The sequence below is a fragment of the Hemitrygon akajei genome, chromosome 9, assembly GCF_048418815.1.
Source record: "Hemitrygon akajei chromosome 9, sHemAka1.3, whole genome shotgun sequence".
NCBI classification, from domain to species: domain Eukaryota; kingdom Metazoa; phylum Chordata; class Chondrichthyes; order Myliobatiformes; family Dasyatidae; genus Hemitrygon; species Hemitrygon akajei.
This window is the reverse complement of record NC_133132.1, coordinates 154,665,229-154,737,317: the sequence shown is the minus strand read 5'-3', so window position 1 is coordinate 154,737,317 and position 72,089 is coordinate 154,665,229. Positions and strand designations below refer to the sequence as shown.

At 40.7% G+C, this 72,089-nt stretch overlaps 1 protein-coding gene across 1 annotated transcript; it reads left to right on the top strand.

Annotated features, from left to right (window-relative positions):
* The first annotated feature begins 16,699 nt into the window (after positions 1-16,699).
* LOC140732839 (axonemal dynein light intermediate polypeptide 1-like) lies at positions 16,700-31,983 on the top strand. Its single transcript, XM_073055473.1, has 6 exons — positions 16,700-16,802; positions 20,289-20,398; positions 21,877-22,046; positions 24,545-24,723; positions 28,031-28,195; positions 31,796-31,983. The coding sequence occupies exons 1-6, from the start codon at positions 16,722-16,724 to the stop codon at positions 31,829-31,831; spliced, it is 741 nt and encodes a 246-aa protein (XP_072911574.1). The 5' UTR covers positions 16,700-16,721; the 3' UTR covers positions 31,832-31,983.
* Positions 31,984-72,089: the final 40,106 nt, after the last annotated feature.

Here is a 72,089-nt window from a genome sequence, read left to right as displayed (position 1 = left end):
AAAACAAACCACTAAAACATTTCAAGTTGTTAGCTGGAACCACAAGTAATTACAAACTGAGCCTTTCAACACTTGTCAGTTTTGTAGGAGGCTTCAAACCTGCTGGTTCATCAAGTCTTTACAGAAATTGAACAAGGGTTATAAATTAACTTAATTACATAAATTGGCTGCATGAAGATCAACCAAAGTTATAGGGCAATCCTGTAAATACATGCCCAGTCTGGAAATTGCTTCTCTGGTTTCTGGAATGCATGGATGAGGATGATCAAATCTGGACTTGACGTTGTCTTAAATTGGAATCAAGTTGGTTAAAGTAATCACCAAGATGTATCAAATGATGTTGCAAGCTTTGAAATTCTACCCATGCAAATCTTAAGTGTCACTGATAGGTAGAATGCTCGACTGCTCTAGTGTTCACTTTATGCCAAATATTAGAGAGAGAGAATCGGATTTAATACCACTAGCATGTGTTGTGAAACTCGATGTTTCACGGGAGCGGTATATTGCAATACGTAAGTAAAACTATAATTTACAATAGGTATATAGAGTTATAGATTTTTAGAAAGTACAGTGCAGTAAAGGGGCCTTCCCCCCATTTAGTCAATACTGAAACCACTTAAGCTGCCTACACCCATCAACATACACCAGCACCATAGCCCTCCATAATCTTTCTATCCACATACCTATCCAAATTTCTCTTAAATGTTGAAATCGAGCTCAAATGTACCACTTGTGGTGGCAGCTCATTCTGCACTCTCATGACCCTCTGAGTCAATAAGTTTTCCCTCGTGTTCCCCTTAAATTCTCACCTTACACCCTTAAGCCATGACCTCTCAGGTAGTCCCACCCAACCTGAGTGGAAAAAGTCTACTTGCATTTACCCTATCTATACCCCTCATAATTTTGTATACTTCTAGTCACAGGCCTCCAGTCAGACAGGCAACCCTCTATTACCACTCCCTGGCTTCTCCCTCTGAGCAAATGTCTAATCCAATTTATGACCTCATCCTGAATGCTGAGCGACTGAAACGTCTCGACCAGCCTCCCATGTGGAAGCTTGTCAGATGTCTTACTCCTTTATCCACTTTTGTGGTAACTTCCATGAAAAACTCTATTGGATTGGTTAGATGTGACCTACCATGCACAAAGCCATGCCAACTATCCTTAATTATTCCATGTCTATCCAAATACTCATATTTCCGGTCCCTTAGAATACTTTCCAATAACTTTCCCACAACTGTTGTCAGGCTCACAAGCCTATAATTTCCTGGTTTCTGTTCAGAGCCGTTTTTAAACAGCGAACAACTTTGGCTATTCTCCAATCCTTTTGTACGTCCCTTGTCACAAAGGATGTTTTGAATATCTCTGCTAGGGCCCCAGAAGTTTCTGTACTCGTCTCTCATAGGGTCCGAGGGAACATCTTTTCTGGTCCTGGGGATTAATCCATCCTGATTTGCCTCAAGTTATAAACACCTCTTCCTCTGTCATCTGTACAGGGTCCATGAAGTTGATTCTGTTTTGCCTCACTTCTATAGACTCCGTGTTTGTCTCCCAGGTAAATATAGATGCAAAGAATGCACTTAAGATTTTCCCCATCTGTTATGGCTCCACAGATGGATTTTTTACATGTCTTGCTTTTAACATCTCTGTAGAATCCATCAGGATCCTCTTCACCTTGTTTGCTAGAGCAACCTCATGTCTTCTTACAGCCCTCTTAATTTCTTTAAGTGTTCTTTTGCATTGCTTATACGCTATAAGAACCTCATTTGTTTCTACCTGCCAATACCTGCTATGCACCTCCTTTTTCTCTTAACCACATCCTCAATATCTCTTCAAAAGCAAGGTTCCCTGTACTTGTCATCTTTACTAGAGATCTAGGAGTCCTTGTTCATCAGTCACTGAAGGTGAATGAGCAAGTGCAGCAGGCAGTGAAGAAGGCTAATGGAATGTTGGCCTTTATTACAAAGGAAATTGAGTACAAGAGCAAGGAAATCCTCTTGCATTTGTACAGAGCCCTGGTGAGACCACACCTGGAGTATTGTGTACAGTTTTGGTCTCCAGGGTTAAGGAAGGACATCCTGGCTGTAGAGGAAGTGCAGCGTAGATTCACGAGGTTAATTCCTGGGATGTCCGGACTGTCTTACGCAGAGAGGTTAGAGAGACTGGGCTTGTACATGCTGGAATTAAGGAGATTGAGAGGGGATCTGATTGAAACATATAAGATTATTAAGGGATTGGACAAGATAGAGGCAGGAAATATGTTCCAGATGCTGGGAGAGTCCAGTACCAGAGGGCATGGTTTGAGAATAAGGGGTAGGTCATTTAGGACAGAGTTAAGGAAAAACTTCTTCTCCCAGAGAGTTGTGGGGGTCTGGAATGCACTGCCTCGGAAGGCAGTGGAGGCCAACTCTCTGGATGCTTTCAAGAAGGAGCTAGATAGGTATCTTATGGATAGGGGAATCAAGGGATATGGGGACAAGGCAGGAACCGGGTATTGATAGTAGATGATCAGCCATGATCTCAAAATGGCGGTGCAGGCTCGAAGGGCCGAATGGTCTACTTCTGCACCTATTGTCTATTATCTATTGTTTACTTTTTATTCTGACAGGCACATGCAAGCTTTGTACTCTCAAAATTTTGTTTTTGAAGGCCACCCACTTTCCAAGTACACATTTGTCAGAAAACAGCCTGTCCCACTCCACACTTGCCAGATCATATATACCATCAAAATTGGCCTTCCTCCAATTTAGAATCTCAATGCGTGGACCAGACCTATCTCTTAGCATATTTACTTTGAAACTAATGGCATTGTGGTTACTGGATGCAAAGTGTTCCCCTACACAAACATCTATCACCTGCCCTGTCTCATTCCCTAATAGCAGATCCATGCTCTCTCACACACTCTTTCATTGGTGTTTCTACATACTGATGAAGGAAACTTTCCTGAACACATTTGATAAACTCTATCCCATCTACTGCTTTTACAGCACGCACAAAATGCTGGTGGAACACAGCAGGCCTGGCTTTTACAGTATGGGATTCCAAGTCAATATGTGGAAAGTTACAATCACCTACTATAACAACTTTATGTTTCTTCCAACAGACTGTGTTCCCTTTACAAATTTGTCCCTCTAAATCCCTAGGACTGTTGGGTGGTCAGTGATATAGCCCCATTAACGTGGTCATCCCTATCTTATTTCTCAGTTCTGCCCATAATGCCTCACTAATCAAGTTCTCATGATGGAGCATTCCTGTGACATTTCCCTGACTAGTAACACCACCCCTCCCCCTTTATATCTCTCCCTCTCTGTCACATCTAAAACAATGGAATTCCGGAATATCGAGATACCAGTCCTGCCTCACCTGCAATCAGGTCTCACTATGTCATAATTCTAGGTGTCGAGCTCCACCTTTTGTACAATACTTTTTGCATTGAAGTATATAAAAAAGAAAAATAAAGTAAATAAGTAGTACAAGAAGAGAGGGGAAAACACTACAAAAGTGTTCTTTGTTTAATTATCCATTCAAAAATCTGATGGTGGAGGGGAAGAAGCTGTTCCTGAAACACTGATTATGTAATTTCAAGCTCTTGTACCATCTTTTTGATGAAGAGGGCATATTCTCTGTGATGGGGGTCCTCAGTGATGGATGCCACATTTTTGAGGCAATGCCTTTTGAAGTTGTCCTCAATGTTGAGGAGGCTAGTGTTTAAGATGGGGCAGTTGAGTTTACAACTTTCTACAGCTTTTTCTGATCCCGTGCAGTGGCCTTCCGTGCCAGTTAGAATGTCCTCATGGTAGATCTGTAGAAATTGGGAGTGTATTTGGTGACATACCAATTCTCCTCAAACTCGAGCATCGAGCTAGCAACTTGGCTTCATAAAACAGAGAAATACTAAAGAAATGGCAAGATTGTCTGTGACCCCCCCCCCCCGCGCCTCGATACGCGTGAGAGAATGTAGAAAACCAACCAAACTGAATCCTTTTCAATACATATAAAAAACACACCTACAAACCTCTTATTCCAGAATGCAACCAAATTATATAACTACCTATTTGCACCACCATCATGTATTTTGTCCTTTTGTTTTGTTCTAATTTTTGTAACTTTCCTTTGATTGTTTCTAAGTATTTCAAAAAATGAAGAATTAAAGGACAATATGTTTTGGGTTTGGGTAAATCTTTTCAAGCTATTATTGATACTTAACTTTTAAAATGACGCTGCAATAGTTAGTTTACCCTTTTTCATTAGCCCCAAAGTACTTCAGTTTTGTGAATGTGAATGGAAATGGACACGCTTTTAGATCAAATGAGTCAATTTTTAGAGAAATTTTGGTTGACATTTGGTCAGAAAACTCTGCATTCCACGGCCAGACATGCCTATTTATTGAGGTCAGGAAACATTTTTTTTTGATATTTCTGATACTTTGAAGCCCAATAACCAAAGCATTACAGTTACATGCTGGATTTTTTACAGACATGATTTTAGATATGATGAACCAGTTTATCATCAACCATATCAATTTATAAAGTACTGTGGACTCTTGTTCTTTATTGCATCATATTAAGCCAAGAAGATGGGGACCTATTTCACATTCTGCCAGAGGCAGTAAGGTATTATCCTTTTAATCCCTTCACCTACTCCTACCCCAATTCTCTGCAAGTCTGTTTTTACAGTTATAGCCAATTTTCTGCAGAAACTGCTTGATCTATCCTTTCAGGTAGTGTATTCCAGTAACAACTAACCTATCTACAGTCAATAAAGACCATAACACCATAAAACAGGGGTGTAGAGTTGGGCCATTTGGCCCATTGCGTCTGCTCTGCCATTCAATCGTGGTGATTTGTTATCTGTCTCGACCCCATTCTCCTACCTTCTCCCCATAACCTTTGATGCCATTAGTAAGCGAGGACGTTCTAAATTCTGCCGTAAATACACCCAATGACCTGGCTTCACAGCTGTCTGTGAATAATGAATTCATCAGAGTCATCATCCTCTGGCTAAAGAAATTCCTCCTCATCTCTGTTCTAAAGAGATGTCCTTTTATTCTGAGGATTTGTCCTCCGGTCCAAGACTCCCACACATTGGGAAACAATCTTCTCCATGTCCACTCTATCTAGGCCTTTCTATATTCAATAGGTTTCAATGAAAACCCCCTCATTATTCTTATCTCCTGTGGGTACAGGCCAAGAGCCATCAAACGCGCCTCATATGTTAACCTTCCATTCCTGGGATTACTTCCATGAACTTTCTCTGGATCTTCTCCAATGCCAACACATTCTTTCTTAGATAAGGGGCCCAAAATTCATCACAATACTCCAAATGTGGTCCAACAAAAGTCTCAGCTCTGATGATATGGTGTCATTTGCAATTCGTTCTATTCACAGGCAGATTACAAAGCATCGATGTGTAGTTTTTCAGAATTTTTCATTTGGATGAGTTTATAGGAAACTGTGTTTGCAAGTTATCTTAAATCTATATTCATTGATAATAATTGATCCTTCTACCAGTGAAATGTTTTTTCTATATGCTTTATTAACAAACTTGACTTATTTTTTTTATTTGGAAAAGGAGGATTTGCTTGAAGTGCTTTCCAGGCGAAATTTCTCCAGTGTTTGCTTACAGTGTGATTTCACTCTAAGAGGAAATTACCATTACTATTAAAGCATACTTTAATGACATACTAGTAAAGTAAAGACTTATTTTAAATCTGAGCAACCCATAGAAAACAAATTGAACTAAGGATAAATTAAAATGATGTTGGAAGTTTGAAATTTAAAAAAATTGGACCAATTAGGCAGTGACAGTGGAAAGCAAAATGGACTTAACCAGTCAGGTCAATGATGCTTCATCAGAAATGGAAAAGAAGGATAAATTTGAAGAGTAATATAACACAGCTCTCCACATCCCAGATCTCTCTCTGTTGTAACAATCTCTATGACAGGCAACTTCCATTACACGTAGGCTTTGTTCAGTCTGTATATAGGAAATATTGCCAAATATTGGAGCTTGGTTTGGCTATTTGGAAGTTCAGTTTGCTGCCAAGCTTGGCAAGATATTTGCAGACATTTCAGCTCCAATTGGGAAGCCAATCATCAGTGTGCAGTTGAGTGCGTTGTCCCCTCAGAATGCCAGCTTATATACTCCCCTGGGGTTCGAATGGACATTGATTAGATGCCATGATCTGGTTGGCTGGTTAAAAGCACTGAACAGTTTAGCAGTAGCAGATACTGCTGCATCTACTGCTACTGATCTTCTCTTGCTAAACCGTTCACAGTGTTTGGCACAAACCAACCAGACCATTTATTTTCCTGCTGTATATCAATGATTTAGGTGATGGAATAGATGGCTTTGTTGCTAAGTATGCAGATGATATGACGATTGGTGAAGGGGCAGGTGGTGTTGACAAAACTGCTGCCATTAATTGGAAATAATCTTTGCTACCTCAGTGCTTATTATTGAACTAATATTAAAATTTCTGCTTAAAACAGAGGGAACTTTGTGTTCATATGTGAAGACAGAGTGAATTTAATGGGTGAATGGGCCTGAGGTAAAATACCAGCAGAGAATGCGGACTTACGGAAAGGTGTGGAAGACTTGTCTTATATCTGTTATCTTATGATCAGCTCTGGCATATCAGATATGTCAACAGTAATATTGGCAAGGGGAAGGGACAGGGAGAAATGGTTGGCTAGCAATTGAAAGATCAAATTTGTTGGAGCTGGAATAAACTGCTTGTCAAATAGATTTCAATCTAAATATTAGTACAGCCTTGAGACGCTCATCATCATATCATCACATAAAGTTGTCTTGTAATCACCAAATTGAAAGAATTGAACTTTCAATTCCCTACAGCATAGGAGAATGAATGGAAATTTGATGGAGACAGAGATAGATAGGGTCGTAAAGAATGTTTTTGGCATATTGGACTTCATATATCAATGTACAATGTTCAGGAGATGGGATCTTTTGTTGTCTAAGACATTGGTGAGGCCTAATTTGGCATATTGTGTGCAGTTTTGGTCACTGACCTACAGAAAAGATGTAAATAAGATTAAAAGAAAGTTTACAAGGACATTACTGGGTCTGAAGCATGTGAGTTATTAGGAACGATAGAATAGGTTAGAACTTTATTCACTAGAACATGAAAGATCAAGGTGAGATTTGAAAGAGGTATACAAAATTATATAGGGTATAAATGGGGTAAATTCAAGCAGACTTTTTCCACTGAGGTTGACTGAGACTCGAACAAGAAGAGGTCATGGGTTAAGGGTGAAAGGTGAAATGTTTAAGGGGAATATGAGGGGGAACTTCTTCACTTAGGAGGTGGTGAGAGTGTGAAATGAGCTGCCAGTGGAAGTGGGGAAGTGCCAGCGGGTTAAATTTCAACACTTAAGAGAAATTTAAGTAGGTACAGGGATGGGAGGTGTATGGTGGGCTATGGTCCTGGTGTAGTCAATGGCACTAGGCAGATCGGTAAGAACTAGATATGCTAAAGGGACTGTTTCTGTGCTGTAGTGTTCTGTGACTCTCTGACTCTATCACCAATAGCCTACAGCCTTTGCAATAATAAATCTAACTCCTGTCAGCAGATTTTATATTTTTAATTTTGCTTTTGCTCAACTTATCCACATGTGAGAAAGCAAGTCCTTGCAATGATCCTTGAGAGGTGGACAACCAGGTGCTGGACAAGGTTTTGCTTTTCTGGAATGCATATGAGAAAGCTATTGATACAGTGTACTGCATTCCCTATCCACAAAATTCACCAAGTGCATTTATTTCTCAGCCTGAATTTATTTTGCTCTTATCACTATTAATATCTATGCGGTGTTTCTGGCAGAGGCCTACAAAAAATTATTTACATTCCTCATTTATAACACGTCTTTATTTATTTAAGCCTGATGTAAACATGATGTACTGATAACTGAGATGTTCCTGACAGATTTAATTAAGTGAAATGAATTTTACTTCTGCCCTGACTCTCTGGAACTCAATAAGTTAATCTATACCATCTTCTAGGATGAGTGACTAAGACAAGTCCGCGGGATTAGGAATGCAGCTGTTGAACGTTCAAATTTATAGTGATCATGGAGGCGGAGTGAGCTCAAAGTCAGCCAGGGTAAGACCATATTCCATCCATATCCCAGAAGGAAGTAACAAGATCGTTTTAAAACAATGGTTATGGTTATACACTCATGGCCACTTTATTAGGTACACCTGTACACCTGCTCGTTAATGCAAACATCTGATCAGCCAATCATGTGATAGCAACTCAACGCATGAAAGCATGCAGACATGGTCAAGAGGTTATTGTTATTCAGACCAAACATCAGAATGGGGAGGAAATGTGATCTAGGTGACTTTGACTGTCTGGACCATTGGTTTGTTGGGGCCAGACAGGGTGGTTTGAGTATCCCAGAAATTGCTGATCTCCTGTTTTTTTTATATAAACACCATTCCCACAGTTTACGGAGAATGGTAGGAAAAATTGAAAAAAAAAGCACCCAGTGAGCAGTAGTCCGGTGGGAGAACCTTGTTAATTACCTGGTTAATGAGAGAAGTCAGAGGAGAATGGCCAGACTGGTTCAAGCTGACAGGAAAGCAACAGTAACTCAAATATTCATGTTTTACAACAGTGGTGTTCAGTGGAGCATCTCTGAATATACAACATGTCAAACCTTGAAGTGGATGGACTACAGCAGCAGAAGATCACATCTCGTTCCACTTCTATACCTAAAAAAGTAGCCTCTAAGTGTATGTTTGTGAGTGTAAGTATGCACAAAAACAAAGGAAGAAAGAATGATTAAAACACAATGGCTTATTATTCTTCAGAGTCTTTGAGGGTAATTTAAACTGGTAATTCTTGACTGAAAATTATAATGTTTGCTATATACCTGTATAAGTTGTCACAGACTTAGTCAGATGACTAAACTCTTATGTGGTATAATATTTGATATTATGTCATTCTATTTTCTAAATATTCCTGCACAGAACTTCTTCCTGAGCAACATATAGTTAAGCACTGAACCATGAAAACATCTTTTACTTGTCATCTTCGGGCTTGATGTCAAAGATTTGGTTTTGTTGTTTCATTGGCAAAACACATTGGTAATTAAATCCTTAACACAACTTACTATGGAATGTGTCCTTTAAATAAGCACCAATATTTTGTTAAGCTATTCTATAAGCTAGAAGCCTGGGATATTAATCAATGCACTGTGTTTAAATCTTTTAATGGTGGCACTTCAAGTGACAGTGTGCTTCTAGAATGAAGCCGCAATATTTTAGTTAACCTCCCCACTACTCTGCCCCTGTTCCCTAACGTCCTTCAGATCCTTACCCAATCCATTTGTTACTCCAGACCCTCCAATGTGATTGACACTTTAATTAACCTCTGAAATGACTAGGAAGGGTCTCAGACCCAGAGGCAACTGGGAAGAAACAATGAATGTCAGTGTTTTCCAGTGACCTCCATGTCTCACAAAACAGTAAAATAAATCCCCAAATAATCTTCACCTTTGGAAGCTGATAAACAAAATTTGACTCTATCATTAACTACCAAAGAGAAAATTAGGTAAATTTAACACTGCAGGCTATACTGATGCTTAGTTAATCATTTGACTTTTTGAACACAGAATATTTGTGAATTCTGGACACTGTACAAACTGATCTTTCTTGATATTGTTAATTGTTGACTGCTCCTGTGGTCTCACTGAAGAAGACTTTAGATTTCTGATATTGCAAACCAAATGAACAAGCATGCTTAACTTGGCAATGATACCGCTTGGCTGCCTTGCTTCTCCTGTGCAACATGGCACATAATGATGACGATAACTTCTCCTACCACCTCTAATTCTGTTACATCAAGCAACAGTGATTGTCTGCCTATTGTTTGCCAGAAATATAGATCTGACTGCTCTGCAGTTGAGGATTCTCTCTGCCTGCATTCCCAGCTTAAAGTGCAAGAATTTCTCTTAACTTGCCTTCTGCAAACTAAAAGCCATTCTGTTTGGGATTTCTACTCGAAATACTGCTTGACAATCGATTAAATGGCTGTTGCCTCATTGTACTCTAGTTTGTGCAAACCTAATCCATTTTTTCCTGAAAAATATTGAGCAAATTATTTGAACATTACAGTCCATATTTTTAAAAATTATGTAAAACATTATGAAATGGAGCTGGAACATCTCAGAAAGTGATAACTTGCAGTGTTTGCACTTCCAGTTCAGGAGACAACCAGGGAAATAAGTTAGCACTCTGTCTTTTAGTTTAACGTGGAAATAAATTACATTAATGAAATACATCAAGTGCCAGATCTTCAAAAACAGTCCCCCTGCTATATTTTTTAAATGTTCTGGATTATATTTCAATTTTATACATCTGCGTTTGTTCAGAATAAAGAAGGCAATAAAGTGAAGTTCACCAAATGGTTGTTAGTGGGACCTGAAGTAAAAATAAAAATGCACTTAGATGTACTTAAACTGTCCATGAAAGCTACAACCTTATCGAACCAGATAAACCTACCTCCTCACAAAAAGAGGTTACGTAAAAATAATCTTAAATCTTCAGGCTTTCTGACATGTTAAAATGATCAATCCTTGAGCCGTCAGGTGGATTTGTTTGAAATTTAAATTACTTAGCTCTCAGTTTTTCCAAAAATAAACTCTCTTTAGAATACAATCAGAGCAAATCATTATCTTCACTCACTGTATTAACAAATTCAATATATTCGTATGGAATATATCAATGTCACTGTGGCTTCAGTTCCTAACAGTGCAGAGGTTGTTATGCTAGAGACAGATGTGGCAGCACCCTAGTTTGAGATTGTTCCCTACAGATTCTTTACTGCGGCATATTACCCCTCAGCACGTTCTACTCTGCTTTGGGACATGTCAGTTGGCGACATTTGGTTACAGATATGAGAATTAGGAGCAGATCGGGGTTACAAGTGCATTTAAGGAAACGGAGTTTTAAACTCCCTATAATGACTATCTTGCTGGTGAACGTGCAATCTCTGGTGAATAAAATCGAAGATCTCAGAGCTGGGGTGCTGAATCAGAGGGACATTAGGACCGCGTGTGTCCTTTGTTTCATGGAATCCTGGTTAACCCTTTCTGTACGAAATGCAGTGATCCAGATCGATGGGTTTACTATACACCATCAGGATAGATCTATAGAGTCTCTCAAAAGCAGAGGTGGTGGAGTATGCCTCATGATCAACTCTTTCTTGGTGCACAGATATGTCAGTGCTGTCCCAATTCTGCTCACCAGACCTGGAATATCTAGCAGTAAAGCGCCATCCTTTTTACCTACCACAAGAGATCTCTAGGGTCATTTTGGTAACAGTTTACACTCCACCTCAGGCCAATGTCAAACAGGCTTTAGATGATCTAAGCAATGGAATCAACATGCATGAAACAGCGCCCCCTAATGCCTTCACTATCATTTTGGGAGATTTTAACCAGGCCAGTCTGAAAAAAATCACTAAGCAACTACCATCAACAGATAACTTGCAACACCAGAGGAAACAACACACAGGACCATTGCTACACCACCATCAAGAATGCCTACCGTGCTATTCCACGCCCTCACTTTGGGAAGTCTGAAAACCTGTGCCAACCAACTAGCGGGAGTATTCAAGGACATTTTCAACCTCTCACTGCTATGGGCAGAAGTCCCCACTTGCTTCAAAAAGGCAACAATTATACCAGTGCCTAAGAAGAATAATGTGGGCCGCCTTAATAAGTATCGCCCCGTAGCACTCACATTGACAGTGAAGAAATGCTGTGAGAGGCTGGTCATGACTAGACTGAACTCCTGCCTCAGCAAGAACCTGGACCCATTGCAATTTGCCTATCACCACAATAGGTCAACGGCAAACACAGTCTCAATGGCTCTCCACATGGCTTTAGACCACCTGGACAACACAAACACCTACGTCAGGATGCTTTTCATCGACGATATCTCAGCATTTAATACCACCTTCCCACAATCCTGATTGAGAAGTTGCAGAACCTGGGCCTCTGTACCTCCCTCTGCAATTGGATCCTCGACTTCCTAACTGGAAGACCACAATCTGTGTGGATTGGTGATAACATCTCGTCCTCGCTGACGATCAACACTGGCGCATCTCAGGGATGTGTCCTTAGTCCACTGCTCTACTCTCTGTATACACATGGCTGTGTGCTAGGCACAGCTCAAATACCATCTATAGATTTGCTGACGATACAACCATTGTTGGTAGAACCTTAGCTGGAGATGAGATATTCAACTAATGGAGTGATTACACAGTTACAACTAGCACTCAATGTCAGTAAGATGAAAGAGCTGATTGTGGACTTCAGGAAGGGTAAGACGAAGGAGCACATACAAATCCTCATAGAGGGATCAGAAGTGGAGAGAGTGAGCAGCTTCAAGTTCCTGGGTGTCAAGATCTCTGAGGATCTAACCTGGTCCCAACATACTGATGTAGTTATAAAGAAGGCAAGACAGTGGCTATATTTTATTAGGAGTTTGAAGAGATTTGACATGTCAACAAATACACTCAAAAACTTCTACAGTTGTACCATGGAGAGCATTCTGACAGGCTGCATCACTGTCTGGTATGGAGGGGCTACTGCAGAGGACTGAAAGAAACTGCAGAAGGTTGTAAATCTAGTCAGCTCCATCTTGGGTACTAGCCTACAAAGTACCCAGGACATCTTTAGGGAGCGGTGTCTCAGAAAGGCAGCGTACATTATTAAAGACCTCCAGCCCCCAGGGCATGCCCTTTTCTCACTGTTACCATCAGGAGGGAGGTACAGAAATCTGAAGGCACACACTCAGCGATTCAGGAACAGCTTCTTCCCCTCTGCCATCTGATTCCTAAATGGACATTGAATCTTTAGACACTACCTGACTTTTAAAAAAATATATAGTATTTCTATTTTTGCACATTTTAAAAAATCTATTCAATATACGTAATTGATTTACTTGTTTATTTATTATTATTTTTATTTTATTTTTTTCTCTCTGCTGGATTATGTATTGTATTGAACTGCTGCTGCTAAGTTAACAAATTTCACGTCACCTGCTGGTGATAATTAACCTGATTCTGAATTAGGCCATTTAGCCCATCGCGTCTCCTCCACTATTTCCTGACGGCTGATCCAGTTTCTCTCAGCCCAGTCTCCTGCTTCTCCCCGTATTCCTTCGTGCCCTGACCAATCAACCTCTGCCTTAAATATACCCAATCACTTGGCCTCCACAGCCACCTGCGGTAACAAATTCCACAGATGCCCCCAGTGCATCCTCAGACAGTGTTGGTTGTTGATTCAAAAGGCACATTTCACCGCACGTTTCAATGATTTGATGTACACATGACAAATAAAGCTAATATTTTACCCTTAATCTTGAACATAAGCATCATTCACCAATAATATTTTAGAATTTAATATGAGTATGCAAAGTTTCTTTTTTCTGAATTGACACAACACAAGCACTTTTAATCCAAGAAGTCTTACAAAAATCAAACAGATGTTATTTATTACAATTGTCGTGAAAGTTTATGTTGATAAAGATTAACTTAATCTAAATTTGGTTAAATTGGTTCTATTGTCACATGTACCAAGATATAGTGAAAAACTTCACCTTACATGCCGTCCACTTAGAGTGCATTTTAGTTAATTTGGCCTTTGATTAATCAGGGCAGCCACTTATTTGGAACAACACCTCAAGAACAAACACTAACTGAGAAAATATTCACAGTTCTCTTAATTTATTTGAGATGCTATGCTGTTTAATTAGGACGGGAAACTGCTGCCAAAGAGTTTCTAACTAGTATCAGACACGTGCACTTGTGTGGCCGTTAGACACTACATCATGCTTAGGGTGAACAGTTTTTAAATAGCGTCAGTTGCACGCGCTTGTGTTCAAAAAGCAGTGATTTTTTTTGTCACTGATAGTTGGTAAGAAATAAGCAGTAAGCCATTTCAGTACTGTTTTGCTCATGGTGGCTTCAAGCATTCAGACTTGGAGATGTCATAAACTGTGGGGAATGAAAAAGAAGTTATTCCACTACTTCAGCGAGCTAGGAACTACTGAGAATTTGAAGGTATCAACAACCGTCCTGAATATTATAATGAAAAGTTGGAGGATGCAGTCATCAGTAGCATAGTCTGAAGGTAGTCCATTATCTCAAAGTTCAAAGTAAGTTTATTATCCAAGCACATATATGTCACCATATACAACTCTGAGATTCATTTTCTTACAGGCATTCACAGTAATAGTTTGGCATGAACTAGATGGGCAGAAGGGTATGCTTCTGTGTTGTAGTTCTCTGTGAATTGAAGACTTTGTATATGGATAGTAAAAGTTTAGGTTTCTGGCCCAAATGTGGGCAAATGCACTTGGTGCCTGTGAGGATTTTGTTCATTTACAAATGAGCATGATATCCTCTATCAATAATTATTATGAACTAATATATAGTACTTTTATAGTACTGTAGTTCTGATAGTGTTATGATATGTTCTGTTTTTCATTTAAATAAATAATTTGTCACTCAATTAAACAGTAGTTTGTCCTTTTTATACCTTTTTAATTACTTCCATGAAACTTCAGCTAATTGGGACAGCTGCTTAATTGTGCCAGAATGTATTGGTCCAGATGTGTCTCAAATAATTGGAACCCACTATACATCATTTCATTAGATCAGTATCAGAGGTAATACAAGAGAAAAGAATAACAGAATGCAGAATAATGTGTTCAAATTACAGAGAAAGTACATAGCGGACAATAAGGTGCAAGGCCGTGACAAGATAGATTGTGAGGTCGACTCCATCAGTATGAGGGACTGTTCTTGTAACAGACCGATATAAACTGTCCTTAAGCCTGGTGATATGAGCTTTCATGCTATTTTATCTGCATTGTCCTGTCCATTCTGAGCCAGCTTGTTTACCTTTGGTCCCCACCAGACACTCCACTCAAACCTACTGGTCCAAGTAGCTGCATGCGACAGTAACCATATCCTGGCACACGGCTTCGCAGGCAGGCTGAACAGCCTGCGGCCTCACGCCCTGGTGAGACAGGGACACATCTGTCCTAGTATGTGAAGTCAGCTCCAGCAGACCAGGCAGATGAGATCTACAGTATGATCTAACGGCCAGAAAGGCAGAAATAACACTCGGTGGACAGGCACGACAACACACAGAAGACGTCAGGGTCATCCACAACAACCATTTTGTGATGCTTGTTCATAGCACCGAACCCGGACGTCTGAGGTAGAGAGAGTGGAACTGCCCCAGTGCAATGGTTTATCCACTTTAAAAACTCTCCCGCACAGGTTTCATTGTCAAACACGACAGACACCACCATCTCTGCCATGCTGTGATATTGGTCATTTAATATTGTTTGAATTTAGGCTTTTCTTTGGGAAAAAAAAATTTAAGTCAGTAGGAAAGACCACAGATTAACTCACTATAAATTGGCATTTGTGCAGGTACCAGTAGCATGCAATGTTGTCCAGGTTATTATTTCAGTAGTTTCAGTGTACATAAAGTTAGGTCATAAAGTCTTAGAATAATCAAGAGGTATGTGTGATTAGTGGCCCTTAAGGCCCACTGTCAACACTGACCATCAAATACCAATTACACCAACATTACAGTCCTCCAAGATTACCACAATCTTGTCATGGTTCCCTCAGTGTCCTGGTGAGTAATGTTGACTGGAGTCAGGGCTTTCTGCTTTGGATGTTGGCCCGGTCGCCCACGTCAAACAGTTCAAAGGGTCGAGGCCAAACCAAGAGTGGCCCACTGGTATTCCAGGCATGAGGGCTCGGCTCAGCTCAAGGCTAACCACTTTGACTGGTAAAACAAATTACAGAATCCTTCTGCACCTGAGTGCGTGGATCTTCCCGTTTCTGGCCCGAGTCCCCACCCAGGACCTGCACGATTGGCGGTAGCCAAAACCAGGAGGAAGATCCCGACACGGTGAAGGAAGCTCCGAACACCATTAGAGATGGAGGAGCTTTATTGCTGCCCTAAGTGCCAATGACATAACAGGCAGTAAGCAATATTACATTTCCCCCATATTTTTTCGTCTTCCTTTTCAATTTGCTTCTTTGTTGTTCTATTGTGTTCCTTTGCTTTGTGGGTGCCTGCAAGAAGATGAACTTTAAATGTTTGTAGATAAATTTACTTTGAACTTCCGTCAGATTTTACCACTAGTCTGTACACTAGGGACAACTCCCAGAAGCCAATTAACCCAGCAGGCCTTGGGGTCTTCGAAATGGTGGGAGCATTTGCCAGCAATCCACCCGCTCACAGGAATCACGTGCAGACAGCAGCATAGATCGGGACTGAATCGGGGTCTCCATACCAGCTACACCACACGCATGCCTTCTCCTTTTCCAGGTGTCCAAACCAGTTTCAGAGTCCTAGATTATTATATTATCGGGATTGGGGCCCTGGGTTTTGTTTTGATCATCTGTTGGCATCCCAAATTAGGATTAAGATGCTCCTGCTGCATGGTGCATGTGCCTCAATGCATGGTGTATTGCAAATTCAAGTCCAGACCCCACGCCAATTTCCGTACCACCTGCGTACACGGGACGGGGTGGGTTACGCAGGCAATTTCCATGGAGACGTATTGTTAACTTGCTGGACGCCAAACCGCGGACTTACACATGACCCTGTTTCCCAGTTGATTCTGACTGAGAGTTCAATTCATCAGCAAGGGTCCGAGCTATGATCCCCGCCTCGGAAACGCTGCTGAAGTTTACAAATCCAGTTCTCATTAGTACACAAACTGGAGCGTCACCTTCTCAAGCAAGTATTTAACCAAGCTTTAGACACGAGATTTTAAATGCGTGGAAGTTCAAGTATCAAGTCGAGATAAGCAAATGAATTAAGTTTTAGACTGAATAGTTAATTAAAACAGGCTCACTCAGCGGTGTTGCATTAAGTGCTGACGACGTGTTTATCTTCCCAAATGCGATTTTCTTGTAGATATTTCTATCTATAAAATTGAAATATGATGGATTGCAAAATGTTATCTTTCATTACCCACATCGTTATCTCGAATCTATATTGAACAGTGAATATCCATTCGGCAAATTTAAATGAACAATGTAAAGGTCTACAACACTGCAATTTCGGAAGTTCTTTTCCTGTTTCGGGCGTATGCGTTTAAAACGATCGGATGACCATTGTTCTGCTGGGAGTTTATTACAGTACAGTGGTCAGTAAAAGGAGATGGAAGAACCTTGTTAATTTCCAACATTAGGACATTTTTAGTTTAGGGATTGAGTTATACTGATCTAGTTCAATGAGATAGTTTGGGAATAGTTAATTAAAAAAATAAGAACATTCACAAAGCAGATGCGTCCAGTGGAGATTTAATATAAATTCTGAAAGGAAAGGAAAGCGAAAGAAGGGAATGAGGAAAAAAATGAGATTAGAAGGGATTATACATGTGTTTTCTTGAGTAATGATGTGTGTTTTCTCTCTTCCGCTATTTTGAATGTATGTTATGCCCCAGAGGTCAGCTATATCTGTGTATGGTTTCAATGGTAATTCAACGTGATTTGATTTGCTGTCTCTTGATCTGAATAATGGTCAATATATAAAAATTGTATTTGATATATAAAAATTATACTCACATGGGAGACTATAAGGTCTATATTTTTTTGAGATCCATTTATCTCACACAAGGTAAGGATTTAAAGCACATCACTAAGCTCCCTGTACGTATCTAAAAGTCTCTTAAAAGACCCTATCATATCCGCCTCCACCACCATTGCTGGCAGCCGATTCCACGCACTCACTTCTGTCTGAGTAAAAAACTTACCCCTGTCATCTCCTCTGTACCTACTTCCCAGGACCTTAAACCTGTGACTTCTTGTGGCAACCGTTTCAGACCTGGGAAAAAGCCTCTGACTATCCACACGATCAATGCCTCTCATCATCTTATACACCTCTATCAGGTCACCTCTCATCCTCCGTCACTCCAAGGAGAAAAGGCCGAGTTCACTCAACCTGTTCTCCTAAGGCATGCGCTCCAATCCAGGCAACAACCTTGTAAATCTATTTAAAGTATCTGTCAGTTTAAAAAAAAGTTTGAAGGCCCTCGACAGTGGCTAGCTATCAAAAGGCCATTTGGTCTGCACCTCAGGATGCACTTCCCGATGTCTCTGCGTCTCACAGCCCACTCCATCTCACGGCATAGTTGCAGGAGCTGGATCCCAAGAGAAATTGGTACCACAGATGTGCAAGTGTGCATGTGGCTGCAGGAAAGTCGCTGTGAATGGTGGGGAACTGGTGCAGGCTTGTAACTCAATTGGGCAGTAATATGCCTCTGAAATATAGTTCATTTTTTCATGCGTAGGCCAACGATATAATAACGTCTAGAGTCAAGTCTTCCCAGTGAAACCTAAACTGGTCAGGTTAAATGGGGGAACATGAGCAAAATAATGAAGAATGGTGGCTTGGTATGAAGAATCAGTGAGATTAAGTAGGTATGAGCTAGCAAATTGGGAAGATGGATATTGAATGAAATTTAATATAATAAAGGATGATGTGATGTTACATTGAAGTTGTATAAAACATTGTGATTTGGAGTATTGTGTGCAGTTTTGGTCACCTGCCTACAGGAAAGATGTAAATGAGGTTGAAAGAGTACAGAGAAAATTTACAAGGATGATGCCGGGTCTGGGGATCTAAGTTATAAGGGAAGATTGAACAGGTTAGGACTTTATTCCTTAGAATGTAGAAGACTGAGAGGAGATTTGATAGAGGTATACAAAATATGAGGGGTAGAGATAGAGTAATGAAAGGATGCTTTTTCCACTGAGGTTGGTTGGGACTACAACCAAAGGTCATGAGTTAAGGGCGAAAGGTGAAAATTTTAAGGGGAACTTGAGGGGAAACTTCTTCACTCAGAGGGTGGTGAGAATGTGGAGTGAGCTGCCGGTGCTAGTGGTCCATGCAGGCTCGATTTCAATGTTTAAGAGAAATTTGGATAGGTATATGGATGCTAGGAGTCTAGAGGGCTATGGTCCTGGTGCAGGTCGATAGGACTAGGCTGTTTAAATTGTTTGACCTGGACTAGATGGGCTGAAGGGCTCGTTCTTTTCTTTGACTCTGATAGATGGGAGTTGGATGGGAAGATGCACATCGTTGATTGTCAAATTTCAAAGGGAGTAGAAGAGCCAAGAGATGAAGTTTCAGCCTACAAATATATGTACAGAAGGTCAGGTTCATGATTAACAAGCCTTTTTCAAAATTCCCTTCATAGTATGATTTCATTGGAGTGAATATGACACACAAACAGTTCATTGGCTGTTTGCTTGCTCAAGGACTGGAAATTGGAGGTCTCTGATCCACGGCCCTATGGCAGCGCAATGGTTAATGTGATGCTATTACAGCTCAGGGTGTCAGAGTTCAAGACCAGCATCCTCTGTAAGAAAGTTTGTACGTTGTTCCTGTGAGTGCATGGGTTTCCTCCGGGTGCTCTGGTTTTCTTCTCAAAGTCCAAAGATAGACCTGTTACTAGGTGAAATGGTTATTTTGTCCTATGATTACTCTGGGGTTAAATAGATGGGTTCCTGGCCAGTGTGACCCAATGGGCCAGAAGGTCCTCTTCCAGGCGGTATCTCTAAATAAATAAACCCGCTTACCTGACCCACTCCCAACGAGAGCTGACTGCACATGACAGGATCGGGCCTGCTCAGGTCAAATTGGGCTGCTGCTCTAATAAAGATTTCTGATGTGAGCCAGGCTAGGCTATTCCAATAATGTATCCAGTTCAGGCTCACTTGGTAATAAAGTAACTTTGAGTGAATTGTGAGGTTCAGGTTTGATATTTTATGCTCAAACAGATCAGTGACATGTTTGAGATTGTTATGTTTGCTGTGATGGTTGGATTAGATATGGAAAATGTAGAAATGCTTGGCTTGGGTTTGATGTGGCATTTGGCCAAGTTGGTTTTAAATTCATACCCAAGCAGTATTTTATTCCATATAAGGGCATCCATCATTTGCTGGACTCATCCAAAATACAAATATTCTTTGTGTAGTTTTCCTAAGATTTAAGTTTGGGTGATAAATATGACCTTGAAGCAGGGTAGAGATGGTTTTCCAGACCTGGTTTTGCTCTGTCTGGCTGTAGCTCTCAAAGTATGGGTACAGCTGACTCTAAGTGGTGCTGCTTCTCACAGAATCTCATAAATTAGAAGAAATATTAAGCAAAAATATCGAGTCTAAAACTCTCTTTCTTACCAGGAGAACATTAATTCAATATGTTTTGTTTATCCAGGCACACACAAAAGTAAGCCCCACAAAATGTGTTCTTACAGAAGCAAGGAAAGCAGAAGAAAGTAATAAACAATCAATAGAATGCATTTTGAATGCAATATTACCTCCAAGGTAAGTGATTTCGGTGAGCTTTATTTCTCACTTTCATCTTCCTAATATTCTTGGGCGTTATCAATTTCCAAAAGACCTGCCTGAGACAATATTATCCAATATTTGTAGTGGGTCTTCCTTGACAGTGTAGGCAAACAGTTTTTAAAAATCAATTGTTCTGAAAATCTGCAATGGCTGCTAGTCTGCCAGCAACTTCAAATTTCGATTTTGATTTTTTTTTTAATTGTTTTTACTAAGGAATGCAAAGGAAGGATTAATAGTGATGCTGTCATTCAATCTAGTTCACAAATGCCTGCTCTTGACATTTTGCTTTGGGTTTCATGGGAGGATTACCTATTAATAAGCTTCTATACAGTTGCCTGTACTAATTTAACTAGAACGTACCACATTGCCCTAAATATTGAAATTGAGGTCTAATATGAAATACAAATTATTTTACTGCAATGTGCAGAGGAATTTACCTCTGGGTTAATGAATTAGTAGATTATAGCCTCTACTTTCCCCCTTCTCAAACTAAATAGAAAAATGAGCAAAAGAACCAGAAGCAAGTATAATCTGTCTGGTCAGTTGTGCCTACTGTGGCCTTCACAAACAATTTGCTGACACAGCATTTCGTGGGGATTGTGTATTGGTATTGGTGATGGATGGTAAAGTAGCATAGCAACCAGTGTAAAACCTTCCAGCACCAGCAATTGCAGTTCAATTACCCTCACTGTCTGTAAGGAGTTTGTACGTTCTCCCTGTAACCATGTGGGTTTCCTTCAGGTGCTCCAGTTTCCTCCCACATTGCAAAGATGACTGTGTTGGTAAGTTAAGGGCGTGCTGTCTTGGAGGTGGAAGCATGGTGACATTTGCAGGCTAGTCCACGCTACGTCCTCGGATTGTGTTGGTCATTAACGCCAATGATGCATTTCACTGTATGTTTCGATGTGCACGTGTCAAATTAGGCTAATCTTTAATATTTATCCATTTTCCTGCTGGCCTTTCCACATCCCCGTGTTCACTGAACACGCAAACATAACTTCACTCTCTACTTTGTCTCTTCCCTCTATAGTCTTCTCCTAAACAAATATTTCACTATTCAACAGAGCTTGATTAAACAAAAACACGGTGTGAAATTGGCTTTTATTTCAACTGATGTTCATAAACACAAGAAGTGAAAGGCCCTGTAGAGTTCAGTAAATAGTGGTGCTTCAGTAAACATTTAAATGAACAGAAAACTGTGAGGCAGATGCAGAGGCTACCAAGAGAAATGTGCCGATCAGGGACATTGGTAAGAAGAGGTAAAATGGAGGGAAATCTGGAAATACAGATCCATTTTGGTGGGTTGAATAGCATCCCTTTTGTTGTAAAAAGGTTAGACACAGTAAGTGTAAAGTATAGAAATCTTTGTAAAGGCATCACAGAGAATGTTTGAGAAAATGAAATTGTATCCCGTAAAACTGGAAATTTAGTTTTAATATTACTTCCTCTTCAAGAGAATGGTTGGAGAATGGGCAGATGTGGATTCAACAAATATCTAGTGTTCCAGCCATTCGAACAGATGTGATAAATCTGCAGAACAGCTTGGATAGAAAGCTGCAGCAAAGGCAGGCTCGTGAAACAGGCATTTGCCCTATTCGCCGAGAATTGTATGCACAATGCTTTGGTAAGTGAATTCTTCACTCTGAAGTGCCGATGTTCACACATGATTAATGAATTCATTGTCAAAGTACATGCATGTTACCATATACAACTCTGAGATCCACTTTCTTGTGGGCATACTCAATAAATCCACAATAGAATAATAGCCATAATAGCATCAATGAAAGACCGCACCAACTTGGGCATTCAACCAATGTGCAAACGACAACAAAGTGTGCAAATACAAAAAGAAAGAAATAATAAATAAGTAAGCAATAAATGTTGAGAACATGAGATGAAGCATTCTTGAATGCAAGTCCATTGGTTGTGGGAACATTTCAGTGATGGGGCAAGTGAAGCTGAGCGACGTTATCCCCTTTGGTTCATGAGTCTGATGGTAATAACTGTTTCTGTACCTGGCTGTGTGAGTCAGAAGGCTCCTATACCTTCTTCCTGATGGCAGCAGCTAGAGGAGAGCATGTTCTGGGTGGTGGGGGCCCTTGATGATGGATGCTGCTTTCCTGCAACAATGCTTTGTGTAGATGTTCTCAACATGGGGAGGGCTTTACTCGTGATGGATTGGACTGTATCTGTTACTTTTTGTGGGATTTTCCATTCAAGGGCATTGATTTTTCCATACCAGACTGATGTAGCCAGTCAATATATTCTCCACTACACATCTATAGAAGTTTGTCGAAGTTTTAGATGTCATGCCAAGTCTTTGCAAACTCCTAAGGAAGTTGCTTAATTTTATGCTCTAGCAACATTCAAAATCGACTTTTTTTCTGACCTGATATTTAATTTTGTCTAAATGTATGTTTTTATTAATGGTTATTGATAGTTATGCTGTCATGAATAAGCCAAGAAACACTGTAGATTGAGGAAGGAAACAGAGGTGGGTACTCTCACATCATTTAAGAAGTTTCTAGATGAGTACTTGAATTATTAAAGAGCAAATTGTTGGAAGAACTCAACAGGTCAAGCAGCATTTGCAAAGGGAAGTGTCTCCCCATGAATTGCAAAAGCACAAAGGGCTACAGATTAAAAGTTGGTGCATGTGGATGTTCAATGGTCAGGATGAACATGATTGCACATTGTCTTGCTTCTGTGCTATATGACTGAGGAAAAAGTTGAAATACAGTTTGGTGATAATTTCGTGTAAATCATGCTCAATTAATGTCATCTGGGTGTTAACTTCATGGTTATAAGACCTATCAGAACCTCAGTTAACCCTTTCTCATCATCATGATAAAGTGCTAAAATGGCCTTCTCCTTCATTTTCTCATCAACATATAGACCAACAAAATTATTTCTTATAACCTCCATAACTTCACCTTCCATGCTCTTACAGCTTTGTTGGTTTGCCTGGTCTCTATGTGGACAATAGATCCTAGAGTTATTGTACACACTACCCTAGATGCATGCACTATTAATTTCCTGATTTGTTCATTCTTTTATTATGTGCCTTGTCATATGATGTATAGGATCACGGTGACCATGATTGTTCTAGGCAAAGTTTTCTACAGAAGAGATTTACCATTGCCTTCTTCTGAGTAGTGTCTTTACAAGATGGGTGACTCCAGCCATTGTCAGTACTCCTCGGAGATTGTCTACCTGGTGTCGGAGGTCGCATAAACAGGACTTGTGATATACGCAGCTGCTTATATAACCATCCACCACCTGCTCCCAACGCTTCACGTGATCCTGATCGGGGCTAAGAAGCTGCTTCTCCTTGCCCAAGGGTGACCTGCAAACTAGTGGAGGGAAGGTGTGCCTGACACCTCCTTTGGTAGAGATGTATCTCCACCCTGCCAACCATCCTCAATTGTATGATGTCTGAAATACAATTACTGTTTGGAGGTTTATAAGCAACTCCTACTAGATCCCTTTAACTGCAGGACTCTCCACAAGCAGTCTCTTTGACTGACCAATGAAATAGTATGTTATCTAAGAGCTATGATTTCCTTCCCGAACAAATTGTCTGGAGAACTTCCCCCGCCTCTAACAAATTTTAGTGTTAAATCAATTAAAGCTTCTTCGTTTCTTGAGCAGTAGACACATACTGCAGTTGTAATCACAATTGATCTCGATGGTTTTCAGTAGCTCTTACTTTCACATCAACTTCCCTGGTATGCTTTTCTTAAAATGTGTTTTTAATTTATTTAATTTCAGTACTCCAATTTCCTATCACTTTCACAAAGGGGAACATCACTTTGTAGGTTTATGCAAATGCTACTGTGAGGTAGATCACAATTCATATGAAGGCACTGGAAAAGTAATACCAATTTTGCCTTTTCACAAACCTCCTAACTTACTGGAAGGAAAAGGGGCCCAATATCAAAATTTTTTCCCTGGATGACATCCCCAGAATTGAGATTCTAGTTAGACTCAGCTGGTTAAATGGGGACATCGACAGGGAGAACAGGTTAAATAACACTAAATATTGCAGTATTAAAACTCTGCAGTGTGGAAACTATTCATTTTAATATCTGTAAGTTGTCCTTCATTTGCATTATTGAACAGATGAGCTGATTAGACAGGTGACCATCAACTGTCCAGAACGTGGACTGCTGCTCCTTAGAGTTCGTAATGAGATTCTCATGACTCTTGCAGCGTATGAGACCTTGTATGAAAGTAGTGTTGCATTTGGATTGAGGAAGGCTCTCCAAGGAGATTTAGAAAAAATGTCACTGCGCCAACAGGTAAATTATTCCAAAAACAATAGTGAGAGGATTTAAGATGAATGTCTGAAATATAAGAGATTATTGGTTTAACAAAGGTAAAACAGTGGGTCAGAATATGCTGGATTTGTTCCTTTATCTGTTCTAAAGCACCACCTATGGTCCTGGCACAACTCTACTGATCTGGGCCAGGTGCAGAGAGCCCACTTCGTAGTGCTGACCCAAACAGTTGTGATAGGCTTTGACAAAAGGTAAAGTTGGAGCATTCAAAGACATTTAAAATGCATCAAAAGTAAAATACTAAAGGAAAACAAATCATTTTAAAATTAAAAACATTAAAATGCACTTTGAAATATGACAAGCTAAAACAAAGTAATTAAGAAAACTATCTTACTTTCTTCTCTACAGACCCAGAATCCTCTTTGAAGTCAATTGATGGATGACCATCTGACATTTGCTAGTACTCAGTGATACCAATGGTTGTATGAAGCCCTGTTCTTCAAACCTGGGCCTTGAATTTCTCAAGCTAACAACATATTATGCACTTTGGGCTGCCTAGAACACTAACATCGAACTGGAAGTCTTGCCAACTAACAACGCATTCCCCAGGCTTGAGATATCACAACACCATAAGTCTTAGGAGCAGAATTAGACCATTTGGCCCATCGAGTCTGCTCTATCATTCAATCATGGCTGATCCTTTTTGCCCCTCCTCAACCCCATTCCCCAGCCTTCTGCCTGTAAACATTGATGCCATTATCAAGGACCTCCAGCACCCTTTTCTCACTGTTACCATCAGAAAGGAGGTACAGAATCCTGAAGGCACACACTCAGCGATTCAGGAATAGCTTCTTCCCCTCTGCCATCTGATTCCTAAATGGACATTGAAACTGTGGACACTAGCTCACTTTTTTTTAATATATGGTATTTCTGTTTTTGCACATTTTTAATCTATTCATAGAAACATAGAAAACCCACAGCACAATACGGGCCCTTCAGCCCACAATGTTGTGCCAAACATGTCCCTACCTTAGAAATTACTTGGCTTACCTATAGTCCTCTATTTTACTAAGCTCCATGTACTTATCTAAAAGCTTCTTAAGGGACCCTATTATATCCACCTCCACCACCATTGCCAGCAGCCCATTCCATGCACTCACCACTCCCTGCATAAAAAACTTACCCCTGACATCTCCTCTGTACTTACTCCCCAGCACCTTAAACCTGTGTCCTCTTGTGACAACTATTTCAGCCCTGGGAAAAAGCCTCTGACTATCCACACAATCGATGCCTCTCATCATCTTGTACACCTCTATCAGGTCACCTCTCATCCTCCTTCACTCCAAGGAGAAAAGGCCGAGTTCACTGAACCTATTCTCATAAAGCATGCTCCCCAATCCAGGCACCATTCTTGTAAATATATGTAATTGATTTACTTGTTTACATATTATTATCTTTCTTTCTTCTAGATTATGTATTGCATTGAACTGTTGCTACTAAGTTAACAAATTTCATGTCACATGCCGGTGATAATAAACCTGATTCTGATTCCATGTCCTATCAAGAACCTCTCAATCTCTGCCTTAAATACACCCAACGACCTGGCCTCCACAGCTGCATGTGGCAACAAATTCCACAAATTCACCAACCTCTGGCTAAAGAAATTTCTCTGCATCTTTGTTTTTAAAAAAAATTGGATAGGTATATGGACAGGAAAGGAGTGGAGGGTTATGGGGTGAGTGCAAATCGGTGGGACTAGGTGAGAGTAAGCGTTCAGCACGGACTAGAAGGGCCGAGGTAGCCTGTTTCCGTGCTGTAATTGTTATATGGTTATATGGTAAATGGACACCCCTCTATCCTGAGCCTGTGTCCTCTTGTCCTCAACTCCCCCGCCATGGGAAGCATCCTTTCCACACCTACTTCGCCTAGGTCTTTCAACATTCAAAAGGTTTCATTGAGGTCATGCTCCCCCCAATCCTTCTAAATTCCAGCGAGTACAGACCCAGAGCCATCAAACGTTCCTTGTATGATAACCCTTTCATTCCCGGAATCATCTTTGTGAACCTCCTCTGAACCCTCTCCAATGCCAGCACATCTCTTAGATGAGGGGCCCAAAACCGTTCACAACACTCGAGGTGAGGCCTCACCAGTGCCTTATAAAGCCTCAGCATCACATCCCTGTTCTTTTATTCTAGACCTCTTGAAATGAATGGTAACATTGCATTTGCCTTCCTCACCACTGACTCTACCTGTAAGTTAACCTTTTTGGTGTTCTGTACAAGGACTCCGAAGTCCCTTTGCACCTCAATTTTTTTGGATTTTTTCCCCATTTAGAAAATAGTCTGCACATTTATTTCTACTACCAAAGTGCATGGCCATGCATTTTCCAACATTGTATTTCATTTGCCACTTTCTTGCCCATTCTCCTAATCTGTCTTCTATGGCCTTCTGCAGCCTATCTGTTTCCTCAACACTTCCTGCCCCTCCACCAATCTTCGTATCATCTGCAAAGCCACCTATTCCATCATCTAAATCATTTATTACAGCATAAGAAGAAATGGCCCCAACACCGACCCCTGCAGAACACCACTAGTCACTGGCAGCCAACCAGAACAGGGTCATTTTATACCCCCTCACTGCCTCCTACCAATCAGCCTATGCTCTAATCATGCCAGTGACTTTCCTGCAATACCATGGGCTCTTAACTTGGTAAGCAGCCTCATGTGTAGCACCTTATCAAAGGCCTTCTGAAAGTCCAAATGTAAAACATCTACTGCATCCCCCTTTATCTATTCTACTCGTAATCTCCTCAAAGAATTCCAACAGGTTTGTCAGGCAAGAGTTTCCCTTAAGGAAACCATGCTGACTTTGTCCTATCTTGTCCTATGTCACCAAGTACTCCATCACCCTATCCTCAACAATTGACTCCAACAAGTTCCCAGCCACTGTGGCCAGACTAAATGGTCTATAATTTCCTTTCTGTTGCCTTCTTGACACATCTTGACACATTTCTACTTAATAAACCAACTTACTATGAATAAACACAAGCAATGTCTTGAACCGGGAAGAAATTTTGAAATGCAAGCTCTGTTGTTCCTGGCACTGTTTCATCTGCTATGTACTTCTGGTATTTCTGGGTTTTTTTTTAAGTTTAAATGCTCAGTTCAGAGAGAGAAAAAACATTAAGAATCCTAAAATTGATATTGTTGCAGAAGTTGTAATGTCATTTTGAATTATTTTGTAAACTCCTGTAGTGTAAGTGTAGTGTTACTTTGTCTATTGATCAAAACCTGAAAGACCTTTTGATTGTCTTTTTCTCTTACAATAGATTGAAGAACTTAAACAAGAAATAGCCACTCTTCAAAATGAACTCAGTGAAATGAAGGACAAATATAATGTAGCTGAGAAACGATTTACTGAGAGGAAAGAACTGGATGACAAGAAACATTCAGAAGAAATTGTTAACCTTAGAAAAATCAATCAACAATTGAAGGTATAGTTATCAAATCAAGGGAGCTCTTCTTTAAAGATGACAAGCCAAGAGTTGTTTTTTTGTCATCCTTTAAGTTAATGTTAGGAATTTTTAATCAGTTTTGTAGTGTGTTGTAAGAAGTAAGGGAAAGATCATCTGTTTGCAAGATGATTACTCTTTCATTGGAAGTAATGGTCTTTAAGGTAATCTTGATCAATGTTGTTGGATTTATGGCTAGTTACCACATTTCCAACAAAGCTCTTGCTCTGTTCCTGAGCCTTTTATGTGGAACCTTACTGAATACCTTCTAGAAATCCAAATAATCTAAGACAAGTTGAGCATGTGGGTAGACGGAGTACAATCTATAAAAATGTGAGATCATCCACTTTGCTCGAGGAAAAGCAGAAATGCTGATGTTTTTAATATGGGCAGAGATTTAGACCTGTTGTTATTCAAAGGTTCCCTAAGTAAGACCGAAAGCCTATATACAGGAAGAGCAGCAGTTAGACCCACAACGGTAACTTTAATTTCTAGAGGATTTGCATAAAATATAGAAATGCTTACTGCTTTCGTACAGAGTCTTGGCTAGAACACATCTAGGAATGTTGTAGGGACTCCTTAATTTCATTAGGCAGAATTAACTCGGACCATTAAGGGTTAAGTTCGCCGTGTATGTTACACGTTATACTGTATGTTATTACGTTTTTGGGGCTGGGTTTTTATATAAACACAACGTTGCCATTTGTTTGGAGGTTGGAATAAAGTGACATTTTTACTGTTATGCTGTGTGAATTGCATTGTGGCAGTTCTGTAAGAGCAGCTTACTCCATTTTCAGCTTGTTTTGGGTTATTTTTGAAGATAAGAGATGAGGAGAAATGTGTGCCATCCAATTAGGATGGTTGAATTAAGGGAGGTTTCTCTGGTGAGGGTAACTAAGGTTGGGCTTGGGTTTTTTTTTCGGCGGGAGATGAAGAGAGAAGACACGGGCGAGAACCAGTCGTGCAGTACGATCCGGTGGGAGAACCAGTTGTAGTGTACGATCCGGTGGGAGAACCAGTCGTAGTGTACGATCCAGTGGGAGAACCAGTCGTGCAGTACGATCCGGTGGGAGAACCAGTTGTAGTGTACGATCCGGTGGGAGAACCAGTCGTGCTGTACGATCCGGTGGGAGAACCAGTTGTGCTGTACGATCCGGTGGGAGAACCAGTTGTAGTGTACGATCCGGTGGGAGAACCAGTTGTAGTGTATGATCCGGTGGGAGAACCAGTCGTGCAGTACAATCCGGTGGGAGAACCAGTTGTAGTGTACGATCCGGTGGGAGAACCAGTCGTGCTGTACGATCCGGTGGGAGAACCAGTTGTAGTGTACGATCCAGTGGGAGTCCCTTTGGTTTGAGGTGGTTTGTGAGTGGCGTTCAGAAGGTGGTGTGGGCATTAACGCAGACCGAGGGCCCAGCGTGTGAGTGACAGAAGTTCAAGATGAGCTCCAACTTGTGCACATTTGACTGTTTAATTAAAATAGGCCCTTTGCTTTTTGTTATTTTTTTACTAATCCTTTAGTTAAGTTAAGATTCATAAATATAATTCCTTTAATCGTATGCAGTGTACTGTCGATTATTTCGTGGCTCTGATTTGTAACAGGGTAGCAGATTACACAGCATCCACACAAACCAAGGTTTGGGGTAGGATTGAGCCGTCTCAATCTCACGAGTTTGGCGGGACTTGAGAGACTTTACTAGACTTACTAGGGTCAGTCAGAAGTAATTGCATTTGTGCCGATTTTTGTCGACACTCCTACAATATTTTATTTTGGTTGCCCTGCTTTAGAAAAAGGGTATACTTTCTAAAGAGAGAAGATAGTAATGATTCACTAGAGATAGAGTATTAGTCTACTCCACAATTTTAGAGTTTAGAAAAATGGGAAGTGATCCTTTGAATCGTGCAAAATTTTTAGTAGGTATGGAGAGAATGTTTCCCTAGCTGAGGGGTCTACAACTAGGAGTCACAATCTCAAAGTGTGAGTTTGGCCATTTAAAACTGAAATGAAAATCAATTCGTTGAAAAGCTGACACTGAGACTGTAGATCCTCGACTCTAGAGATCCAATGTTTTGATCTGAGAGTTGGCAATGTTCTTCCAGAATTATATTCGTTCCTTCATTCAAATGGTGTTGATCTTCATAATTCTCTCCTCTGGATGGTTATGGATGCTCAGTCATTGACTTAATTCAGAACTGAGATGAATAGATTATTTGAATATTTAGAGGAATCGGACTTCAGGGTAGAAAATGGTCAGGGTAGCAGACTAGCTCTGATGTTGTTTATTGATGGAGCGGGCTCAAGGGCCTGTGAGAGATCCTATTTCATCATCGTTTCATTGTGAGAAAGGAAGAGAGGAGTGTGCTTTGATTGTGCATGTTTGTGCTCTAGAGAAGCATGTACTTTGGTTGTGTGGTAGAGAAAGAGGCCAGTTCTTCAAGTTGTTTGAGATGCTCAGAAGTGCTGAGATGGCAAGGAATGAATTCAGCAGCAAGAATGTGTGTGTGTGTGTGTGTGTGTGTGTGTGTGTGTGTGTGTGTGTGTGTGTGTGTGTGTGTGTGTGTGTGTGTGTGTGTGTGTGTGTGTGTGTGTGTACGTGTACATGACAGCTGAATCAAGTAAGCAGGGCAAAGAATTTTTTTCCTGCACTGTTCCCAGGTGCAGTAGACTCATTTGTAGCAGTGATTTCATTGCCCACGTTCATTCCATTCCTAATGCAGGTTCTGTACTGTCACAAAGTCATGAAGGGCAGTGCTCCCTCCACTGCTTTTCTTTTCTACCAGCCAGCAAAATTCAGAATGCCAAAGGCATTTTCAACTGTGTTGTGTCTCAGTGGACAGATGCTCTTTGGAGTTTGATCACTGGAGCCAACCTGGACATTAATGCATTCAGAAGTGTGTTGTATTGAGCCACTTGTCCTCATCTCGTAGGGAAATTAAACACTGCATGCTCTGAATTCAAATAGACATTTTTCATAAGGAACACAGTTGATTGCCACACTCCCATTGCACTGGCATGAAAAAGCCTGAGTTAGGAATGACTGAATTTCCAGATGCTGGCAACTTGCTTTCATTGCTGTTTGTAGAAGATTGCGGTGCCCATATTGGCTGGTATATTTCTAGAATAGTAACTTTATAGGGTCATAGAATAGTGCAGCTCAGAAACTGGCTTTTTGGCCCATCTAGTCTATGCTGAAACATTTAAACTTCCTAGTCCCATTGGTCTGCACCCAGACTATGACCCTCCATACCCTCCATCAATGTATCTCTCCAATGAAATTTAGCTCGCATACACCACTTGCTCTTGCAGCCCATTCCACACTCTCACAACCCTCTGAGTGAAGAAGTTTCCCCTCGTGTTCCCCTTAAGCATTTCACCTTTCACCCTTAACCCATGACCTCAGTAGAAAAAGCCTGCTTGCATTTATGTCATAGGCATAATCTTTCATAAGTCAATGGAACTGAATTTCAGAAGTAGAATATAATGTCATGAAGAATACTTAACATTGTTCATTAGAGTTAAACTACGTATTTTTAAAAAAAGTTTTCACTCACTGTAGTTTACATTATTTTTGTTTTCTACAGCTGCAACTTGAAGGTGTCATTACTTACAGGAGATGAACTGCGCCCTGCTGTATTCCTTACATGGCAATATGACATTCTGATGTATGTTTCCATCAGCAGTATTGGGACAATGCCTTGTATGGCAATGGACAGATTCCCATTTCTTAAAGCAACTATGTTATTCTATTTAACATCATCGAAGGTAACTATAAATTAGTAATTACCCACAGATGTAAAACAGATATTCTCTGAGTGTTAATAGATTACAATAAAAGAAGTGTTTGAAAGAATTCATTGGATTTTTATTATTACTGATTGGTTGTTTGTCATATCCAACAAAGATAGCTAGAGTTGTGCAGTATTTCTTTTGACTGGACTTGATGCTGGATTTAGAAAACGTGAACTGCACAAAGAAATCTGAGCAGAAAATGTTTTTATACTGGAAAAGCCATTGCACTGGGGCAGTTTCACTCTCTCAATCTTGGAAGTTTCAGTCCACTGGTACAAGTAGTGGTCAAAACTGTGAGCTTCCTCGTTTCAATGGATGACCATCACTTCTTTTGTGCCTTGTCATGTCCTTCGCTCTCGTCAAAGTGTTGCGGAACCAACCTTCCTGGTCGATGGATCTCACTGTTGATCTCATCTGTCCATTCCACTGGAGCTCACTTCACATGCAAGGACAGGCATGTTCCTATCTTGCCCGAATATGAGGCTCACTGCCTATCCTTCCCTGGTGCAGCCAACCTTTTGGAGCTGTGGTCATTGTAACATACAAGCAACTACTTAGAGCCACAGGTGAGAGTTGAGTGTCAGATGGTGAGTGAGTTACCCCAAAAATGGATGCACCAAGTTCCTTGACCAGAGATGCTACCCCTCCCTGGACGCCCCATTATTATTATTATGGAAGGTATAACTGTACCTTGTAAAATCCCAATTGCTGACAGAACATTGCTGAATAGTTTGGGAGACCAATTAAAAGTCAACTACACACTGCGAGAGAGGAGTTCAGAATTGGGTTTAATATCACAGATGCATGTCGTGAAATTTGTTGTTTTGTAGCAGCAGTACATTGCAGTACATAATAATAAAAATCACAGTTTACCGTAAGAAATATAGTTAAAAAAGAAAACTAAATTAATTAAGTAGAAGGGGATAATACTGAGGTAGTGTCCGTGGGTTCATGGTCCATTCAGAATTCTGATGGCAGAGGGGAAAATGTTGTTTCTGAAATGTTGAATGTGTGTCTTCAGGCTCCTGTACCACCACCTTGTTTGTAGCAAGGAGAATGGGGCATGCCTTGGGTTGTGGGGGTCCTTAATAATGGATACCTCCTATTGAGGCATCACCTTTTAAAGGTGTCCTGGATGCTGGGGCGTCTAGTGGCCATGATGAAGCTGGCTGAGATGACAGTTTTCTGCAGGTTTTTCTGATCCTGTACAGTGCCCCCCCCCCCACTTTACCAGCTGATGATGCAACCAGTTAGAATGCTCTGCACAGTACATCTGTGGAAATTTGCAATCTTTGGCCTTATTTCTAAACCAAATGCAAACTGGCCATGTTTGATTTTTAAACTCACAACTTTTGGATCATTGGTATTGATTTGAAAATGTAACAAATAGCATAACTACACATAGGGAAACTGGTAGAAGTGATACAACATTGTTTAAGAGACATTTAACAGACTCATGAACAGGCAGAGAAGAAAGGGATACAGACCATGTGCGAGCAGATGGGATTAGTTTAGATTAGCCTTGTGGTTGGCATAGACAGGCCCTCATCCTTGGCTGTACAAGGCTCAATCGCCTATGTACCACCTTTAGAAAATAACGGACATGAAAATCTGCCTGGCTGAACAAACCCCTTAGAGTTGTGCTGTTTTTTAACCCACCCTCCCAAGCCCATGGCCATTAGATAACCCACACCCCTATGCTCTTTTCTTCATCTTTCTGGTCCACCCAGGCCCCCTCACCCCTTTTTCCAACCCTCCACTCCACCAGCCCCCTGATACCAAGTCTCATACCCTTGTCTTGCCTGATTTCATCTGTCCATTCCCCAGACATACAATTATAAAGAGTTTTGGTAGGAACATATGAAATATGGTGGAGTTCTGATCTCCTTACTTAAAAAAAGTATATCCATACCTTGGAGGGAGTCCTGGATGGAAGTACTGTTGTACACAGAAGGATTGGATTGACTTGGTCTGTATTGACTGGAGTTTTAGAAGTGAAGCTGTCCAAAGTGGGTTTCAGGGAATTTCTGCACATCTAAATAAAGCCTTCCTTCTGGCAGCAGAAAACCTGCACATTAATTTGTAGGTCCATATTAGAACCGGATGCAAATTTAGTACTTTTAATGAACTCAAGCCTTTTCTGGCCATTTAGAAAATCATGTGGCACATGACTTAATTTTCAGTAAACTTTCAGTAACGGAATTATGGTCACATAATTACCATCTGCTTATGATTTCCACTGAAACTGTTGTCTGAACTCACAGCAAACACGAGGAAATCTGCAGATGCTGGAAATTCAAACAACAACACGCACAAAATGCTGGTGGAACACAGCAGGCCAGGCAGCATCAGTAGTCCTGACGAAGGGTCTCGGCCCGAAACGTCGACAGCGCTTCCCCCTATAGATGCTGCCTGGCCTGCTGTGTTCCACCAGCATTTTGTGTGTGTTGTTGTCTGAACTCGCAGTATATTTTTCCACTTGATTGCTATTAATTCATTCTGCTAAACTGGCCACTGTTATTCCTGCACACTGATGCAAAGCTATCAGCTATCTAGCAAGAATCAGGTTAAGAGGATTTTTGCCACCTGCACCAAGCAGACTATAACAGCACTCACAAACCCCATCCCAGGCACCACTGCTTCACACTGCAGCACAAAGGTTTAAGTTGGAACTGTTCAAAGTTCTGAAATGGTTTGAGGAAGTAATTAGTTAGAAGATTATGTTCACTGGGCAGTGAATTGGTGGCAGGGTACAATTTGCAGAGCACCTCAGATTTAGGATGTTAATGAACCTTTCAGGATTTTCTATCCGTCAGTATCAAAGGATCTAATCAGATTCGTCGTGTGCAGACTGTATATGCACAACTCTACAACATTATCTTCAAAAGGAATAAATTTAATTCCAATAAGCAAAATGTCGGAAGTTTTGAAATTTTTTATTACTCGAAGGTTTTAAGAAAAAAGGTGGAATATTTTAAATGGCTATTGGGTGAAATTAATAATTCTGAAGGAAAATTAATTAAAAATTATGAACATGAAATAGTCTATCTGGTCCATCAAATAGGTTTAATTTAGACATGGTATTGCCATGATAAACTAAATAGCCCCTTTGGGTATTGAAATTTATATAATTTTATATTTTGTCTTATAAATAATCCTGTAAGGTATTCATGGCTTTAAAAAATGATTCCCATCAAGCAGGCGCCAAGGTAAGTTAGGTGCTGTGCTAGCATTTTCCGAGGAACACCTCAATAAGTACATCAATAACATCAACTATCACTTTCAGAGAAAATCCATCACAGTCTGTAGGATAAACTCAAGACACAGCAAATGTGAAATCCATTCTTGAGTCTCTGCCTGGGGCTCATTCTGATTCTATAGCCTTTCCTTTCCCTGTAACTGAAAAAGGCAGATGATCCTTTTTAGAGCTGTGATTAGGGGCAGTTTCCATGAGAATTGTGAGGATTGATGCAAATACTATTTTATGGCATCTATGATCATTTATTCACAAACATTAATTTATCAGATCTTAATCCTGGATTGTTTCAATAGCACTAATGTCAGCGTTTATTTAAAATCTAACAAAACAGACTACTATGTAGTTTTCCTTCACTTACTGCCCAAAAGATTTAGCCATGTAATTCTTACATTAAAATGTCTATACTTAAAAGAAGTGAGACCAAGCAAGTTCCAGGATGTAATGGGTCAAAACTAGCTCTGGGATGCAGGTGCTGCTTCAAAAATGTGTGGAAAGTCCAGCCCTGATGTTTGAAAAGATATGATGGGTGATTGATAAGTTCGTGGCAAAAGGTAGAAGGAGTCAATTTTAGAAAACCTAGCACATTTACTTTTCAACATAGTCCCCTCCTACATTTACACACTTAATTTGAAGTTAATAGCTCATCTTTTACCTTGGGCCACGAACTTATCAATCACCCCGAGTTATTAACTTCAAATTTTCTGCACAATCACTCAAAGGGTTGAACTGCATGTGCATGTAACAAGAGCTGTATAACTCATCTCCCTTTACCCTAGGCCACAAACTTATCAATCACCCATCTGAGGACACTTTCTGGAGGTCTAAGATCCGTATGCTGCACGACCGCTGGACTAAGTGTGTAAATGTAGGAGGGGACCATGTTGAATAATGAATGTGCTAGGTTTTCTAAAATTGACTCCTTCAACCTTAGGCCATGAACTTATCAATCACCCCTCGTATCTGGTACAAAGAGTTCAATGGTGAAGAAAGGAAAGGAATTGATAATAGATGGGAGCAATAAAGAGCCTCTGAAGAATGAAGCTTGCAGTAGATGAATAAGGCGATGGGTCTCGGGTGGGCTTCGGAGCAGAGAGATCAGAACATCTGGATGTAGTTAGTCTGTAAACTGATGCATATAAACTGCTTTCAGTGCAATGGTATTCATATCTGATTAATTGTATAAGTAGGAAATCATGCCATATGGTTTCCATGAACCAACAGCTTGCTTAAATATAAACATTAAAAGATGTTTCCACTACACTATCAAATTCCTGTTGGTTTTGCTGCACCTGAAGATTTTTTTTGTGAATTGTGTTTTCTGATGAGCATTTGGTATCAAAATATTTATCCCATTTCAATGAACCAATCATTAAATATATCTTCTCTCCTTTCCTCTCAAGCCTTCAACTTGTTACTGTATCCATAATATCTTGCACAATGTAATATAATACCCTGATGTTGGAATGGAAAGGGGCAGACAATTAGCGGAATACGTTTTAGCCAACTATATTTCAACATCCCTTATACTAGTCTTTGCTATGACACTGCATTCCTTGTTGACGGCCCACATACTATTCATTAACTGAAGATTATCTGAAACTCTGCCTGTGTCCAAACTTGCACTATCCCAGTTAGCTGTTGCATCTGTGCTTACTGACCTAAAATGGCTCCATTTAGGAGCACCTCAAACTTAAACTTCTCATTTAATTTTTGTATTTTCCATTACCTTGCACCGCACCCTCCCAAATCTGTGATCTGGTCTAGTCATACCAACATTTGAAATACCTGTCCTATTCCAATTCTGGTTTGATATTAATCCCCCAACTGAGGATTTAAGCTCAGAAATTCCTTTCCAAACCTCACTAACTTTCTTGCCTCCTTTGACTCTTTAAAACATACTTAGCTCTGCAATGAACTTGCCTCTGTTGTTAATATTTCTTCAAAAGCAGACAAATGAAGATTGTTAGGTTTTGCTTTTAAATATAGTTTCCCAGCCTGACATATGCTATTGTCTTGTAGTTTGAGCCACTTGGTTTGTTAGAAATTTACAGATTTAAACTGGCTCCCCTCTCCTGATCATTATCTTAAAAACATGGGTATATGTTCACGATAGGTGAGAAAAGAATTAAATTTCTTTTCCAATGAGTCAAGTGAATTGGAAATAAATAAATTAATAAGGAAGCTGTTAACAGTTATACTTAAATCCTATTATGTAAACAGTGTCAAACATCAACTTATCTCTAATGTTCCTGCATCATTGAACAATAAATATTAGTTATTTTCTGGATTTTCAGAAAACATCTTTTTTATGAAAACATAATCAGAGAAAGAAACACAGATGGTAGTTTGCCTCCCAGGTGCCAGTGTCCAGGATGTTTCTGATCGCATCCACAATATCCTAAAGTGGGAAAGTGAACAGCCAGAGGTTGTGGTACATATCGGTACCAATGACATGGGTAGGAAAAGCAAGGAGGTCCTGAAAAGGTTTCCTTAAAGGAAAATCCTGCCTGACAAGCCTAGTGCAATTTTTTGAGGAAATTACAAGTAAGCTAGACAAGGGAGATGCAGTGGATGTTGTGTATTTGGATTTTCAGAAGGCCTTTGACAAGGTGCCGCACATAAGTCTGCTAAACACGATAAGAGCCCATGGAATTACGGGAAAGTTACATACGTGGATAGAGCGTTGGTTGATTGGCAGGAAACAGAGAGTGGGAATAAAAGGATCCCATTCTGGTTGGCTGCCGGTTACCAGTGGTGTTCCACAGGGGTCCATGTTGGGGCCACTTCTTTTTACGTTGCATATCAACAATTTGGATTATGGAATAGATGGCTTTGTGGCTAAGTTTGCTGATGATACCAAGATAGGTGGAGGGGCCAGTAGTGCTGAGGAAACAGAGAGTCTGCAGAGAGACTTGGATAGATTGGGGGAAGTGGCAAATGAATTACAATGTTGGAAAGTGTACGGTCATGCACTTTGGTATGTTACGTACCCATGGGTATCTTGTACTTGTCACATGACAGTGGTGTTGAAGCTATACTGGGCTTAAGGTAGTGGCCTTGTGATGGTGGAGTGACATCATTTTCCTGCCAGTAGAGGTCATGTGACAGGTTTTTTTTTAACAGGGTATAAAAGGAGGACCCCTCCCTGTGAGGAGGGGCAGTTCGTGGCTGGATTTGCCATTTTGTCTCCATGCCACTGCGTGGTCCAATATTATGACACAGTTTGGTTGAAAGGTGGAGTTTTATTTAATGCCTAAAGTTTAAAAGGTCATTGCCGGCAGTTTCTTTATAGTACTGCCAGTTAAAAGTCAGTGGAGAGTGAAGATTGGAGTTCGGGAATTAAAAGATCGAGGAAAGTCGATTACGACGGTGAAACAGGTTCGACCTTGTTTGATCCTCATTCGGAAGGAATTCGTTGGCTGTCCCCATGGTAACCCCTGTGAATAATCGCAGAAAGGGTTGGGTACAGTTTTGCAAAGGAAAGGTCAGTGCCTTTAAGCTGTTTCATTTTCATCTTCATAAATTCTCCGGGAAAAGTATAGTTCGACTGGGAACTGCAACAACACGACGTGAAAGAGAATTTAAATCGTCTAAAAAGTCTCTCCCTTAATGGATTGTAAGCATTTTGAACTGTAATGGACTGTAAGCAGTACTACTTTGAAGAACTGTTTTTGCAACATCGCTTTAAGAACTGTTTTCGCTTTATTCCTTTAAGAACTGTTTCGGCTGCTGCACAGCAACTGATTTCCGGTTACGTTAGTGATTTGTTTACCTTTGGGGGTTTGTTTTTCAGTGTTTAATAAATGTTTTATTTGTTATAAAAACCCCTGCCTCACTTATAGATTTATTGTTGCTGAATCCGTAACAGGGAGAAGAAATAAACGGGCAGACTATTATTTAAATGGGGAGAGAATTCAAAGTTCAGAGATGCAACGGGACTTGGGAGTCCTCCTGCAGGATACCCTTAAGGTTAACCTCCAGGTTGAGTCGGTGGTGAAGAAGGCGAATGCAATGTTGGCATTCATTTCTAGAGGAATAGAGTATAGGAGCAGGGATGTGATGTTGAGGTTCAATAAGGCACTGGTAAGACTTCACTTGGAATACTGTGTGCAGATTTGGGCTCTGAATTTAAGAAAGGATGTGCTGACATTGGAGAGGGTTCAGAGAAGATTCACTAGAATGATTCCGGGAATGAGAGGGTTAACATATGAGGAACGTTTGACCGCTCTTGGACTGTACTCCTTGGAGTTTAAAAGAATGGGGGGGGGGGGGGGAACCTCATAGAAACATTTCGAATGTTGAAAGGCATGGACAGAGTGGATGTAGCAAAGTTGTTTCCCATGGTGGGGGAGTCTAGTACAAGAGGACATGACTTGAGGATTGCAGGGCGCCCATTCAGAACAGAGACGCGAAAAATTTTTTTATCCAGAGGGTGGTGAATCTATGGAATTTGTTGCCACGGGCGGCAGTGGAGGCCAAGTCATTGGGAGTATTTAAGGCAGAGATTGACAGGTATCTGAGTAGTCAGGGCATCAAAGGTTATGGTGAGAAGGCGGGGGAATGGGACTAAAGGGGAGATTGGATCAGCTCATGATGAAATGGTGGAGCAGACTCGATGGGCCGAATGGCCGACTTCTGCTCCTTTGTCTTATGGTCTTATGGTATTTAAGGTGGAGATTGACTGGTTCTTGTTTGGCCATGGAATCAAAGGTTACAGAGAGAAGGCTGGGGAATAGGGTTGAGAAGGGATAAAGAAACAGATCAGCCATGATTGAATGGTGGAGCAGACTCAATGGGTCAAATGGCCTAATTCTGTTCCTATCTCTTATGGTCTTATTCCTGAAAACAGATGACAGGGTGTTAGGAAAGAACCTGAGAAGCAGGACCACAAGGGTTGTAATCTCGGGATTACTGCCTGTGCCATGTGACAGTGAGTATAGGAATAGAGTGAGTTGGAGGATAAATGTGTCGCTGAGGGATTGGAGCAGGGGGCAGGGATTCATATTTCTGTATCATTGGGACCTCTTTTGAGGCAGGTGTGACCTGTTGCACTTGAATCTGAGGGGGACCAATATCCTGGCAGGAAGGTTTGCTATGGCTATTGGGGAGAGTTTAAACTAGAATTGCTGAGGGGTGGGAACTGAACTGAAGAGATGGAGGAAGGGGTGATTGACTCACAAATAGCAAAAGCTTGAAGGCAGTGTGATGGGGGGATAGGTAGGTGATAGAGAAGGGACGTGCTCAGATTGATGGTTTGAGATGTGTCTATTTTAATGCAAGAAGCATCATGAACAAAGTGAATGAGTTTAGAGCGTGGATCAGTACTGGGAGCTATGATGTTGTGGCCATTACAGAGACTTGGACGGCTCAGGGGCAGGAATGGTTACTTCGAGTGCTAGGCTTTAGATGTTTCAGAAAGGACATTGAGGGGGGCAAAAGAGGTGGGGGCATGGCACTGCTGATCATGGATAGTGTCACAGCTGCAGAAAAGGAGGAAGTCATGGAGGGATTGTCTACGGAGACTCTGTGGGTGGAAGTTAGGAACAGGAAGGGGTCAATAACTCTACTGGATGTTTTTTTATAGACCACCTAATAGTGACAGGGACATCGAGGAGCAGATAGGGAGACAGATTCTGGAACGGTGCAATAGGAGCAGGGTTGTTGTGATGGGAGATTTTAATTTCCCCAGTATTGATTGGAATCTCCGTAGAGCAAGGGGTTTACATGGGGTGGAGTTTGTTAGGTGTGTTCAGGAAGGTTCCCTGACACAATATGTAGATAAGCCTGCAAGAGGAGAGACTGTACTTGATCTGGTATTGGGAAATGAATCTGGTTAGGTGTCAGGACTCTCAGTGGGAGAGCATTTTGGAGATAGTGATCACAATTCTATCTCCTTTACCATTGCATTGGAGAGGGATAGGAGCAGACAAGTTAGGAAAATGTTTAACTGGAGTAAGGGGAAATATGAAATTATCAGGCAGGAACTTGGAGGTATAAATTGAGAGAAGATGTTCTCAGGGAAATGTACAGCAGAAATGCGGTAAATGTTCAGGGGATATGTGTGTAGTGTTCTGCATAAGTACGTTCCAATGAGACAAGGAAAAGGACAGTAGGGTACAGGAACCATGGTGTACAAAGGCTGTTGAAAATCTAGTCAAGAAGAAAAGGGGCTATGAGAAGTCCTTGGCGAGCAGGTTTAAGGAAAACCCTGAGGAATTCTACAAGTATGTGAAGAGTAAGAGCATAAGACGTGAGAGAACAGGACCAATCAAGTGCGAGAGAAGAGAAGTGTGTATGGAACTGGAGAAGGTAATGGAGGTACTTAATGAATACTTTCCTTCAGTATTCACTACGGAAAAGGACCTTGGCGATTGTTGGGAATACTTAGCACGGACCGAAAAGATTGAGCAAATAGACATTAAGAAAGAGGATGTGCTGGAGCTTTTGGAAAGCATTAAGTTGGATAAGTCCCCGGGACCGGATGTGATATAACCCAGGCTACTGTGGGAGTCAAGGAAGGAGATTGCTGAGCCTCTAGTGATGATCTTTGCATCATCAATGGGGACAGGAGAGGTTCCAGAGGATTGGAGGGTTGCACATGTTGTTCCCTTATTCAAGAAAGGGCGTAGAGATAGCCCAGGAAATTACAGACCAGTGAGTCTTACTTCAGTGGTTGGTAAATTGATGGAAATATCCTGAAAGGCAGGATTTATGAACATTTGGAGAGGCATAATATGATTAGGAATAGTCAGCATGGTTTTGTCAAAGGCAGGTCATGCCTTACGAGCCTGATTGAATTTTTTGAGGATGTGACTAAACACATTGATGAAGGTAGAGCAGTAGATGTAGTGTATATGGATTTCAGCAAGGCATTTGATGAGGTACCCCATGCAAGGCTTATTGAGAAAGTAAGGAGGCATGGAATCCAAGGGGACATTGCTTTGTGGATCCAGAACTGAATTGCCCACAGAAGGCAAAGAGTGGTTGTAAACGGGTCATATTCTGCATGGAGGTTGGTGACCAGTGGTGTGCCCCAGGGATTTGTTCTGGGACCCCTACTCTTTGTGATTTTTATAAATGACCTGGATGAGGAAGTGGAGGGATGGGTTAGTAAATCTGCTGATGACACAAAGGTTGGAGGAGTTGTGGATAGTGTGGAGGGCTGTCAGAGGTTACAGTGGGACATCGATAGGATGCAAAACTGGCCTGAGAAGTGGCAGATAGAGTTCAACCCAGATAAGCGTGAGGTGATTCAATTTGGTAGGTCAGATATGATGTCAAAATATAATATTAATAATAAGACTCTTGGCAGGGAGGAGGATCAGAGGGATCTTGGGGTCGGAGTCCATAGGACACTCAAAGCAGCTGCACAGGTTGACTCTGTGGTTAAGAAGGCATACAGTGCATTGGCCTTCATCAACAATGGGATTGAGTTCAAGAGCCAAGAGATAATGTTACAGCTATATAGGACCCTAGTCAGACCCCACTTGGAGTACTGTGCTCAGTTCTGGTCACCTCACTACAGGAAGGATGTGGAAACCATAGAAAGGGTGTAGAGAAGATTTACAAGGATGTTGGCTAGATTGGGGAGCATGTCTTATGAGAATAGGTTGAGTGAACTTTGCCTTTTCTCCTTGGTGCAACAAAAGATGAGAGGTGACTTGATAGAGGTGTATAAAATGATGAGAGGCTTTGATTGTGTGGATAGTCAGAGGCTTTTTCCCAGAGCTGAAATGGCTAATGTGAGAGGGCACAGTTTTAAGGTGCTTGGAAGTAGGTACAGAGGAGATGTCAGGGGTACGTTTTTTACGCAAAGAGTGGTGAGTGCATGGAATGGGCTGCTGGCGACAGTGGTAGAGGTGGATACGATAGGGTCTTTTAAGAGACTCTTTAATAGGTACATGGAGCTTAGAAAAATAGAGGGCTATTGGTAACCCTAGGTAACTTCTAAAGTAAGTACATGTTTGGCACAGCATTCTGGGCCAAAGGGCCTGTATTGTGCTGTAGGTTTCTATGTTTCTAGAACCTAAATTGGAAGCACATCAACTCTGGCAGTGTTTGTGGGTCATTATTTGCTACAAAGCAAACCCGACATCAAGCACGGCAGCCATCCTTCATACCAGATGAGTTCCATGCCCGAGACCGTGTGACCTCTGTCTCAGCAGCCAACGTCAGTCTGTCTTTCAAGAGGGTGAACACTTGCAGAATGGCAGGGCCGATGGAATACCTGGTAAGGCTCCGAAAACTTGTGCCAACCATCTGGCGGGGTATTAAAAGATTTTTTTCAACCACTCACCGCTACAGTCAGAAGTTCTCACCTGCTTTGAAAGGGCAACAATTATACCAGTGCCCAGGAAAAGCAGCGTGAGCTGCCTTAAAAGCTATCATCTAGTAGCACTGACATCTGTGCTTTGAGAGGTTGGTCATGGCTAGAATCAACGCCTGCCTCAGGAAGTTCCTTTATCCACTGCAATTTGCTTATTGCCACAATAGGTCTAGAGCAAATGCGATCTCATTGTCTCTCCAAGAACTCGCGTGCAGCAGTTCCTCATCTCGCGCTGGGTGAACCACATACAAATGAAATTCAGCTTGTCTTCCACTTGAGTGCAACGTCAATGGGGAGGGCCTGCATGATTCCAGCATGCCTGCCATGCCTCTGTTCTCTCCCACACCGCCTCCAGGGTCACCTCCCCATGGTGGCTTTAACAAGCGACGTTGCCATGTGAGGGCCTGGTCCACGTAACAACTGTGACCACACAATTCCCCCGCCGTTAGTCTCACCAATGAACAGGTCTCGCAGTACTTTATATTGCCAATGTCCAACAGGGGTTTGCGATTGTGAGACAAAAAAAAGCTTAAGATGCATTTGCTCCATTTGTTGGATCCAGAATCTTACTGGAAGAATGTACATTGAAATATACAGTGAAATGCGTCTTTTGTGAAATAATACAAATCACTCTTTTAGCACACTGTCTGCAGCATTTTCTTTCCTGTCCTTGTGGTTTCATGCAGTCCATCTCCAATTGCCACAGCTTCACCACTGGAAGGCAGACAGTTGATAATGATGAAAGCTGCAGGTGGCCTTGGAGATAATCTTTAGCAGCTTTGGGCTTGGGAAGTGGTGGTGTGGCCTGTAATCTCCCAGCAAGAGTGGCAGGTGCCTATACTTGCTCACTAACAGGCAAGGCTCAGGGTGAGATGCAGTGGAAAAATTGCAAATACAGCCACCCTGAGAAAGGATTAATGTTCCCTGGACTGTGTCACAGATGTCTACTGAAAGATAGATTGCTACAATGCCATCACTGTTGCAAATATTATTGCTGTAGCCGTATTCTGTATTGGCGATGTTAGTACCAGCTTCCAAGCAGGACTCAGATACTGGATAGCTTCTGTTTGTCCTGTAAAATCTTTGTGAAGCTGAGATTTTGGTTATTGAATACTGCATTAAGCTTGAGGCAGCAAGTGTTGAAAAGAGGGGGTACCAAACTTTGTGCAAATCCCTGTCCGAGCTTGAGGTTGGGCTTCTCCAGTTTTCTGGCTTACTGAAGCACGGACACTTTATTTCTTTCCATAGATGCTGTCTGACCTGCTGACTACTTCTGACATCCCCTCTGTACCTTCATACAATCACCTTAAAAGTTTGTTTTCTCGTATTAGCCAGAACCATCCTGGGGGAAAGAATCTCTGGCATTCCACTCTTGCACATCTTGTATACAGTTGCATCATATCCTCCCCCACTCTAAAGGAAAAAGCCCTTGCTTGTTCAATCTTTCCTCATACGGCTTTGTGCGTAGCAGATCATGTCTAACTAATCTTATAGAGGTTTTCAAGGAAGTTACCAGGAAAGTGGATGAAGGTAAGGTTGTAGATGTTGTCTACCTGGACTTTTGTAAGGTATTTCACAAGATCCCGCCTGGGAGGCTGATCAAGAAAGTTCAGTCACTTGGTATTCAGGATGAGCTAATAAACTGGATTCGACATTAGCTTTGTGGGAGAAGCCAGAGAGTGGTAGTAGAGGGTTGCCTCTCTGACTGGAGGCCAGTGACTATTGGAGTGCCACAGGGATCAGTGCTGGGTCCTTTGTTGTTTATCATCTCTGTCAATGATCTGGATGATAATGTAGTTAACCTGATCAGCAAATGTGCAGATAGCACCAAAATTGGGGATGTAGTGGACATCGAGGAAGTCTATCATGGCTTGCAGAGGGATCTGCAACAGCTGGAAAAGTGGCAGACGGAATTTAATGCAAACAAGTGCGAGGTTTTGCACTTTGGTAGGACCAGTCAGGGCAGATCTTACACAGTAAACAACAGCGTACTGAGGAGTGTGGTGGAACAAAGGGATCTAGGAATACTGGTCCATTGTTCATTGAAAATGGCGTCACAGGTATATAGGGTCATAAAGAAAGCTTTTGGCACATCCGCCTTCATAAGTCAATGTATTGAATACAGAAGATGGGATGTTATGTCGAAGTTGTAAAAGACGTTGGTGAGATCTATTTTGAAGTATTGTGTGCAGTTTTGTACAGAAAACAAGGTTGAAAGAGTGCAGAGAACATTTACAAGGATGTTGCCGGGTCTGGAGGACCTGAGTTATAAGGAAAGATTGAATAGGTTAGGACTGTATTCCTTAGAATGTAGAAGACTGAGGGGAGATTTGATAGGAGTATACAAAGTTATGAGGGGTATAGATAGGATAAATGCAAGCAGGCTTTCTCCACTGAGGTTGGGTGGGAATACACCAGAGGTCATGGATTAAGCGTTAAAGGTGAGAAGTTTATGGGGAACATAAGATGAAACTGCTTCACTCAGAGGGTCATGAGAGTGTGGAATGAGCTGCCACCACAAGTGGTGGTGCATGCAAGCTCGATTTCAATGTTTAAGAGAAGTTTGGATAGATACATGGATAGTAGGGATATGGAGGGCTATGGTCGCCGTGCAGTTTGATGGGAATAGACAGTTTAAATGGTTTTGGTAAGGACTAGATGGGCCAACAGGCCTGTTTCTGTCCTGTATTTCTCTATGACTCTATGACACAATCTCTAACCCGATCAGCATCCTGGTAAATCTCTTCTGCACCCTTTCTAAAGCTTCCACATCCTGTGGTGACAAGAACTGAGCAGAATATTCCAAGTGTGGTCTAATCAGACCAATGAAGGCCAGCTCACCATATGCCTTCTTAACAACCCTGTCAACTTGTGCAGCCACTTTGAGGGATCTATGGTTTTGGACCCCAAGCACCCTCTGTTCCTCTACACTACTAAGAATCCTGCCATAAACTTAGTACTCTGCCTTCAAGTTCAACCTAGCAAAGTGTATCATTTCACACTTTTCTGGATTGACCTCCATCTGCCACTTACCAGCCCAGCTCTGCATCTTGTTAATGCCCTTTTGTGACCATTAACAAAATTCTACACTATCTACAATGGTACCAGCATCTTGTATGGCTCATTATTATGTACCTTCAATAAATAAACAAAAACAATCTTTCTCACAATATTTAACAATGTTGCCAATGGAACTAAATTAATCTTTGTAAATAAAATATTAGGTTCTATTCTCTCCAGACTGTAACATCATGTGCATAATTTTTTATGTTGGATTGAAGTTTTGGGTATAACAGCAAAAAATCCTATAAAGGCACCAGAAAAACCTAAGTAATCTGGCACCCTGATGACTTAAAAATTAACAATGTTATTAAAAGAATCAACTTTTAATTTGCATAACTATATGAATGTACTCTACAAGGCCTCCAATAATACTGACAATAGATTTTTTTTGTATCAAAGTATTTGCAGATAAGCCTATAAAAACTTAAAAGTACTTCTGACTGATGATAAACATAGAAACATAGAAAATAGGTGCAGGAGTAGGCCATTCTGCCCTTCGAGCCTGCACCGCCATTCAGTATGATCATGGCTGATCATCCAACTCAGAACCCTATACCTACTTTATCTCCATACCCCCGATCCCTTTAACCACAAGGGCCATATCTAACTTTCTCTTAAATATAGCCAATGAACCGGCCTCAACTGTTTCCTGTGGCAGAGAATTCCACAGATTCACCACTCTCTGTGTGAAGAAGTTTTTCCTCATCTCGGTCCTAAAAGGCTTCCCCTTTATCTTTAAACTGTGACCTCTCGTTCTGGACTTCCCCAACATCGGAAACAATCTTCCTGCATCTAGCCTGTCTAATCCCTTTAGAATTTTATATGTTTCAATAAGATACCCCCTCAATCTTCTAAATTCCACTGAGTATAAGCCTAGTTGATCCAGTCTTTCTTCACATGAAAGTCCTGCCATCCCAGGAATCAATCCGGTGAACCTTCTCTGTACTCCCTCTATGGCAAGAATGTCTTTCCTCAGATTAGGGGACCAAAACTGCACACAATACTCTAGGTGCGGTCTCACCAAGGCCTTGTACAACTGCAGTAGAACATCCCTGCTCCTGTACTCGAATCCTTTTGCTATGAATGCCAACATACCATTCGCCTTTTTCACTGCATGCTGTACCTGCATGCCCACCTTCAATGACTGGTGTACAATGAAACCCAGGTCTCGTTGCATCTCCCATTTTCCTAATTGGCCACCGTTCAGATAATAATCTGTTTTCCTGTTCTTGCAACCAAAGTGGATAACCTCACATTTATCCACATTAAATTGCATCTACCATGAATTTGCCCACTCACCGAACCTATCCAAGTCACACCTAAGTCCTCTTAGCATCCTCCTCACAGCTAACACCGCCGCCCAGCTTCGTGTCATCTGCAAACTTGGAGACGCTGCATTTAATTCCCTCGTCTAAATCATTAATATATATTGTAAACCACTGGGGTCCCAGCACTGAGCCTTGCTGTACCTCACTAGTCACTGCCTGCCATTCTGAAAAGGTCCCGTTTACTCCCACTCTTTGCTTCCTGTTTGCCAACCAATTCTCTATCCACATCAAGACCATACCCCCAATACCGTGTGCTTTAAGTTTGCACACTAATCTCCTGTGTGGGACCTTGTCAAAAGCCTTTTGAAATATTGGCAGGGCTTCTGGTCCTGTAAGCTGTGACCTTTCTGATTTTGTAATCATAGCTTAAAACACAGATTTTGTTGCTAGTTGAAACATCCTGGAAGAATGTCTAAGTTCTACACTTTCTAAATGTTTTACTTTGAAAAATGTGTTTCACACTTGTAACGTGTCATAATCAAGCAGGTGAGACAAATGTTTAATATGTTGCAAGGAATTATCTGATGAAAATGAATGTCACCATACCTTCATTTTCAAAAAGTGCGTGACGTGCCTATCAGCGAGACTGAGATGTAATCATTGTTTTTGGACAACACAAACCGTTCGTCAATGCTGCTGACAGGTTAATGTCTTCCTCATGACTTCAGTGACTGCAGAAATGATAGAAAGCTGCAGCAGGGGCTAAAGCCTATGAGTTTTCCAGCCTTCTAAATCCGTTTGAGAAATCAGCAAAAATATATGCATGACAGTTAATGGGAGATATCTGGGGTTGCAGCACACAGTGTTCCTGAATGCTACAAAACAAATGTACATACATGAATGCAATTGACATGACCAGGGACAAGTATAAAATTTATGTTATAAATGTTCAGACAAAAATAAGCTGATTTGATATATTAATTTAAATTTGGTTCCAGAAATTACAGTGTCCCACAAGATGATCCGGTTTCCAGTGGAGCATTAGGGAATTCTAAATTTCGGAAGGAAAAGTTTGGTTGTATCTAAGAATATCATGCACAGATATAGCATGGGGAAAGGGGTGGAGCACAGTAGGGGAGCTGTTAGTGTAATGCTGTTGCAGTGCGGCAACTCAGGTTCTTGGCTGGAAGGAGTTTGTATGTTCTCTCTGTGACTGCTCGGGTTTGTGCTGGATGACCCGGTTTTCTCCCACATTTCAGTTAGTAAGGCTAATTGGTGTAATTCGGCCAGAAGGGCCTGTTACCATACTGTATCTCTAAATAAGTAAATATAAGCACTTGAATTTTGCACAATCCAAACTTAAGATCATACTTCACCTACAATCAAACTCATCTTCTCCATGCTTAGTTTTATTTTCAAAAGTACACATGCAAGTTTTGTCCTCTTTGGTTGAGGTAGGAGTTAAGCTGTTTTGTGCCATCTGCACTTGACCCCCACCTGGAAGCGCCTCACTAAAATTGAACCTTGCCACAGGATGGTACTGTTTCACAGTCTATAACAATTATTCGAATGCAAGACCTATCTAACAATAGTAAGAATATTAACACACCAAGATAATTGTATTTTGTGTTTAAAGCCTTTTTAGGGATTATGTAAGGTGAGAACTTTATCTCAGAACTGGGATGGATCTGGAGGAAGTAGAAACACTGCAGGACAAAACAGACTCCTTGTGTGGCGAGCGTTGAGGAAAGAGAGGGCAGTTGAAAAATGCAAATTGCATTAACAGTGTGTATGCGGCATTGAAGTGAACTATATGAGGAACAATGCACAGCCACAAAGTTTGACTGCATAGCACCTATTATTTATACACTACAAATGCGGATTTTTATCAACTTTGGAGTGCAGTGCTTGCATGAACATTCTCCTCCTTGAGTAGCTTTGGCCTCTTCATTGGGAAGGAGAGTGTCTGGACTACTTTGAATGGACTGCAATGATTCCCATCATTAATGACCATTTCTAATTGTCTTTGCTTTGAGCTGCTGCAGCCCTGTATTGGGGTGTACCCTAGCACAGGAGAATTCTTGGTGAGCTGCTGCAGTGCATTTTACTGATGAACTGCAGCCGTGTGCCGATAGTCAAGGGACTGAATGTTTCTTACAGTGGTTGGAATGACAGTAAGCTGGTTTGCTCCGTCCTGAATCATGTGTCATTTCTGAGTGCCATAAAGCAAAAACAGAAGCAGCTGTCCCTGAATTGTGAAATGCAGATCTTCAAACTGCTGTACTGCCTCCCTAACAGTAGCAATGAGAGTGGGCATGTCTGAGATGGTGAGGGTCTTAATGATGGCTGCTGCCTTCCTGAGGCACCAACTCCTGAATGTGTCATTGATGGTGGGGAGGATTTTGTCCACGATGGAGCTGGTTGAGTCTATAAACCTCTGCATTCTCTCGTGATTCTGTACATTGGAGTATCCATAGCAGCCTGTGATACAAAGGGATCAGTTTGGTGCAAACCATTTGGAATCTGTAAAGGGAGGCTGGAAACCAGAAATTGTGATCTTACTCTTCTAATTTCATGGAGGCATCAGTCAATATGGTGGAAGTAAGTATTTTCCGTTAAAATTTCTGGACTCTACCAGTTGTACACATGTCAGGTAAATCCTCAGTGGCCTGCAGTATGACAGAGAGGGGCCTTTTCTGGTCTTCTGAGATCCCTGCCACTGCATCTAGCTTTTAGACCAACATGCCAATCCCACTGATTTCAAAGCTGTTTTGGTTATGTTTGTTCAGCTGAGTGTGCTTTAAGTTTTCAGAGAACAACACTTTAAGCAGATTATAAGAATAAGAGCCATTTGTGAAGCTGTATATTTATTTTACAAATACAGCCCTTTTTTATCCTTTAACTTGATATTCGTATAACATTTACAGAATTTAATCAATGACAGATTAATTAATTCCCTGCAGCCAGGATCTTTGATACTTTGAAAAGGGAACACCTTCTTCCCCTGGCTGCTCTGGAAGGAACCAGCCATAGCAGGCAATACTGTTTTGCTTCTTATGACAAGATTGACACATCAATGTAGATGGAAACCTGCCAGAACCTAATTGAAAGTACTGTAATATGGCTGACTGTTGGATATCAAGAATCATGGCTTGCTGAATTTGCAGAGTAATGGAGGTAAATGCTGCTCAAGGTTTTGAATTATGTTCAAGATCTTAAAGAAACATAAATTAGAAGGAAGTCAGTCTCTTGCTGAGAGACACTGGATAAACAGTAATTCAAACAAACAACAAGTAAACTTTATTACTGAAAAGAAAAACTTGCATTGTCAGGGATTTATTCTGGCTTTCATTCACATATTCTGACAGCTTCTGGAAAGTTCTGTACTAAATATGTAAAGCAAAGTCATATTGCACATATTACTCTCTTCAGAGTGGGACAGTTTCTTTATTTTCAGACACCAAGTTTGATTTTGTAACTACTTGGCAGTCTTTTCTCATGATTAACTCATAACTGCCATGGTGGATTTGAACTTGTTCTGTTGATCCATGCCTCTGTATTACTATTCTGGTAACTTAACTACTATAAACTACAACATCCACATATTACATGGATTCTGTCCACTAGAATTCAGAAGATTGAGGGCTGGCCGCATTGAAACCTATTGAATAGTGAAAGGCCTTGAAAGAGTGGATGTGGAGAGGATGCTTCCTGTGGTGGAAGTGTCTAAGAATAGAACGGAGTCCTTTTAGTACAGAGATGAGGAGGAATTTCTTTAACCAGAGAGTAGTGAATCTGCGGAACTCTTTGCCACAGGCAGTTGTGGAAGCCAAGTCTTTGTGTATATTTAAGGCAGGGGTTGAGAGATTCTTGATTGGTCAGGGCATGAAGGCAGGAGCTTGGGGCTGAGAGGAAAATTAGATCAGCCATGATGAAATGGCAGAGCAGACTCGATGGGCCAAATGGCCAAATTCTGCTCCTGTATCTTATGGTCTTATGTTATAATTTGGTTAATCAAAACCATACATAAATAGTCACATCTAATTATGCAGAAAATAACTTTAACTGTTAATAATTTTGTATAATGCTCTTATTGTCTATTTATTTACCCTACAGTTAGATTTAACTTGAAACAATGACTGGGTTCATCATCATCATCGTCATCATTATTATGTGCCATGTCGTATGACACGGACAATCATGGTCTTGACCATGATTTTTTTTTGCCAAATTTTTCTACAGAAGTGGTTTGCTGGTGCCTCCTTCTGGGCAGTGTCTTTACAAGATAGGTGACCCCAGCCATTATCAATACTCCTCAGAGATTGTCAGCCAGGCATCAGTGGTCGCATAACAAGGACATGATGTGCACCGGCTGCTCAAACAGCCATCCAACACCTGCTCCATGGCTTCACGTGACCCTGATTGGGTGGGGGGTGGAGAGTAGGGAGAGTTAAGCAGGTGCTACACCTCGCCCAAGGGTGACCTGCAGTCTAGTGGAGGGAAGGAGCACCTTTGATAGAGACATATCTCCACCCCACCACCCTGAATGACTAGATTAACATTTTCATTTTGATTAATTAGATTTTGCTGGGCCTACTGATGAAGATCTTATGGGTCCCTGTACATATATGTACACTAACAGGCATGAATTTATAATGACAATCAATTGAACCAAGATGCCTGAATGCAGAGCTTTGAAAACCCATCCTGCTGTCAGAATCAGAATCAGAATCACATTTAACATCATTGGCATATGTTGTGAAATATGTTGTTTTGTGGCAGCAGTACATAATAATTTTTTTAAACTATATGTATATGTAAAAATTAAATCAAGTAAGTAGTGCAAAAAAGAGAGGAAAAATAGTGAGGTAGTGTTCATGGGTTCATTGTCTATTCAGAAATCTGATGGCAGAGGGGGAGAAGCTGTTCTGAAATATTGCGTGTGTGTCTTCAGTTTCTTGTACCTCCTCCCTGGTGGTAACAATGAGAAGAGGGTGTGTTCTGGGTGATGGGAGTCCTTTATTCTGCCTTCTTGAGGTATCACCTTTTGAAGTGTCCTTGATGCTGGTGAGACAAGTGTCCATGATGGAGCTGGCTGAGTTTACAACGTTCTGCAGCTAGTGGCTCCTCAGATGGTTGTGCAACTAGTTAGAATACTCTCCACGATAAACACGTAGAAATTTGCGGGTGTCTTAGGTGATGTACCAAGTCTCCTCAGACTCATATTGAAATATAGCTGCTTGTTTTTAGTTGCATTAATATGTTGGACCAAAGATAAACTTTCAGACATCTTGACACCCAGGAACTTGAAACTTGAACTTGATTATCTCCTTTAATGGCTAAAGAGTTTTCATATCCTTTTTTCCAACTTAGTTCTCTCACAAGAGAGATCATCTTGGTGGGTTCTCTTTTTACTATTTTGACAAATTCCCTCTTTACTGAATACTGTGTTGAAAAAGCAGCCCTAAGCGCACTGATTTAGCAAATCTGCTAAAATATCTCAAGCTTATAAATATTTTACCATCCAGCTGTTTATAAAATTGTACCTTAAGACCACAAGACATACATAGGAGCAAATTAGGCCATTTGGTCCATCGAGTCTGCTCTACCATTCTATCATGGATGATTTAATATCCTCTCAACCTCATTCTCCAGCCTCTGTCCCATAACTTTTGACGTCCTGACTAATCAAGAACCTGTCAACCTATCAACCTCCGCTTTAAATATACCCAGTATCCTGGCCTCCACAGCTATTTGTGGCAATAAATTCCACAGATTCACCACTCTCTGGCTAAAAAAAATCCTCCTTATCTCTGTTCTAAAGGGATGTAATTGTATTGTGAAACTGTGCCTTCTGGTCCTAGATTCGCCCACTACAGGAAACATCCATCACTAACTAATTTTGAAACATACTAGAATGTAACATTTCTGATCAGCTCCAGTTTAGATATTATATTTAAATGATTACACAAGACCAAGAACTGTACAACATTTCAGACACCAAGCTCTGCAAGCTAGTTCTTCATGCAAGCAAAAGCTTGTTTTATAATAAGAAGCCTCATAGCTCTGATTCTCTTTGTTAGATTAAACGTTAATAGGTGCCTCTATTGTCAATTTAGTAGACAGAATTGTTTTGATTGACAGAAGATTGGTTTTCAAACAGCTGTTTGAATTGACAATATGATATATGGGATTGTCTTATTAGAAGGCCAAAGTTATTTAATACACTAGATTTGTTTTGTCATGCTTGAATATATTTGTCTCTTGGTACATAGCACAGCATGGAATGAAAATCGATGCCGTGTACTGATTGGCAACACAGCTTCTATTGGCTCAGGGTACAGAAGCTGCTAACTTGCTTTCATTGTTGAAAACTATGGATATCTATTATATGCTGCCTTTATATTGCAGGTTTGGGAACAGTGCCATATCAACATTTCCTTTGTTAAAGCAGTGACCAAAATATTATATAAAATTAGAGTGGATGCCATTAGTAGCACAAAAAAGGCCAAAATTAAGAACCATAAACATTTTGGATTTTGTTGCAATAAGTGCAACAGAACTATGAAGTCTGCTTTTCAGACCTATTTCTGCACTCTGATTAAACAGTTCAAGGAAGTGGTGTGTACAGGCATGGTAATTATAGTGGTAAGTTAGTTATCCGTATGCCATATGGACATTATATGTCAGCTAAGAACCTGCAGTTTTTTAATTAATTTTAACTGGAATCTAAGATTTGAAACAGAAATACCATTCATCAATATTAGCACCCAAATAAAACAAATCAGGCTGTAAAAAAGTGAAAAAGTTGCTTTAAGAAAACTTTATTTTCTCCCAAATAGTCCCCAGTCACTTAGGACTGGCTGCATTGAGAAAAAAGTATGTAACTTGCGTGATTAGTTCAAATAAATCAAAATGTTCTTGAGAAAATGGCTGGCTGAGATCCTTGTTGTGCAATGCAATGTCAGCAATTAACAGAATGTTAAATATAATTCAATATTTATATTGAATATCTCAAAAAATGTCATATCTCAAAAAACTACATCATGAATTTGGCAAACTATGGCTTATTTTGTTGAATATTGTGGAAATGCTGTTTGAAATATAGTTGAAAATAGTACCAATATCTATTTTATTCTCACATACCAGATTCTAACAAAACAATGAACTTCCTCAGAAAACCACATATTGAAGTGTATTTACAAATTTGTTGTCCTGATAGGGTGGGGTGTAATGAAATAAGGAAAAAAAATTGTGTGTTGTAAACACATATCAATTTGGAGCAATGTGGTTACTCAAGAATCCAGCTACGATGGCCTGAAAGCTCCATCACCTGACTCACCATTCCTGATTCATTAAACAAACTATTGTCCAAGGCTAAAAATTAGACTCTACAACTCTGAATGTTTCGGCTTCCATATTTTAGATTACTCTCACAAAAACTTCATTCCCTTTCGTGCCATTAGAAGCTGAATCAGAATCTGAATTAGGTTTATTATCACTGGATTGTGTCGTGAAATTTGTGAACTTAGCAGGAGCAGTTCAACGCAACACATAATATAGAAGAGAAAAAAATAAAGATAAATAAATAAGTAAATCAATTACAGTATAAGTATATTGAATAGATTAAAAATCATGCAAAAATAGAATTAATATATATTTAATAAGTGAGGTTGTGTTCATGGGTTCAATGTCCATTTAGGAATCAGACGGCAGAGGGGAAGAAGCTGTTTCTGAATCGCTGGGTGTGTGCCTTCAGGCTTCTGTATCTCCTACCTGATGGTAACGGTGAGAAAAGGGCATGCCCTGGGTGCTGGGGGTTGTTAATTATGGACACTGCCTTTCTGAGACACCACACCTTGAAGATGTCTTGGGTTATTTGTAGGTGAGTACCCAAGATGGAGCCGACTAAATTTATAAACCTCTGCAGCTTCTTTTGGTCCTGTGCAGTAGCCCCTCCCCCTTACCAAAAAGTGATGCAGCCTATCAGAATACTCTCCATGGTATATTTATAGAGGTTTTTGAGTGTCATTGTTGACATACCAAATCTCTTCAAACTCCAAATGTAGTATAGTCGCTGTCTTGCCTTCTTCATAGGTGTATCAATATGTTCGGACCAGTTAAGGTCCTAAGAGATCTTGACACCCAGGAACTTGAAACTGATCACTCTCTCCACTTCTGATCCCTCTATGAGGATTGGTATGTGTTCTTTCATTTTACCCTTCCTGAAGTCCACAATCAGCTCTTTTGTTTTATTGATGTTGAGTGCAAGGTTGTTGCTGCGGCACCATTCCACTAGTTGGCAAATTTCACTCCTGTACGCCCTCTCGTCTCCATCTGAGACTTTACCAATAATGGTTGTATCATCAGCAAATTTGTAGATGGTACTTGAGCTATGCCTAGCCACACAGTCATGTGTATACAGAGAGTAGAGCAGTGGGCTAAGTACACACCCTTGAGGTGCACCAGTGTTGATTGTAAGCGAAGAGTATATGATGTCACCAATCCACACAGATTGTGGTCTTACAGTTAGGAAGTCGAGGATCCAGTTACAGAGGGAGATACAGAGGCCCAGGTTCTGTAACTTCTCAATCAGGATTGTGGGAATGATGGTGCTAAATGCTCAGCTATAGTCAATAAGAAACATCCTGACATAGGTGTTTGTATTGTCCAGGTTATCTAAGGCCGTGCGAAGAGCCATTGAGATTGTGTCTGCCATTGACCTATTGTGCAATAGGCAAATTGTAGTGGGTCCAGGTCTTTGCTGAGGCAGGAGTTCAGTCTAATCATGACCAACCTCTCAAAGCATTTCATCATTGTCGATGTGATTGCTACCAGGCGATTGTCATTAAGGCAGCCCACATTATTCTTTTTAGGCACTGGTATAATTGTTGCCTTTTTGAAGCAAATGGTAACTTCCACCTGTAACAGTGAGAGGTTTAGCATTAGTATGGTAATCTACAAATAACATGCTATACAGAAAAGATGGATCTGTAAGCTCCTGGCGATATGCATAGATACCTCTATGGAAACTATGTCCTTTAAAAGTTAATCAATAGTGCCGAATAATTATCATTTTAGCTTTCTGAAAGCTAATTGTCTGAAGTCTAATTGACGTGGAACCAAGTGCTAGTATTGAAAATTATTCACCTACCTCCTTGTAAATATCAAATCCTTTCAAATTCTATACAAAAGTATTATTCCCTGAAATTTTTATTTTATACTCACAACTTTAGGGCATCAGGGTAGCATAGCAGTTATCAGAATGCTATTACATCTCGGGGTGTTCTGGAGTTTGGAGTTCAATTCCGATGTTGTCTGTATGTTCTCCCCAGAGTGCATGAGATTCCTGTGGGGACTCTGTTTTCCTCCCATGTTCCAAAGGCATACTGATTAGTAGGTAAATTGGTCATTGTGAATTGTCCTGTAACAATTCTAGTGTTAAATAGTTGGGTTGCAGGGCAGTGGGGCTTATCTGACTGGGAGGGCCTGATCGGTGCTGTATCTCTAAATTTAAAACATAAACCTTGTAGATATGGCCTCCTTCTGAATTGTAAACTGACTTTTTTTCTGTTTTTGACCAAAGTAATTTGCTAAGTACCTTTACAAAACTTGCTGAAGCAAAACTCAGTTGAAAACAAACTTCCTGTATTTATTCAAGCTATACTCCCATACTTCGTTCTTCTCTCATGTCTGCAAGTATGAAATCATTGGACAAAATTTTGATGTAATAGGGAAATGCATGGTATGCAATATTAGAAAGATGTCCTCACATTTCAAATCAAACATAATTTGCACCATAACATGGAAATGTGTCCTGATGGCTGCATTGCGAGGACAGTGAGACAACAGGGATGTTAGTAAGTCAATGTGACCAACAATCAAATTCTTTAATCAAGACATGAGAGAGATTGCAAATGCTGGAAATCTGGATCAACAACCTTTAACCAATCGACTTTGAGAAAGAAAATGAGGAATGAGAGTGAACGAGCATATCTAAGCAGGTACTGTAACAGCAAAGGTGGAAGGAAGATCAAGAAAGTAAAAAGTGGGATGAATGGAAAGGTAAGAAAAGGTGCAGTTTTCCTGGTGAGGATCCAGATTAAGTTGCTATTTTCCTGTGCGAGAGAGGTTTACTGGCATTGTTTGATAAAGATCACATCATTAGAATTGTACTCATGCCATGAAGTTTGAGTTCTCACTTTCTGTGGCAAGTTCAGTACACAAAGCCATAATGTTCTCAAGAATAACAGGAAGACGGAGAGCAAGTATTTTATCTGAGGCAAATGATGAATCAATTCGCACCTTACGGACTTTCACATCTCTGAACTAACTGGATAATTTGCTCCGTGATAAACATATTTTTTTAACTCAATGCAAGTTTGCAATAAGATTTGCCTCAGTATTAAATCCTTACAACACTTATGCTGTTTAGCCTTGGGTTAACTGTAGTTAGCTATGCTTTTTTTTTCTTGTAAATTTCGACTTGGGCAAGAACACAATGCAAGAACATAAGCTAACTTCTATATGCACATAAGCTCACTTGTACTTTCTCCTCTGCGAGTCTGATATATGAAGTTAGGTGTTATTTGTTTTCCAATCAGTACACGGTACACAATGAACATACAACCCACCAATCAGATCTACATTAGAAAAAAACTTGGAACAGTGAAAATCCACAGATAATGAATGCTGGTGTTGATTACCTTTTAATTTATTAAACATAAAGTTCTGAAACTACCAAGTATTTTTAATTATATGGAAACAAAGAAACTAGTTTACTTGGGTAACAATAAGTGTAAAAAATGGAAAATTCTAACAGCAAGATATATATTTTTTAAATTTCCACTATCATCAAGAGATCTTCCATTAAAATTCAAAATGGCTGGAGTATAATACAGTTGTTACCTTATTGGATTGAAATAAACCTAAATTGTATTGACTATTTGTCTCAATAAATTTATAGTGAATCATTTGTGTTAATTTAAAGTACTTTGCTTTATTTTATAACTTACATATTCAGCAAAGACCAAAAAGATTACTCTATGAAACTAGTTTGCAAACACAGATGATGGATGTTTAGAGTATAGAGGCAGACCAGTTACCCATTTTGTCTCTCTTGGATCTTTGTTTCAACAATCTAGGACTTATCACTTAATTCCGTGCTGGACCCTTAGCAGTCCATCTTTCTCCACTTTTAACTTTAAAGCATGCAACGGCAATTGAAAAGCAAAAACAGAAGATGAATGAAATCTGAAATAGAAACTAAATCAAGTTGTAAAAAATATTCAGCTGCTAACGAGGGAAACAGTTAAAGTGAATTTCTTAATTCACGGGTTGTGCCCTCACTGTGATATGCATCAGTGAAGAGTGCCCTGCAATGTTCACAGAGCCAAGTGTTGCTGTCACTTCCATATTTTATTAAGGTGAATTCCATATTTTAAGAGCATCCAGGTTGTTAATGGCTTTTTTTATATCGTAAACTGTGCTATATTGGAGCTGTCACAAGTTCCAGCCTGAAATAAATTAGAACTGTAAAAGTTGATCACCACTGATGAAAGGTCATTGACCTGAAACATTAATTTTATTGTTCTCTCCCAAAAGACACTGCCTGAGATTTTCCAAAATTGTGTTTTCGCTTCATATCTCCAGTATTTCAATACTTTGCTTTTTGGTAACTTCAGTGATCCAAACAATAACTGACAATTCCAAACCTGTCTTGTTTCAGGGTGTAAGTGAGTGCATTAACATTGCTGCATCTTTTTAAGGCAGTAGAGCCTTCTGGAAACCTGCAGTGAGAAGAATTGAAGACCTTCACTGGTTAGCCATTCTCTTTCTATGCTCCTCTTCCTTTAATTACAAAATACACCTGCTTTGTGTGGCCTCTTCTCATTCTTCCCATATGCAGATGAATGTACGGCTGAAGAACTGGTGCAGGGGATAGGATTTCAGAATTCTGGATAATTGAGATCTGTTCTGGGGAAGGTATGACCTGTGCAAAAAAGAACATGTTACACCTGAACCTGAGGGGGACTAATGTCCTCACAGGCAGGTTTGCTAGAGCTGTTGGGGAGGGTTTAAACTTATTTGGCAAGTGGGGTGGGAATTGGAGTGATGGGGCTGAGGATGGGCAGTTGGTATGCAAGTAGATGCAATGTGTAGTGAGACTGTGAAGAAGGACAGGCGGACAGTAGGGCAAGGTTGCAATTAGCCAGATGAGTTAAACTGTATCATGGGGGCAGAGACAAAAAAGGTGATGAATGCTGGACTACAGCTGTTATATTTGAATACACACAGCATAAGGAATAAGGCATGTAATGTATGGATCTATTTCTTTTAGAGCAAAGATTCCCCTTAGCACTACGTATAAACTGTTGTTTATGCATGCATATTGATGTGTGCCTACTTGTGCGTATTGGTCTACACATGCACGTGATCTGCTGTCTGTGCATGTGCATTGTTCTCTCTCTCCCGCTGCAATGTGAATACACCAGTTAAAGCCATCTCCTGCACGCATGCTTCTATTTAATTGATATGTGGTTGCAAAGAAGCAACACATTGGAGACGAGTATGAACCTGAATGTCAGAAAATATCATGAACTGCACCAACAGTTACTGGACTAAACAGTGAGAGGAAAGAGTTAAACAGTACAGAGTAGGCCATCACAGACACTAACAAAGGGATGTGTGAGTACACTGCAAACTACACAGTGCAAGATGCACATCTAGCAAAGTTAAAGTGAAAATAACATAGCAAGGGCTTTAGTTGGGAAAGTTGATGAATTTGACAGTGCAACTGAAAGTTGGGAGATTGGTAGAGGGGCAGGAAGTGTTGAGGAAACAGGTAGGCTGCAGTAGGACTTAGACAAATTAGGAGAATGGGCAAGAAAGTGTCAAATGAAATACAGTGTTGGAAAATGCATGGTCATGCACTTTAGTAGAAGAAATAAATGTGCAGACTATTTTTTAAATGGGGAGAAAATCCAAAATTTGAGATGCAAAGGGCAGAAGTTCCCACTTGCTTCAAAAAAGCAACAATTATACCAGTGCCAAAGAAGAATAACGTGGGCTGCCTTAATGACTATCACCTGGTGGCACTCACATTGACAGTGATGAAATGCTTTGAGAGGTTGGTTATGACTAGACTGAACTCCTGCCTCAGCAAGGACCTGGACCCATTGCAATTTGTCTAGTGTGTTACGAAGGATGAACAGCTCTGATGGGCAGAAGGGTGCAAGGTTGCCCATGTCCCCCTCCCCTGGGAGAATTACAAACCGTTACTGTTGCCAGGCTGTTAAGAGAGAAAGAGTTGGAACAAAACATACTGGGACTGGAACATTTGCTTCAGACAAGGGCGAGATAACACAGGGGGAGAGAGACCATATTATGACTCTTGTAAGACTCAAGGCTCCGGAGAGGGCTGTTTACTTGGTACTATTCTGTTCATTAAAATTCCTCAGTGGACAGCCGGAGTGGGCTGGTTTGATGGGCTAAGCCATTCAAAACTGATTGACACCTGAGACCCCGTGAGTAGGGATAAAAGTGAGGTCTGGGGAGACACCCCTCAGACACACCAGGAGACGCACCAAGAGACACACTAGTGAGCACTGTTTAAGTGTTGGAACCCACGAAAAAAGTGTGGGGCATCGGAGACCGAACAAAGGATCAGTCAAATTTGAACTCACAGTGTTTATAGCGAGGCCAGTGGGGGCTTGTGTGTGTGTCCACCCTTGCCTGGGTGACGAGTCCACCATAGAAGAACGGTCTAGCTAAAGGACAGAGGGGTCATACCTGAATGGCCACAACAACACATCGACGGATCAAGATCGTAAAGGAAGGTTTGACTGGCTGTCACTGTTTGATCTCTCTCTCTCTCTCTCTCTCTCCAACAATTGCAACACATCGACCAACAACTACCTCAGCCTGTATGAACTGAACTGAACTTTATACTCACATATGACAATTCATTATCCCCTAGACAACAATAGAGCTTGTTTATTATTGATTATTATTATTATACCCACACTTTTAGGTTTAGTATTGCTAATGTGTATTGTCTGTATATTTGCATTGTTGATACTGATTTGTATATTTTACTAATAAACACTGTTTTGAAAATAGTACCAGACTCCAACGGATACTTCTATCTTTGCTGGTAAGACACCCAGTTATGGGGTGCGTAACAAGCGTCACAATAGGTCAACGGCAGAAACAATATCCATGGCTCTTCACATGGCTTTAGACCACCTGGACAACACAAACACCTACGTCAGGATGCTGTTCATTGACTATAGCTCAGCATTTAATACCATCGTTCCCACAATGCTGATTGAGAAGTTGCATAACCTGGCCCTCTTTACCTCCCTCTGTAACTGGATCCTCGACTTCCTAACTGGAAGACCACAATCTGTGTGGATTGGTGACATCATATACTCTTCACTTACAATCAACACTGGCGCACCTCAAGGGTGTGTACTTAGCCCACTGCTCTACTCTCTGTATACACATGACTGTGTGGCTAGGCATAGCTCAAATACCATCTACAAATTTGCTGACGATGCGACCATTGTTGGTAGAATCTCACGTGGTGACGAGAGGGCGTATAGGAGTGAGATGTGCCAATTAGTGGAATTGTGCCGCAGCAACAACCTGGCACTCAACGTCAGTAAGACGAAAGAGCTGATTGTGGACTTCAGGAAGGGTAAGATGAAAGAACACATACCAATCCTCATAGAGGGATCAGAAGTGGAGAGAGTGAGCAGCTTCAAGTTCCTGTGTGTCAAGATCTTAGAGGATCTAACCTGTCCCAACACATTGATGCAGTCATAAAGAAGACAAGACAGCGGCTATACTTTATTAGGAGATTGAAGTGATTTGGCATGTCAACAAATACACTCAAAAACTTCTATAGTTGTACTGTGGAGCGCATTCTGACAGGCTGCATCACTGTTTGGTATGGAGGGGCTACTGCACAGGACCGAAAGAAGCTGCAGAAGATTGTAAATCTAGTCAGCTCCATCTCAGGCACAAGCCTACAAAGTACCCAGGACATTTTCAGGGAACGGTGTCTCAGAAAGGCAGCGTCCATTATTAAAGACCTCTAGGACCTAGGCCATGCCCTTTTCTCCCTGTTACCATTAGGAAGGAGGTACAGAAGCCTGAAGGCACACACTCAGCGATTCAGGAACAGCTTCTTCCCCTCTGCCATCTGATTCCTAAATGGACTTTGAATCTTTGGACACTATCTCACTTTTTTAACTATACAGTATTTCTGTTTTTGCAAATTTTTTAGTAATCTATTCAGTATACATAATTGATTTACTTGTCAAGTTAAGTCACTTTTATTGTCATTTCAACCATAACTGCTGGTACAGTACACAGTAAAAATGAGACAACGTTTTTCAGGACCATGGTGTTACATGACACAGTACAAAAACTAGACTGAACTACGTAAAAAAAATCAACACAGAGAAAGCTACACTAGACTACAGACCTACACAGGACTACATCAAGTGCACAAAAACAGTGCAGGCATTACAATAAATTATAAATAGGACAATAGGGCAAGGTGTCAGTCCAGGCTTTGGGTATTGAGGAGTCTGATAGCTTGGAGGAAGAAACTGTTACATAGTCTGGTCGTGAGAGCCCAAATGCTTCGGAGCCTTTTCCCAGACAGCAGGAGGGAGAAGAGATTGTATGATTGTACTTGTTCATCTATTATTATGTTTTATTTTATTTTTTTTTTCTCTCTGCTAGATTATGTATTACATTGAACTGCTGCTGCTAAGTTAACAAATTTCACATCACATGCTGTTGATAATAAACCTGATTCTGATTAGTCCTTGTGCAGAACACTCTAAAGGTTAACTTGCAGGAAGAGTCGGTGGTGAGGAAGGCAAATGCAATGTTAGTATTAATTTCTAGAGGTCTTGAATACAAGAGGAAGGATGTGATGCTGAGGCTTTATAAGGCACTGCTGAGGCCTAGCCTTGGGTATTGTGAACAGTTTTGGGCTCCTCATCTAAGAAAAGATGTTTATAGGTGGTAAACAAGGATGATTCCAGCAAAGAAAGGGCTATCATACGAGAAATGTTTGATGGCTCTCTACACTCACTGTAATTTAGAAGGATGAGGTTGGATCTCAGTGAGATCTTTTGAATATTGAAAGGCCTAGACAGAGTAGATGTGGAAAGAGTGTTTCCCATGGTATGGGAGTCGAGGACAAGAGGACACAGCCTCAGGTTAGAGGGGTGTCCATTTTAAAACAAAGATGCAGAGAAGTTTCTTTAGCCAGAAGGCAGTGGATTGCACTGAGGTTGAACAAGTTAGGTCTAGGTTGAATAAGTTAGGTCTTTATTCTTTGGAGCATAGAAGGTTGAGGGGGGACTTGATGGAGGTATTTAAAATTATGAGGGGGATAGATAGAGTTGACGTGGATAGGCTTTTTCCATTGAGAGTAGGGGAGATTCAAACAAGAGGACATGAGCTGAGAGTTCAGGGGCAAAAGCTTAGGGATATCACGAGAGGGAACTTCTTTACTCAGAGAGTGTTAGCTGTGTAGAACGAGCTTCCAGTAGAAGTGGTAGAGGCAAGTTCGATTTTGTCATTTAAAGTAAAATTGGATAGGTATATGGACAGGAAAGGAATGGAGGGTTATGGGCTGAGTGCAGGTAGGTGGGACTAGGTGAGAGTAAGTGTTCGGCACGGACTGGAAGGGCCAAGATGGCCTGTTTCCATGCTGTAATTGTTATATGGTTATATGATTTGTGGAATGGTGGATGAATTTGGTGGAAGTATTTTGCATCAGTCTTCACTGTGAAATATATTATCCATATGCCAGAAATTTGAGTGTCAAGGGCAGAAGTGAGTGCAGAATTACTAGGAAGAGGTCCTTGGGTAGCTGAAAGATCTGAAGGTAGATAAGTCAGCTGGACCAGATGGACATTCCACATTTTTGAAAGAGGTAGCTGAAAAGATCATGGAAGCATTAGTAAAGAATTTCCAAGAATTACTAGGTTCTGGAGTGGTTCCAGAAGATTGAAAAATTGTAAATATCACTCCACTCTTTAAGAAGGGAGGGAGGCAGAAGAAAGGAAATTAAATGCCAGTTAGCCTGACTTCAGTGATTGGGAAGGTGCTGGGAGTTCATTATTAAGGATAAGGTTTTGGGGCTCTTGGAGTCCAATGTCAGCATGATTTCCTTAAGGAGAAATCTTGCCTGACAAATCTGTTGGAATTATTTGAGGTAATAACAGGCAGAACTGACAAAGAAGTGTCAAGGAATGTTGTTTACTTAGATTTTCAGAAGGCTTTTGACGAGTGCCTCACATGATGTTGCTTAACAAGATAAGAGCCCATGGTATTACAGGAAAGATATTAGCATGGATAGAAGATTGGGTAACTGGCAGGAGACAAAGATTGGGAGTGAAGGTAGCCTTTTCTGGTTGGCTGACTAGTGATGTTCTGCAGAGGTCAGTTTTGGGACCACTTCTTTTCTCATTATATGGCAATGATTTGGATGATGGAATTGATGGTTTTGTGACCAAGTTTGTGGATGATACAAAGATAGGTAGAGGGATAAGTAGTGTTGAGGAAGTAGGGAGCCTGCACAGGAGTTAGACAGATTGGGAGAATGGGCAAAGAAGTAGCAGATGGAATATAGTGCAGGGAAGTGTATGATCATGCACTTTGATAGAAGGAATAAAGGCACAGACAATTTTCTTCACAGGGAGAAAATTCAAAAATCAGAGGTGCAGAGTGACTTGGGAACTCATGTAGGACTTGAGAGGTTAACTCCCTACAGGTTAATTTGCAGGTTGAGTCGGTGGTGAGAAATGCAAATGCAATGTTAGCATTCCTTTCGAGAGGACCAGAATATAAAAGCAAGGATGTAATGCTGAGGCTTCATAAGGCATCGGTCAAACCACATCTGGAGTATTGTGAGCAGTTTTGGGCCCCTTATCTAAGAAAAGATGTGCTGGCATTGGAGAGGGTTCAAAGGAGGTTCACAAAAATAATTCTGGGAATGAAAAGGTTAACATATCAGGAGCGTTTGATGGCTCTGAGCCTTCACACACCAGAGTTTAGAAGAATGGAGGCTGCAAGGGGGCGGTTCTCATTGAAACCTATCGAAAATTGAAAGGCCTAGATAGAGTGGATGTGAAGAGGTTGTTTCCTGTGGTGGGAGAGTCTAAAACCAGACAGCACAGACTCAGAATAGAGGAATGTCCATTTAGAACAGAGATAAAAAAGGAATTTCTTTAACCAGACAGTGGTGAATCTGTGGAATTAATTTCCATAGATGGCTGTGGAGGCTAAATTATTGGGTATCTTTAAAGTGGAGGTTGATAGGTCCCTGATTAGCAAGGGTGTCAAATGTTACTGGGAGAAGGCAGGAGAATGGGTTTGAGAGGGATAAAAAATCAGCCATGATGGAATGACAGTGCAGGCTCAATGGGCTGAATGGCCTAATTCTTCTCTTGTCTTATGGTCTTCTGGTTTTATTCTGCTATTATTTTGAAGAAATAACACAATTCTGCTTTTTGCAACCATCGAATCTTGGCATAAGATCAGAAACATTTCGCACATATATATAACACCCTGTAAATGTATTAGCAACAAATTGGAAAGAAATCTCTTTAAGTATTGTAGGTGTCCAGAGGCTGAAGGCAGTGGGAGGGGGTCCTTCCTGCTGCTGTTATGAAAGCTAAACATTAGGGCATTGAGGTCCAATTTGGCAGTGTTGGCACTAAGTCATACTTTGTACAATGACTGTCGTCATGATTTGTCTCTGCTGCATACGTTCACCATTTGAGAGCACACGATGACGCTCCTCACGATTTGCTGGTCTATAGATGCCATGTTCGAATTATAGGGCATTCTTAACACCTGCAGGTGCCACAGAGCTAAATTTTCAACTCATCTTAAACATTCCCGTTCTAATACTACAGTCATCCTTGAAATAAATTATCCTGAGGCTATTTGAAGAGAAGGTGACGTATTTCAGATGTTTGACACCATTTTACCTTGACTAAACTTATGGTGAATTCTAAATATTTTTATTTAATCTGTCCAGGCCATTCACTACAATTAAAGTCAATATCTTTTTCATGCAGGCTTTCTCCAAACATGTCAATTTTAAATCAGCATATTTTGCCAGATACAGAAATGTTTCTGACACTGCCTGTTAATCTTTATAAGATGCGCTGAACATACGAGGGGGAAAAATCAGCACAGGTGTTCTTTTTGGCATTTCTTGTACAAACTATTTTTGTTGTGGCAACCCATTTCAATCTATTCATTTCATATCTGATGCCTTAGGACATAATTTAGATCTTCTGATGGTGTTAGTTTAATGAAGGATGTAACTGAGACAATGGTGAATATGGTTGGTTTATAGGATTTATAAAACACTTAAGGTTGTTATAGCTGGGGGTGGTAGTGGGGATAAGCTCCCACTACATATTAAATACTCCCAATGGCATGCGTCTCAAACAAATCCAGGTCCTGGCTTTCATGTGTTGTTTAGCTACTAAACCCAGAAGAACTGACAGGAGAAGGGGCAAAGGTGGGTTACTGGCATCTTAAAACCAGTAGCCTCAGGTGGATGGGACTCATCAGCCATGGTTGGCAGCTCATCTAGGAGAAGGAAAATCTGATCTCCTACCTCTGCTGCCTTGAGTCTATACCCACTCATGGGGAAGGCTTCAAGAGTAAACCACAATGAAAAATCTGGAGTCGGAGTCCTTAAGGCAGTCCTATGTTGAGTTCAATGCTGACCAGCAACTCCTGCAACACCACCAGGGCCAAACTGTATCAGTCTCTGCCGTTTTCTTTGGATTCATCAGCTGTGTGGAGAGGGGGAGCCTATTACATGGACAGTACCTTTCTCTCCAAATTTCACTGGCCTGGCTTGCTTATCACGTACAGAGTTGGGGTGCAGCATCTATAGTCGACCCTGAGCAATGGAGGGCCTCAAAACTTCATTCAATTAAAGACTTCCAGACTAAGATCTTAAAATTATGATATTTCTGTTTTGGGTAAACTTTAAAAGATAATGTTTTAGCATTTGTCTTGTACTTCTATCAAATGGACAGCATGTCAATTCGCTGTTAAACAATATTCAGTCACGTAACCTTACATACATTAATTCTGGTCATTAGCACTAAAACCGTTACATTCAAGATTCAGATGTTTTATAGCTAGGTAAACATAGAATAGAAACATAGAAACGTAGAAAACCTACAGCACAATACAGGCCCTTTGGCCCTCAAAGTTGTGCCGACCATGTCCCAACCTTAGAAATTACTAGGCTTACCCATAGCTCTCTATTTTTCTAAGCTCCATGTATCTATCCAAAAGTCTCTTAAAAGACCCTATCGTATCCGCCTCCACTACTGTTGCCGGCAGCCCATTCCACGAACTCACTACTCTCTGAGTAAAAAAACTTACCCCTGACATCTCCTCTGTACCTACTCCCCAGCACCTTAAACCTGTGCCACACAATCAATATCTCTCATCATTTTATACACCTCTATCAAGTCACCTCTCATCTTTTGTTGCTCCAAGGAGAAAAGGCCGAATTTACTCAACCTATTCTCATAAGGCATGCTCCCCAATCCAGGAAACATCCTTGTAAATCTCCATTGCACCATTTCTATGGCTTCCACATCCTTCCTGTATTGAGGCGACCAGAACTGAGCACAGTACTCCAAGTGAGGTCTGACCAGGGTCCTATATAGTTGCAACATTACCTCTCGGCTCCTAAATTCAATTTCACGATTGATGAAGGCCAGTACATCATACGCCTTCTTAACCACAGAGTCAACCTGCACAGGTGCTTTGAGCGTCCTATGGACTCAGACCTCAAGATCCCTCTGATCCTTCACACTGCCAAGAGTCTTACCATTAATACTATATTCTGCCATTGTATTCCACTTACCAAAATGAACCACTTCACACTTATCTGGGTTGAAGTCCATCTGCCACTTCTCAGCCCAGTTTTGCATCCTATCAATGTCCCGCTGTAACCTCTGACAGCCCTCCACACTATCCACAACACCCCCAACCTTTGTGTCATCAGCAAACTTGCTAACCCATTCCCCCCTCCTTCCTCATCCAGGTCATTTATAAAAATCACGAAGAGTAAGGGTCCCAAACAGATCCCTGAGGCACACCACTGGTCACTGAACTCTATGCAAAATATGACCCATCTACAACCACTCTTTGCCTTCTGTGGGCAAGCCAATTCTGGATCCACAAAGCAATGTCCTCTTGGATCCCATGCCTCCTTACTTTCTCAATAAGCCTTGCATGGGGTACCTTATCAAATGCCTTGCTGAAATCCATATACACTACATCTACTGCTCTACCTTCAGCAATGTGTTTTAGTCACATCCTCAAAAAATTCAATCAGGCTCGTAAGGCTGGACCTGCCCTTGACAAAGCCATGCTGACTATTCCTAATCGTATTATATCTCACCAAATGTTCATAGATCCTGCCTCTCATGATCTTCTCCAACAGCTTACCAACCACTGAGGTAAAACTCACTATGATATGGCAACTGCTCTGCCCAAGACCACAAAAAAATTGCACAGAGTTGGTAATGGTTGGTAATGTGGTCTAATCTATTAGACAAATCAGACTTCCCTCCATTGTCTCTGTCTACACTTCCCACTGCCTCAGGAAAACAGACAAAATAATCAAGGATCCCTCCCATCCCAGTCATCCTCTCATCTTGTCTTTAACTTTGGGCAGAAGATACAAAACTTGAGAGCATGTATCTCCAGACTCAAGGACAGCTTCTATCCTATCAGCTGATACTCTTGAACAGGCCTCTTATATGTTAAAGAAGAACTTTTAATCTTTCCATTTACCTTGTCAGCGGCCATGCACTTTACTCATCTACCTGAACTTTCTCTGTAACTTCAATACTGTACGCTGTTTTCTCTTCCTTTTGCACTATTCAACGTATGGAGTGATTTGGCTGGATGGCATAGAAACTAAAGTTTGTATCTTGGTACATATGACAATAATATGACACTAAATGACAGAAGCTCAAACCTTCCCCATCTCTCACCCCACATGGCTCCATCTGGCACTATCCCCTACTAGTTCTACTACCAGCCCCTGTTTCACCTCTCCCTCTCATCCATTTATACAGCCTGTCATCCCTCTGCATCACAGTCCTGGTGCAGGATTTTGACCCCAAATCTTGGCTATCTCTTTGCTTCCACAAATGCTGATTTGACCTGCTGAGTTTCTCCAGCAGCTTGTTTTGTTTCAGTTTGCAACTCATGAGGCCCTCATATCACTCAGGTAAATTGCCTTAGCATTTAAACATGCACCTCTTTTCACTCTCTCTCTCTCTCAGACATGGTTGTACATTTCAGTTTCAAATTTTGTCTATAATTGATATATTTTAAAGTAATTGCTATCTTAATAACAGGTCTGTACCTTGTCAGAACCATTCTCTCTGTTCTTTCCAACTCTCCCCCTCTCTGCACTTTAACCCAATAACATAGACTCTTCCATTGGGAATATTTGATCTGCTGAGTGCTCCCAGCACTTTGTCTTTATTTCAGAGCTATGCATCTGCGATTACTTTGATACCAAATTTGAAAGGAGTTGTGCAGAATAGGTACAGATCTGATATTTCTCCTGGTGGTGGTCCGTAGTCTCAATCTCAAAGAAAAGGTGATGGGCATTCCGGACAACAATGAGTAAGAATTTCTTCACATAGCATGTAGTTGATCTTTTGGGAGTTATTACGCAAAAGAGCTGTTGAAATTCAAGTTATAACTATCTTCAAGACAGAGATTGAATGACTTTTAGACATTAAGAAATCAAGTCAGGAAAATTCAAAGTAAATTTATTATCAAAGTACATATATGTCACCATATTCACCCCTGAGATTCATTTTCTTGTGGGCATTCACAGTAAATATGAGAAACACTTTAGAATCAATGAAAGACTGCACCTATTAAGGACAAACAAACAATTGGTATGCAAAAGACAACCAACTGTGCAAATACAAAGAGAAAGAAAAAAATGAAATAATCGTAAGTCATAAGCAATAAAGATAGAGAACATGAGATGAAGATTCCTTGAAAGTGAGTCCATAGGTTGTGGGAACAGTTAGGTGAGGTGGTGCTGAGATATAAAAAAAACATGATCTTACTAAATGATGGAGCAGCTACAAGGAGTTACATCGACTATTTATATTTCTTATGTTCTCCTGAAAAAAATTGCTCGTAATACCTATTCTTCAAAGGTTCCTTCAGTAAGTTTTGTTTGTGAAAATAGCTGTAGGGTAAAAAATTGGAACCATTTTCAAAGGATGCAGGAATAGAGAGGTCAAGAGTGTATATTTGAGATATTTACATTGGCAAAATATTAAAGATTTATGACACAGAGACCTAACTATAAATTGAAAAGCTTTGTCTGGTTTTTAACTACATATCAAACTGTGTTCCATATAAATAATCATTTAAAACATATAGTGATTTTGAGAAAGAAGTTGCAATTGAGCCTCCTGTAAGTATATCTAAACTGAGTGGTCTGAAACTGTGTCTTTAGGATGGGAGGAGCTGGCATCTCTAAGAAAGGATGATGCCACTAACCATTGGAATCAGAGCATCCATTTGCTGGGGAAGCAGGTAGGAGTGGAGATGTGTTATGAACATAGCAGAGCTATGCTTTTGATCTTGAGATTTTACAGTCTATTGTGCTGCCAGCTGTAGAATGTGTAAAGGTAGGCCCAATAATCCCATGCCATCGCATTTGCTTTTAAAGCATTTCTTTCAGCTATCCTATCATTGCTATATATGAAATACACAGCACAGAATCGGTATGTGTGTCTAAATGGCACCTTTTAATGTTTATGCTGCACTGAGCTTCTTCCCAATGCTTCTTCATTTAAGCAAACCTGTTTATTCCTTTATCTTTCATAGGATTATCTACAATGATATGAAATTCCTCCCACTCCATCTCACCCCTCCCTCCACACTGTTAATCCTGATACAGAGGCACTCCAAACATTTGTAGGGTGATGTAATTGATGGAAATGTAAATAATTCACAACCACCAACATTGAGGCTGGTCTGATGTAATAATTATGTGAAGGGTTTTTTTTAGTGTGCTTTTGTGTTCAGGTTTTTGAGTTCAATAA

Bases quoted from the DNA above. Each gene is read 5' to 3' on its own strand.
- LOC140732839 (XM_073055473.1), top strand. From the start codon at position 16,722: ATGATCCCCGCCTCGGAAACGCTGCTGAAGTTTACAAATCCAGTTCTC. The intron at 16,803-20,288 runs GCAAGTATTTAA...TTGTTTATCCAG, and splicing joins CTGGAGCGTCACCTTCTCAA to GCACACACAAAAGTAAGCCC. The intron at 24,724-28,030 runs GTAAATTATTCC...CTCTTACAATAG, and splicing joins AAATGTCACTGCGCCAACAG to ATTGAAGAACTTAAACAAGA.